Here is a 72,089-nt window from a genome sequence, read left to right as displayed (position 1 = left end):
AGTCCAGGCAGTAATTCGAACATAGAATTCGAGATTTTCGAAGGCAGTTACACGTATGTATACGTGTAGAATACTGAGTGTATTGAATATAATTTATATTTAAAAAAAAACCTACAAACATTAATATTATTAGAAATAGAATTAAGAAATGATATTTTTTAAATATTTCAATGGCGGCCAACAGACATTTCATTATATGACAGGCTAATCGCTAAATATTCTGACAGCTAAGCGAATGGACGATTATCGCCAACCAGTCGTTCTTATATATCCGGTAACAGTGTTGCTATTTGTGATTTTAATTTTCTTCTAATAATATAATATTTTAAGCCAGGGTATGTCTTCATTTTTCTCTCGGCGATCGTCGTTCGGTGCCAACTTTCGCCCGCACCCACGAAATGCTATCTCGCTTAGGAATCACACAAAAGTTTATTCGTTCGCTTTTATCGCGGAACTGTAGCGCGTTAGTAAAAATGATTTATACGATTTATCATAAATAACTTATTTCGATTCATGGTGAAAAAACTATTCTGTATGTGATCCCTTTTATGCATTAGATGAAGGGGAAATTATATTTTGCGTGGAATAGGAACAAGGATTTTAATTTTAATGTCTAAATCAGTGCTGTACCTATACACATTTATGATGATACTATTCTAGCTTCAATTAGGCATATCTCCAATGAGGGCTTTTGTATGTTATCTATTTACAAACTTGCACGTATCGAATACGGCACTTATGCTCTTTTTTCAAATTAATTTTTGCAATATGCTGTCTAGCTGGGAATATAAGGGTCCAAAAGTTACTAGATACCGGATGTCTTTAAAGCCATAATAGGACGTATGGGATAGCTAACACATTCCATTGCAACGCCTTGGTGTGTACCGGGTACCCTCGGCGGTGCCCAGCCTTCTCTAAATAGGGATAGACCCCCTTACATTGCTCTATAACGTGTCTCAGGTAATGCAATAATTATCTTATTCCTTATGAGATAGTCCTCAACGCAATATATAGTATGGATGATTTATATCATACATGGTTTTTGATAATAGCTGGTGCCCGCGACTCCGTTCGCGTGACTTCAAGCAACAAAAACTGAAAAGTAGGGGTATTATATAATTGTCATATCTATGCGTCTTTCGTGTCATTGTAATTTTCAAATGGAAGGACAGATTTATAAATGTTATTCATAGATGACTTATTTGAATGTTACCATTGATACAAATTTAACCACAAACAACCCAAAGTTTTACATTTATAATTTAATCTTGTAATATTAAACACTTGTTATTTATTTGAGTAACTGCGTAATTAATGTATATTAATTATACAATACTACTCGCAGCGCCGTCGGGGATTAAGGCATTGACTTTTTTTGCAGTTGCGAATACATGACAGAGCTACCAAAGGCTGGCTTAACAAAGAAAACGAAGTTTTTGGAATGAGAAGGAACCAGGGTATAACAATAAAATCATATACGCTGTACCTATTTATAGTATATTTATTTCAAAAGCAAAGGGATGCAACACCACTGAAACTCTTTAAATAGGATTTACACTTATCAGCTCTGGTTCCATAAAATCCCAAATTCAATAAAACAAACGCTATATGTTAATCTTAGGTTGCAACACTATATTATTGACAACCGCTTTCAAATCAGTTCAGCTGTTTTCGAGATTAGATTTTGAGCGGTAACAAAGAACTATGGGATCTATTGCATTAATAGATACCTCCCTTATAATATTTTTTTCTCAAATATCACCCATGTACAGTTTCAATCAGTTAGAATTTAATTATGTATATGGATCGATTATATAAAACAAATAATGACTAGAATGTGTATTTAAAACGTGTTGCGTGTTTTATAAATAATGCTATCATAAAAGAGTATATAAAAGAGTTTTTCGTTTTTTTATTTTGATAATATCATTTGTACATTATTCGATAGAAGTTTTTACAAAACAACAGAAAGAGTTACTGACAAGGGTCCGTAATAAAGTATCGAATGATCCCTCATAACACTTTTAATATTCTTGTAATCTACATATTATTCCAATAAGTGGGTTTTCTGCGCCAATATTGCTCGGGAGCAAAGTAGCCGACCCTCACGGGAAGTAAGTTTTTACCTTTTATTGTTTTATTTATAACTTTGTGATTGATGACGGCTGAACCCAAAGTTAACTTCATAAATATTGAGGCGCGAACTCACGCTGCGCAATAGTTTCCCAAGTAACTGAATGCTTCTCCAAATACTGTCTTTATAGCTCGATTCACGTAATACTCTTAGTTAAACAATCATATTTTATTCACTATTCTACTTCAATATGTAATGTGAACTGCCCATTGATGCTTGGTCTTTCGAATATGTGAAAAAAAACATAATAAAATAATTTGCATGTTTTTCTACATTTCACCTCATAACATATGTCTTAGACAACTTGTGACGTAATTGTCACCCATACCAATATAACCCGATGCTTTTGCGTGAAGGGGTACGCCTTTTTGAGTAAATAGATTTATATCAGTTTGAATACAAAAAAGCGATCGAATTTCATTAAAAAAATGTTTTTTTGGAATGTTATTATGAGTCGTATTTGATAGTTTTGAAATTGATACCTTATTAGATCTTCTATTAATGGTTTATTTTTAACATTATTCAGTTCGTTGTACAAATTGATATAAACTAGATACGAGTTTTGCATTATAGAGAAATTAAAAAAAAAACAGATTTTACAGAAATTAGGTCGTTGTTTGGTGTTGGTTTTATTTAATCCCGAATACAGCATCATTGTCTGGAGCCGCGATGCTTATATCGCATAAAACTATTAAATTTCCATATGCACTATTTTATTGTTTAACGACCAAATTAATTAAACATTGCCAATAGATACATAAAAATGATGATTCCATGACTTGTCTTGTATTAGAATGAAAATATATACACAGGAAGTAGATTGTATGTTAACTACCTTTAAAAAGATAAAAACAGTCCAATGAAGGATACCTTTTTTTAGGATAGGATTTTTCCAAAATCGAACATCTCTAATCTAAATAATATACAATCTTATCAACTATACATATCTACCCTCAAAACCTTTTCGTCGTTCATATTTTTTAAAACTGTCATCCTATTTTTTTGCCTTTATTATTGTTCGTTAAACAATCTTCAGGAATATTCTATTTACCTACTAGTAAATTAGTAAATATAATTACATATTTGTATATTGTTAAATACACAACAAATAATATGCCTCATATTAATATTGATGTGCATTCTAGGTCCTTATGTAAGTCATGACTATTTTTTTATAATTTGTTGATTTTACGTAAGTCTGTATAAAAACAATCAAACTAAAACTAGCCTAACTAACTTTGTATTCATAAATACGATTTGCTTTTCTTTATTCAAAAAATTGGACAAAGTAGCCAAAACAAGAACGAAACGTAAACAACATAAGAATAAACGGCCCGAGTTATCAGTGAAGGTGGCGCGACAATGGCGTTTTATGCGATATCTGGTGAATGAGTATCCATAAAGTGGCGTTCACAAAGAGACGTCCGCGCGGCCCGGCGACCGATAGCACAATGCGGCAAACGACGCCAGCGCTTCCGTTTCCGGCCGCGGCGCCACCGTCGCAGATTTATGCGCCTCGCTTCCTCAGTGAACGCCATATGCGTGTCCCTCCTCCTCATTTACACAAAACTCGAGTTTTTCAAGCACCTGTGCTGTCGTATACAGTGGCGGATGTCAGCTTTTTACTGTACTCTCGACGTTATAAGTTGTATTTTAAATACTTGCTTTTGCGGTTCATGTTGGAAAGTACTTTGCCTGATTTATTTATTGTGTCTTCTTAATGCATATGAAGTATACGTTTTGTATAATAAACACTATCTTATAAAGAATACATTTTTTTCTCATAAAAATAGACGAAATGTTACATTCATTTTAAAGTTAAAATAGTGGAATATTTTGGTTCTTTAACAATTGATTTACATTGTGATTGTGATGATTTCATCATTATATTCTGAGAATATATTATACTTATTAACGATCATTTAGACTTTCGGCAATGCTAATTTAATTATACCCAGAATACACGTCAAGGTATGAAAGAGGAGTGAGGAACAAGAAGGTAGTTCGTGCATAATGGAACGACGGCCGCGAACATTCGTAACGTCTCGGAATATCTTAGTAGTTGTACCGCTAGTACGTCAATCTTTTGTAGTGAAGGGACTACTACGGCGATTCATAAAATGATTATATTATATTCTACGCGATCACGATTTTTGTAACTACTTATTTAAGTACTCAACATAAATAAATTAGTTTTATTAGAAAATTATAACAGAGTTCAGAATTTAATAAAAAAGAATAGCTATAAGAACATTTCTTGTTATATAAAAATAAAAATATTTTGAGATGATTATTATTAAAAATTATTAAGAATAGGGCAGTACTTGCAGCAATTGTTTTTCATTTAAAAATATTTCTTTTTATTACAAGAAACTTATCTCATTACTATATTTGATTTACTCGATAATTAATCCCATATAATCACATAGGATATAATAACTATTAATCCACTAGGCATTGAATAAAATCGAATTGTTAAATCTATATTAGTTTCAATTGCATTCGTCGTATAAAGCCGTTCACGTTAGAAATTCTGAAGCGAAGTTTCATATAAATTTTGTAGAGCAAACCTTAGTTGACGTTAACTTGGTATCTTTGTCTGATGCTCACGTGGGGGCAGGTGAGGGAGGCTGCGGAATGCCAGCTTTGTGAATCAATCAGAAATTAATTGTCCCTTCACGATAGCTGATTTGTTTTCAACTTAACGTTGAGACTATTTCAATGGAACTTGTTTTCTATAACTAACCTAATCGATCGTAATTTGTGGGTAAGAAGTGTATAAAAAATTAACTTTTTATATACTTGTTTCTACGTTATGATATAATGATTGATTTAAAAGTGAGTGTATTTTATCTCTTTAGAGAGAACTGTAGGTTCAAATTCAGATTATGCATTAGTCCGTTGGTCGTGCTCTGAGTGTTAAAGGAAGACGATGTAAGGATTATCGCAAGTGTTTAGTAAAGCTGTACCTTATTTGTATCCACCAATTCAATTTGTTCAAGTGTGGTGGTACGAGTTCCAAAGTTTTTCCTTTGCAGAGTAGGCTATTTGTCCAACAGTGAGTCATCCATAGAGTTACTGTATGTAAAGGTATTGGTGCCGTATATATTATCTAATAAATCAAAGACGTCTTTGTGAAATACACGGTTTGAGACTCACAAGAGAGGTTAGAGAGAGAGGAAGACATAGGTATATATATAAAACTATGCAACCTCGTCTGGATAGAAGTAATAATTTAATAAAAAAGAATCTACGGATTAAAGTTACAATTTAACAAAATTTAATATTTTGCTAATCCGCTTACTGTCTGGTTATTTATAAACACATAGTTATATTTTAATCATAAAAATAATTTATTATTACATGACGAAAGCCACGTAAAAAAACGTATATACAGAATATTAAGGCACTTTATTATAACTCGTGTCATGTTTTGACTATACTATAGATATAGAAACATTTAGAAAAACCTTATAATTAATTATTTTATATTTTATTCCTGTTTCTATAATATCATTATTGTTTATCGACTACCTGCATATATTGATTAGCGTATAAGGTTGCAGACTGAGGTTTCGGTTTAAAACATCAAACCAGATGCAAAGAAACAGTAGCAACTCTGAACATTGAATATTGGTTATATGTTTAAACTCGTGTGACTGGCTAAGTGCGTGCAGTTAGATCTGGTTCAGAAGCTATCTGCATTTGATCAGTTTACAGTCCTGATGGATTTGAAATAAAAGAGAGTGCTCATATATTTGCACACACAATTCTGGACTACAATATATCCTTCGCTTTTGGCAAATCTCCCTACAGAAAGGCTGTCGTAGCCAAAATAAGTCACGAAGTAATTATGATCAAATGAATATTGATGATTGGACACTATTTAATTGTTATTTTTTTATTATATGAATAAAATATTACTTTAATGTATTACCTTTATAATGTAATATTACAAAATTTGACATAGGTATCAGATTCTATATAAGTTCACAGCACGTTTGCGAGTGAAGCCGCTTGCGTTATTTTATAAGTGAAGCCGAACAGTTTCTCAACTTGTCGGAAGTTTGAAAGCTAAAACTTTATAACGCTGCGATTGTTTAGATATTTGGAAAGGTACGCCACGAACTCCGTCAAAGGAAAAGTTTCAAGTGGCTCGAAATATACCATTGTGGGTCTGTACCATTGAAAAGTAATTGTTTAAATGGTTGTTAATTGGGAACGAGTTAATTTTATATCAAGATGTTATTCATTTCAAAATATGATTAATTTTTTGTATTATAAATAAGAAAGTTATCTTGTTTTGATGTTAATTCTATAGATTATTCGTAAAGAAGTCGTATAAGATGTTCCTTAATTATTATCTTATAGTAGACAAACTATTGCGTAAACGACACGTAGTAGGAATTATTATTTGTATGTCATGATTTATTTTTTTAAATTAACAATAAAGAAAGTATACCACTATCTAAAAACCCTTACTAGTACTAAGAAATTGTTCGCTATATATAACATATATTTATTACACAAATATTATATAAACACTAGTAAATACCAAACTATTCGCTAAATTCAATTTCGTTTTACAACTAGTTTTAGTCAGTAGATTTGTAGACAAGCAAATCGAATCTAGTCGAGTTACCTGTGATGTTGAGAGGGCATTCCACGACTCGAGTGGCTCTTAATATACGACTGAGTTTAGACTGCTCTAAGTTACAAAGGCTTGCCATTCCTTGCTAAGCGGAGAATCGTTGGACTATAGATTTCTAATCTAAATACTTCATATTAAATTGAAATTGTATTAATTTTCTTGTGAAATTGCTTCAATAATAATACTAAATAATCTTATATGATTATATTACTTTGAAATTAATATATGAAACAATGCAACGTAAATTTAATTTCAACGAAACACTTTAATTGTTTCTAAATGTCTGAATACATACGCCTTAATTCTTAATAAGACCTTAAAGAAACGCTGAGTGAAGACGTCAAGAGGCGACCCCTCTTCCACGTGTTGGTTTCATAATACATAATTAAAGCGTTATAAAACCTACTTACGTGTTAAGTTACGGAACAAAGAGGAACGAGGATATGCCAGATTATTTAAGCACAGATAAATAATTCAACGCAAACGAAACTCTCAAATTAAAATAATATACGAGTAAATATTTCGTTATATAACTTATGTGAAGTCTTATGATTTAAGTCTCCTTTATAGTTTAAAGGTAGTTGTGATTTTCTGATATATGTAGAGCCTTTATAATCCTATATGCTAATAGCAATTTGTTATCATAAGCCTAAGAAGATTTACTTTGAACAATAAACTATGCTTATCTAAGGAGTTCGGCGAAAGGGCCATCTTGGAAGGGACGAGGGCTAAGTGAGATCCCACTTAAGCAATTATCTGGGCCTGCCAAGGTGATGTAGTGCCGTGGCACCGGCTCATTTACAAAAGATTTATACATACAGATGCAATTTAGGTTTTGTTTAAGTAAAATTCATTATATATAACGAACTAGCGGTCCGTCGCGGCTTCGCACGCGTGTCCTCACGTTAATAATAATAAGGTTTAATTTTTTTTTACATTTTTTTATATATATAGTATATTCAGTTCATACATTTTTTGTTGCTTTTTCCGACATGTTTTTTTCGTTCTATTTCAACTTATTCATACAAAAACCATAAGTAGGTTATATACCTTCCTTATAATCCCCATGTCATTGTAGAAAGCCGTCGACGTTGTCGTAAAAACAGTCTTTTATTGATCTTAATGTTTTTATGTAAAATTTAAAGATCGATTTGATTTTATAGAAGTTGAATTGATATATTTATTATGATGGTTAGAAATATAATATTCTAGTATTGTATGTATTAATTACATTTACTGAGATTTAGCATAACAGTGGATATACTATTGAGTAAGATAATAATTCAAAGCACGGTCTGAGACAGAGGTGCTTACCCAAAAGCCAATTCGCAATAATTTTCACTCAAATCTGACTTAAACATGACCGATATTCGCCAATTTGCATGACCGTTGCCTTTGAATAAATTACATTTACCTGGGGATTCAGCTCTTATGAATATGTAAGACAATGGCTTTCAAATCTTAGGTTGCTATTAGGAGGGAAATCATTAAGCCCTTCACTGATTACAACTGCTCAAACAACATTTACATAGAAAACGTAGCACATAGTTGAGTATCAGTACGATTTATATGTAATAAAAATTTTCTTATATCATTTACTTTAGATTAACGCCAAAATAAATAATTGTTAAATTATTCTCGGTATCAGAATTCGTAAAATACTAAACATTTTTAAACAATATCAAATATATGCAAAACTGATTATAATTCTTATTTATTCAATTGATATATAATATGTATTTTTATGAATATAATGATGCACGCCTCACTTGCGCTTAAAACTGTACTACACTGTCTTTAAAGACTCAAATTAAATGCAATCATCAATTATGATTCAAGGCAATCAAAATTTATTTTAAAAGAAGCGTTATTATAAGTCAAGTACAACAACAACAACAAAGGAAATTGTTCAAACCGAAAAATATTTACTCCAACTTAAATGAAATCCTCACTATATAAAATAATATTGTTCATTTCATTTTCTTTAAACTAAAAGTAACATAACTTTATTTATCTATTCAATGTAACTAAGTTCGAATAACAAATGTAGTAACAACAACAGTGTTCGTATTACAATTTTATAAATTTACGGATTTCTTAAAACGATTGATTCACATACAAACTGAGTTATTACTAAAAACTATGCTTTATACATAACTAGCTGCGACCCGTAAGGCTAACTAGCCGGTAAGGCTTTGCTCGCATAGAAAATATGAGTATATAATAATAATATTTACAGTATATAATATTAATATTTTTTTTGTATATAGCAATAATAATATTTACAAATTCACTTAAAATATTACATTGGTGTAAAACCTCTTTGTTTACAACTTTTTTTTCAATTAAAAAGTAGACTATATCTTTCTCAGACTCTAGACTATTTTAGTACCAAATTTCATTTAAATCGGTCCAGTATTTTTATCATGAAAGCGAGACAGACAGATAGCGTTACTTTCGGATTTATAATATTAGTATGGATTCTATGTATGTAATTGATGACAAAATGTATGCAAAAAGGTTTCATAACGCTTTTTGCGATGTCAACTATCAGAGATGCGACGTAAAATCGATTATTGAGTGGTCAGTCAGAGGCACTTAGCCGACGGTCAGTAATCTCGTTACATCGTTTAATCGATTCAGCCGGAAGCAACTCACTGTAACCTGCACCGCGCTGGTAATTATAGTTCATATTCTCACCTGAGTATAGGAAAACGTTCGCTTAAAATTTACCTGATTTTAATTTTTGAGATAATTCAATTACTTTTAATGAAAATCGAGCGCCCATACCACTACATACACATACACACATAGATACTACATTTAGTTATGACTTTGTTAACATCCAACCACCTTTGTTTATGTCGTTCAGTAAATTTAGACTTTACAAATAAACACTTAAATCGGACGGTTTTTTTTAAATCTTCTTATACCGAAACATAAATTTTAAAAGGAAACTCTGAAATCAAATCTGTATAACGCAAAAAATAACATGGATCGTGTTTTATAACGAGCTAATTATTCCGGTGTGCGAACACGACGAGCGCGACTGTACCATAAATACAGAAAGCAAACAAGTATTAGCACCGGTCACGGTGTATGTTTGTACACGGCCTAAAACAACAGCGTTTGCGGCCACCGACTAAATTTGTTACTGTCGGTCATCTGCTGACTCAACAGAAACATTGTACATGCACATACAAAATATCTAAAAACCCTGCAAATTCCGAAACGCTTCAAAAATGATTTCCTTACTTACAAATAGTTATTAAATACTACATAACTGTCATTATATGATTTCGAAATAATGTGTATTATGTAGAATTCAATACGGAACTTTTGTATTTAACTGTACTCATACGTGACTACGCGTTAATGAAGAGATAAGGAATTCATTTTATATTTTGTTTTGTGCAATTAATACAACGAATTAATTTTGTCTATAAAGATATTATTTTTGCTGATGTTTATCTATATTTATATTCATGTTACATTTGTAATATATTTATATTATTATCTGTGGGGTAGCGAAAGGTTAAAGGGTTAATAGAAAAATATAATATTCAAATGAATTGCCATATAGAATATTGGTCAGATTATGTTATTATTGAAATTTATTTGCAGTAAAGCATTATTAACGGTTTAAATACATTAAATGATCCCAAAAATACATAATTTGTGGAATTAAATATAATTAATTATTTTCATTATTAAAAGTATATTTGCCTACATATAATAAACAAGAATGTCTTACAAAACTAAATTATACAAAAACTATTTTTGAAAGCGATAACAATTTTTAGTAGGATTTAAGTTTTGTTTTTGAAACTAGTAGTGAAAATAGCAAATTGGATGGCACGTCTAAAGCACGTCGATTTTAGCTAATGTCACCGTGTCAACACGCCGCTCGCCGCGCGGTGTGGACGAGCCTAAACAAACACTCATTACTTGCAACACCGCCGCGCCGCGACCGAACGTGATCGCGGTAAATGATCGCATCCAATAAATATGCATTTATACTATAGACATATCATTCTATACCGTTTGTATCAACGGCAAATCTATATTATTAAAGTGAATGTAACTCTGTGAGTCATGTGAGATGACCCAGTGGTTGGAACGCGTGCATCTTAACCGATGATTGCGGGTTCAGGCAAGCAAAACCCAGGCAAGCACCGCTGATTCATATGCTTAATTTGTCTTTATAATTCATCTCGTGCTCAGCGGTGAAGGAAAACATCGCGAGGAAACCTGCATGTGACAATTTTCATAGAAATTCTGCCACATGTGTATTCCACCAACCCGCATTGGAACAGCGTGGTGGAATATGTTCCAAACCTTCTCCTCAAAGGGAGAGGATGTCTTTAGCCCAGCAGTGGGAATTTACAGGCTGTTGTTATTGTAACTCTGTCTATTTGTCTATCTACTTGTTGCTCTTTCACGACCAAACCGATGAACAGAATTTGATGAAATTTGCTATGATGCTTCATCTTCAACTCTAGTGAAGGACATAGGCTACTACGTTGCCAGACACATGACAACCAACCCCTGAAACGCGAGTGAAACCGCGGCGACAACTAGTAAGACATAAATCACAATTTACCTGGAAATCTAATTTTAGAGTATAACAGGCAATGTTTATTTTCTATATGTCATGGCTATCAGAGTTATATTTTTATTTATGGCTACACTTCCAAGTAAATAGTATTGTCTAATAAGCTTGGCGATTCTCTGAATTGCCATGAAGGCATAAATATTATAGATCCTGTTGGACTTTACTGAAAAAACTTTCTAGGTAAATGGGTTGACTACTGTCGATAATGGACTCATTAGCTAATTTCTGAATGGATGAAGATTGCGATGATTATCATTATTAAATGGTATATTTTCCTTTCCTTTAATTGACGAAACACACTTTTTATACTGCTTTGGATATTTTGCTACTGCATGTGCAGTGTGTATCTTTTGTTTCCTTAAATAAATAAAAAAGAAAAATAAAGATATAACACCCCTATTATGTTCTAACAGTGCTTTAAAACATGGATCATTTGGGATGCAGAATGTACCGGCCGGTTCGTATTACAGTAGCGATGCGACGACGCGCGGCGCATGACTGATGGCGCGCACGTGCCTGCACTGCCATGCACATGTCACTTGCAGCATATTTTGCTGGTGTAGCCTACCCGCAAAATGCAGTGATATTTTATGTTTCGCGCTGCAATATAAATAAAATTATATTCATATAAATACAAATAAATAAATATAAATATGAGACAACATCACATACATTACTCTGATCCCAATGTAAGTAGCTGAAGCACTTGTGTTATGGAAATCAGAAGTAACGACGGTACCACAAACACCCAGACCCAAGACAACATAGAAAACTAATGGTAATTTACATCGACTCGGCCGGGAATCGAACCCGGGACCTCAGAGTGGCGTACCCATGAAAACCGATGTACACACCACTCGACCACGGAGGTCGTCAAATATCTTGTAAGTTTCCACATTTTGTAGCAAAAAATAAAAAACAGCAGAAGTAGTAAGTTTAATCTTTAATGAAACTTTAATCATTTATAACAACCCTAAAATTGAAATCTTTAAAAAAAATCACATTGACGTAAAATTATTAACATAATAATACTACAGTAACTTTTTAGTTCTAAGTATTTTCAACTTATTATGACTCAAGCGCGCATAGTTATATAATAGTATAATAAAATATTCATTACTTTTTAAAAATAAATAGTAATTGAAACATTTTAATAATGTTTGAGTCATTAATAGTTTGGTACATAAATAAAAATAATATCCTTGTAGTATCGGTCTCACTGTCAGTCACGGCTTTGTAAAGACAAACGACAGTGTTTTCATTTTGATTTTAAACGTTCTTAAAAAAAAAAACAGCATTTTTACCCATAGGCACTGAATCTAAGGTACTTTAAAAATATATATTTCGTCTATTGCAAGTGAATTTTATGCTGCAAATAACTCAATTCATTGAAAGAATGAATAGTACAGCTTTTAGAATACTAAATATTTAACATATTTAAAAAAATATACCAGATTTTAATGGTATCCTCTATTTTAATTATTTTACCATACTAGATATCGCTCCACACTGAGATTATAAAACACTAAACATTCTTTTTAACGTGGTGTTTTCTTATTAATTCCTTATGGTCTGCTTTTTTCAATATGTATATAAGAAATTTGTTTAATACCGTAAATCAATGTTGTCCCTCGAGGTCCTAACTTTCTCTAACTGACCCTTAAACTTGAGCAGTAAATACCGAAGCCGCTCAAACTATCAAAAACTTAAGGACTATTCCCACTTGCGGCTGACCCCTGTTTAAAACAAGAACAACAGCGGACCCTTGCTCTGGGAATGAATACATTCATTAAATGAGCTTTCTATGTACGATATGTATATTAGAATAATATCATAACTCAAATCGGACGGATCGAATAGCTTGTAAATTTGAATATATTACTATGTTAACATAATTAATTAATTACCTTTTTAAACATTTTATTATCTTAAATGTGTATTAGAGTGTAATTATTTGTATGTAAGTTTATGACTGCACCGCCTACGCCGATGGAAAATCTCTTCCAGATTGGGTTGTCTGGAAGAGATGGAGATGGAGTGATTAGCCATAAAACAATAAAAATAAAGCCTTTTTATTTCCTGTATTATTTCCTATATTTTTTGAAAGAAAATACTTAAATCTATGTTAGTGTTGTATTGTTTCTGTTTTTTTTTTTGTGTTAAACTATACTATAGAAACCCCTTCCAATTCTTTCCATTTTTTCCTATTCTGTGCTAATTTCATCCAGTCTTTCCCAGTGGTTTCTTCTGATGATTAGCCATAGTACAAAAAAATATAATTCATACATTCATGAATATTATTTATTAATGACATACTATCATTCAAAGATTTCCATGTAATTACTAATAAATAAACTCAAACTCATTATAACAAATATACATAAAGTTAAATCGCGTGGATTTGAATTAATAATATATAATGCAGAAGTTCCATTCAAACGTATACATCCTTAACCTGTCAAGGTGGAACTTAGCTAAGTCGAACAGATTTCGAAGTAGCGAGTTATAGTTAGACTGTATCAGACGTCGACTGAAGTAACAGATTCGAAGCAGTGTTGGTATTGCACGAGCCACTTCCAAATTCAATTAATCATAGTTGGGATTAGTTCCTCTTTGACGATCCGTGGCCAGACGTGATCGTCTTGCGTAATTATACTTAGATATCGAATTTAATAATTATACTATAGAAGATATTTATTTAATTAAAATTCAATCTTATAATATTTCATAAATCATTTTTAAATATCATGTTCGTGTAATAAAAATTCTTACAAATTGAGTTAAAAGACAAAAATCCTTTGATATAAAAACTGTGATTGGTAAATATGTTTCGCTTTATTTCAAAGGCTTTCGATGAAGTTTGTATATGTTGCAATATTGCAGGGCAGTATTTAACTCTGGGAGTTAAATACTCACTCAGGGAGTTAGCGTAGTTTCCGATGGTCAGTGCCCAAACCAAAGGCTAACAAGTTAATACGTACCGGATCCGACGCCCGCCGGGAATCGAACCCCGGACGCTGGCAGTAGATTTATTAGAAAGCTATTTCTAAATACCGGTGGGATCATGGTTTTAACTTAAATCCCGGTTTCCTTGCTCTTAAGCTTTTAGAATTCTTGGTTTAAATGTAATTTAATTTTCGAATTTAAGCAACTGTTTATTTAACATCAGTGGTAATGTATTTAATATATACTGATATTATAGATTCGATAGTTACTCTATCTGTCTGTTTGTCTATTTAGTACTCTTTAGAGGCCAAATCACTGAACGAAACTTGATAAAGTTGTTATGAATATAGATTGAACTCTTAGCAAGGCTACTTTTATGCTTAACTCTTAACGCCTTAACCAACTTAACTAAAATCCGAACTAAGCAGCAGGCAACATCTAATAATGAAAATATGTATATTAATACTTTTTTTTTTACTTACGACTTTTTTCATATAATATATTGAAGAAATAAAGTGTTAATTTAAATTATTAAAAAATACGTGCATATTTTTATCAACAATAAATTAATGTCACATATTTCAAGACATAAATTCGGGACTAAATAAAATATGTGTTTACCGAAAACAAAGAACAATTTATTGCGGGTTTTATAACTGAAATATAAGTTTCAAAACCTCCGATCTTTTGTATAAAAACCAGCAAGAAATCAAAAGACTAATAAAGGCGAGTCGAACAACTTTAGGAAGTATTTCTTTCATCGGTCTCGGAGTTGCGAGTCGGAATTTCCCGAGAACAAGAAAACGGAATCGCAAACGACTTCCTGTCGGATGCAACTGCACGTAGACTAGCGGTTTTGCTATTTCTTTTTAAACTATAGATGTGTATTGTGAGTCATTCTTTTCTTATTAGAAAAATATATACTTTTATCTTTTTAAAAATGCATCAACAATTTTTTTTTGTTGTTTACGGGACTATTAGTTAAACAATAGCGTGCCTTCTATTTCTAATTTAACAATTATGACAGACAGAGAGAAATAAGGCAGGCCGTAGTTCACTGTGCGTAGAATATGTGGATATACGTCGTTGGCAATGATGTTCTCATTAACGCGCAAAAAGTGAAGACTAGAAAACGTCCTAATTGGAACGTTTGCATTTAGTCGTTTTCATCATAATTATGCCAATAATACGTCATAATACATCATAATTATGTACTAATCGGTTTTGCGTAATTAAAACATCTAGTTATCCCTTTTACTTATTGTTTTTTATCAAGCTATCCTTTTTACTTGTAACGAAATTTAAAATAATCGGTCCCCGGCGCGGCACACTTTTTTCTGTTGTTTAGTATGGGTATAAGATATCTGTTTATTAGAATATCATTGGTCGTTGGCCTTTTTCAATTAGGCCGCATGCCACGGAGAAAACCTGCGCTTTGTATTTGCGGACATAAATAGGTACCACATGTCCTTTAGAACTATTTTTGTATAAAAATATTTAAAAATTTATTCTACAAAAAATAAGCCGAATCCTCCACATTAACAAACATTTTTTTTTTCAAATTCAATAATATTCAAACCTAAAGTACGTTTTTAAACATCTTACTCTCCTGTATATTCTGTAAAAAAAACTTTCTTGCAAAATAAATAAATAACATCAGTAAATAATACTGACTTATTAAATTTGTTAAAACATGTTCAACGTTTAATACCTCATCGATTCCTTTATTGTCTGTAAATATATTTCATCCTAAGTAATTCGGAACAACCACTTAACAAGCTGAATAAACAGGAGAACAAAACTTAAACAAAACAAGTTACAACAAGCGAACATTATATAAACAATCCGGTACAACAATCAATATTGATTTAAGTTTATCTAACAATATAATAAACCGTAATTTGCCCAAGTTCCGATATTGAGATTGGAATTGATGACCACTTTAAATAACAGTTGTATAACGATATAGTTACAACAAATTATAAAATTAAAAAATACACAACATAATCTCGAAATTTAAATATAAAATACATAAAATATAAATGAGACATAAAATAATTTATAGTATTTCTTATGAATCCGTAACAAACATTTAAATACCGCTGAAATTGTTATTAAATAATTGAAAGTACAATTTTCATTTCAATTTATATTAATATATAAAAATGAAGATAATTATTTAGTAGCAAACGATATGCAATCGGAAACTGTCGGTAGGGCTATGAGTAGGCCCGTCTGGGTAGGTACCACACACTCAGATGTGTTCCAGTTAGGATAGTTAGTAGTTAAGTGTGAGTAGGTTAGTTTAACTACAAGTACAAGAGTTATCATTATTAAGAGACTTAATTCCTAAAGTTTGTGATGTATTGACCATGTAAGATATGGTAACATTTCTTTCAGGTCCATTGTCTACGGTTGGTGGTGACCACTTACCATGAGGCGACACATGTATTAGTCCTTTTTTTAAATTTGTTTGTTGTATTTGTTACTACATACTTTTCTACTGAAATTTGAATAGGCTATATACAATGTTAAAAATATTGTATGGAATTTGCAATTATTATATGATTTAATTTACGTTTCAGAACTATTGTGAGTTATAGCAATAATTGACGATACATTTCATACTCTCATCGGAAGCACCGAACAGCTCTTATACGAACATCAGTATAAGACAATGAAGGCCCACGTTTTCCTCCTTCTTAGTTATCTGTATTAATTTCCTGCGTAAACAATTCAATCAATGTTTCTTGACGCGAGGGTGAGATATGAACGCTACATAAGTCTCAACTATTCTACTAATAATATCATAACGTATCAAATATATGTATACAAACATAGCTCACTAACAATATAAAGAAGCATATAATATATATGCAATGAATCCAAACATCATTATAACAACGAAAGATCATAAAATATATGTGTTTTCACTTTTAATTCTCGTTCCTCACATAATATTCTATCGCCGACCCTAAAATTTTAATCCAACATGTGAATATTTCAATATTGCATGTAAATCGAATCGTAAAACTCTTCAATATCGTGCACTTTATAACACTAAAAAGGGAATACACACTCGACGTATAATCAAATACGGCGAACATCAGAATCGAGTTGAAATAGAATTTTTTCGCTCTTAAAAATTGCGATCACGTTTCTAATATAGTGAAAACAATATTCTAGTGACCGGGTGATTTCTGCACAGATGCCTGCCCTTTCGATATTATGTAGGTAAAACCTATGAGATTGCTGTGAAATATGAGTGTCATATACAGTTTTTATTTAACTCTCAACATATAAATGTATGAGATTTGATGCTGCCTGGTTATGAAAACACTTTAGTGATTTCATTATTAATATTATTTGATTTCGTATTTTATTGCATTGTAAAAATACAATTTTTTCGATACCTACGAATATGGCACATCAATTTCGATGCTTTAAACGTTTTTTGTGATAGCAAAATATCGCATTTTTAAATCTCATATATCGTTCAGTGTCGCTTTTTAATGGTCTTAGGGGGTTTGAATACCGTGCTTCGATATAAAAAGCCGCATTAATCTATCGGTACTTATCTCGACCGTGTTATTTAATGACACATCATTTCGCGGTTATTTGTACCATTTATAGCGATTTTAGATCGTTCGATGATGTTGCTTAGATAAGGCCTTTTATTGCAAACTGTATATCGTATATGCTTTACGGTGTTTGTCTATTTTTATGGATTTTTTGTGATATTTTCTGCACAGCTATTTTTGTGATAATGATATCTCAAAAATAGCTGAATAGTACTCAAATTCGACCATGAGGTCGAATTTGAGTACAATCTCTATTCCAATAAAAAATTGCACTAGAAAACTGTAAAGTGAATCTTTTCGTGCCTGGTTATGAAAATTACAACTAAATTATTGATTTTTACAGAATCCTAGAAATGATTATCATAATAATGAAATATAAAATATAAATAGTAATATAATTTAATACATTTAATCTGTAACAAAACGTTGTCATTCTCGGATTCCCAGATTAAATACAAAAATATTACGTCGATAAGAAAGTAAAATTTAAATAACATATTGGTAAAAACAATATCTGACATAATTATGTCATTTACACACTGTGTTACCGGGTCACAGATCACACTTTTTTATATAATATGTAATAATTTTAGATAAACATGCCGTCAATGTCTTTATACATTATAATTGAAATCACGTTATTCGAATGTCCCCTGTGTTTATAAATTTATTATATATTTTAGTTACGTAAATGCCAAAATGAAAATGACAACAAAGTCACTTTTAAAATCATGAGCAAGTGGAATGGTATTAGGAATGCTAACAGCATTTTCCCGTCGAATCAAACTATTATTAATCATTACCTTTATATTTTTTATTACCAGAGAGCGACATAGTCTAAATTAGGATTGATAACACTTTTGCTGTTGGACACTTTACTAGAAATTAAAAAAAAAAAGTAGTCTTCACGTTGTGCCTGAACACTACTTCACTTCACATCAAATATAATTAGAGTAGTAAAATAACAAAACATAATAACTGAAGACCAAGAAACAAAGTTCAAGAAATATAAAAGAAAACATGTAAAGAGAATGCATTAAAAAACTGAACAGTTTATCAGGCGGGCGATTATTTCGAACATTTTCCTGAACGGCGGACGATTTGCATGAAATATAAAGGTGACCGCACATAGTTCGCTTTGTTTATGGCGGTCAGTAGACGTTGTTTTGTTTACTCTCCCCTTTCGCATTCCTGTCTTAGTTCCTTTATTGTCTTACTTTCCGCTCGCGACGTTGGATAAAGCATATTTATTATAACCGAACAAAGGGATATTATATTCTGTTTAATGTTTTAATATTTTCAGTTACAGAATATTTCGGACTGACTCTGTACTTTATATTATTTCAAAATTCGTTATTGTTTTTTTTATGTAAACAATTCTACGTTTTGACATCATATTCAAGTGTTCATAAATTGGGTTAAGTTTTATAAGTATAGATGAGTTTGTAAAGCTTAATTTTTAAGGAATTTTTAAACATATTTATGCGGTTTTAATAGGAATTCTAAAATTATTTTAATCCAATTGCTTTTTATACTATTTAATAATTTATTATATCTTGCTATTAGAATAAACTGCTACTATAACTAAGATTTTCCAGGGATATTTTTTTTACCGGTTTCTTTTTCGTGTATTGATTAACCTACAAAATTCAAAAGTAGTCTTATTGAGCTTTATACTCCCAATAATTATATTGATATTCAAATAACCCAACCATTATATTTTCGTCTCGCCGCTTTTATTGAATTATACCGAGAACTGTCAATTGAGTGTCATATTGCCGACAATCGGCACTCGATCACTCTTCTTTTTCTAATGAGGGGCGACGTATTGAAGACCAAAGTGGAATTATTAAAAAACCATTTAGATGTGGGGCAACACCGTGATGGATGGACTCTCAAATCCGATCCATTTCAATTTCGGCGTCCGATGTCTCTTTATAAAGGGTGAGTCCCTGGCGTATGGTAATTCGTTTTAACTCGAGCGTAACTTGCTTTGTTTCTGTTTAAAATGTTTCGTAAACAAAAAGCTAATATTGTGATATGTTAGATATTTTACGAAGTGTAATTTTTTGGTAAAATTTATTTGTAACATAAAACAGTAACATTCATAAGGCAATAACGGGCACGGCATTACTCACATCTAACAAGGAGTGATGAGAGGATAAATCATATCTAGTCGCCGATTTATATCGCAATAAACAGGGAGAAACTGCCATAAATAAATACTATTTAACTCTGTATGCCTCTTTATTACACGATCGTATATTTCAAATTAGATTTTCGTTTTTATATCAACAATATATCTCGTATTTTAATTATAAAAATATCATCATTCGCACATTTTATGCTACAATCAACAAAACATAATATATTTTTCTAAACGCGAAAGTTTTTGATATTCGCTGTAGTTATTTCGCTACGAGACGTAGATCGTCTACGGCGTAGAATGCTAAAGACTCGAGCGGTTAAGTTTGCCTCACTGTATAAAATAACCATCTGTGGAAACCGCCGCTTATCCCTTAGAAAAACTCTCTTTGTGAGGATAACTCGCTCTTTATCCCCTCTTATGATATGTTTATGTACTTTGAGATTTTATGTGGACGTTCTAACGCGGAGCACGAATTTTATTGGGTTTATAGAATTTTATGGCGTCATAATCCATGAAGTGGCCGCTGTTTTTCAATGCTTATTGATTCTGATGCGTCCATTATTTTTAAACGTTTTGTATATATTTAAATATATTAATTTCGCATTTCTTTCGAAATAAATAATTTTATACAATTAAATGATATTGTTGTACCGTAGTTTGTGTTGGGCTTTAATGATTTGACGGCGCACTTAATGTATTTATATCGGGCAACGGGCAGCGGCATCTGTGGCTAATGATATCGCCGGACTACCGCCCCCCGGGCGCCCCTCACCCCCTCGGCCCCCATGACTCGGTCATTAGTTAAACACGCACAGCCGCCCGCATGTCGCAAGTTTATCTTTGGCTAAATTGTAGGTATGTTGAGTCGATTAGCCCTTTGATCAAATAATCCGGCGATAAAGTAGGGTTTGTCGAGGAAATTTAATTACTTTAACTGTCATTGTTCTCGTGCTCTGGCAGTTAAATGGTGCTTTTAATTTGTAAATATCATAGTTATAAATTCGATGTGATCATCTTTATTTAATTTACAATCACTCAGTAACCATTTGACAGAAGTGTCATCATAAAAAAATAAAGGTACTTACTATGTTTTGCTCTTTGAAAAATTCAAGAATGTCTCGAAACTACAATTTAGATACGTTGGCAGTGGTCCCAGAAAACTTCAATTTATCATATGAATAAATAATATTAGTATATAAGAATTATGAATGGCATTCCTTCTGGTATTTTTTAAAGAAATTATTCTATTGTTCATAACATTCGATATCTTCTTTGATCTGCTTTCATTAATTTGTTTGATATATTTTACATAATTACATGTAACTGTAAATCCAAGGTGCACTAGGACCAGCAACCTGCGGCGGTCACTCGATTAATACCAACATTAATCTCGGCCGCCAGGCCTCGGCTACGAGGGGCTTTAATTTATATCCTCGTTTTGACAATTGATGGCCGTCAAAACGCTCAAGATACTCTGTTTTAGAAATGGTCGAATGTTTACTGTTAAATCGTTATAAACACCGGATAGCAACTATTTTTCTAACAGAAGTATATAAATATATATCATATAGTAGAAGTAGTATTGAATTCTCCGTTTAATTAACAATCGATTTTTAAACGGAGGTGATTATTTTTACCAAAAAGTCTAATACTTAATAGATATCAAAAAAATTAAAGTAAAACTCATAAAATATGATTAAACTCTTTAGTCAACTAGTAAATAAAGTGTAATTTTTTTTTATGATTGCTGACGGGCATATGGTGGCACCTGATGGTAAGTAAAATATATGAACCACTCCATACGTCGATAATGCGCTCGACCTTGGGAACAAAGTTGTTATGTCCTTTATACTGGCAATAACACTGGCTTCCTTCAAATCCGAACACAATAACACGCTATTTATCGGAAAAATATTTGATGAGTGGGTGGTATCAACCTAGATGGACTTGAACAAGCAGATTCAACAGTGAAAGGAGTGCTTTTATAATTAAATATAAATTCAATAAACTCTTATATATAATAAATTTAATAAATTCTTTTATAATTAAACTTTTTGCTTGTCATCATTCACATTTTAAAACATTAAAAAATAATTCAAGGTCAGCCGCTGACTTCTTGTATAAATAGACTGTTAAAATTCGAAAAATAAAATAAAAAATCACATACCAATTTGGTATTAAACAAATTATGGTAGTATCATATTTAGGAACTAATTATAAAACTATTGTTTTTTACATAATGTGAATGCAACTATATTAATTCATATTATTTTCCCAAATATCAGCGATCACATATTGTGCAGAATAAGGTTGTAGTTTTATTTACTGGTGTAAGCAAGCTATAGAAATTAAGAGGCATTTTGTGAAAAAATGTATATATAATATTATAGGTCAATAATCCATATTAGTTGAAATTTACTAATGTAACTAAAATGCACCGTACACCATAATTTTATTACAATGTAAAAATCTTATTAACCCTTCGGGTGCCTGGTGGGTCTGACAGACCCGTCACTTCAAAAAATCAACGATAACTTTTAGATTTTTGTAGCAAACCCGCTGCACTCCCGAGTAGCTTCGCGATACAAACTAACGGCTATTTTGACTACTCTCCCGCTGTCCACAACGAACACCCATCCGAACAATACGCATTTTGTGTGCGCTCGGGTCTCAGGGACCCGACCAGGCACGCGGCGTAACTTTTAATCTTTAAGCTATTATTTTTGTTTTGTCTCTTTAATTTATATTGGGTGGTAAATTATTTATGGAAAAAATATTGATGCAGTTATAATGACTGGGCGATTAATGAATGATGAAATTCGCCAAGCTTTAGAGAGAAATTTTGAAGAAAATGAAGATCAGGATGTAGTTTTTGATGAAAGTGAAGATGAGTCAGATCCATAATTCTGATGTTGACAAGGAAGAAGTAAAAGTCTTTAACGAACCAAATAACAGGGATATCAAATATACAACCATCAAAAGTGATTTATATGTCCCAGCCATTAAGTAATTTTGGTCACAGATCAATGTATAAAGGCCTTGATTATTGTTTCTGGATTCTCAACACTACTGGCATAAACGCAATGTTAATGCAAACTTTATTCATATGTTAAACAATTCGGATACTAGAAGGAACTTCATAAAAAAATGAGCATAGTATTGACTGCTCTACATCAGACTGAACGACGTAATAGTTGTAAGATGCAAAATCTTACCTTACTTTACCTAAGAGAATCAGCGCTCATTTAGGGGAATCCTCAGAGCCACCACCCAAAAAACATAATGCTGGTACGAAAAAGCGTTGTTATGTATGTCCTAACCAAAAATATCACAAGTCTAAATACATCTATGTGTCTTGCACAAGTCATATTTGCTTGGAACACGCAATTTTTGATTGTGAAAATTGTCACATAAATACAGATTAGTTACAAGCAATACCTTTGTTACTTTTATATCAAAATATAAAAGTTTGCAAGTTGATTAATTAGTGCCTTAAATTAATGTAAAGTCTGATTGTTGACCTCAATTAAAAATTTTAATATTGTCGATTTAAACATAAGTGTTTATTTTTATTATGTAAAATTAGAGACTTTTTAGTTTTTTTAATATAACTTTGTAGAAGAACTTTAGTTTCATTTTATTTTTCATTCATATAGCTAAACAGCTCTAAAATAAATATAAACACATTATTTGGCGTTCTGACTAATAAAATAAGTAAAAAACAAGCATTTTGTTACCGGGTCCCACAGACCCACCAGGCACGCCATGTAAGTTTTACCCACCAGGCACCCGAAGGGTTAAAAGATTGTATTTGCGTGTATAAATATTATAGAGCGATATAGTATATTTTTTATCTCATGTCGTATTGAAGATTGTATTTGCATGTATAAATATTATAGAGCTATATATTTTTGTAATTTGGATTGCTGCATGTATCCGGATATAATGATGGAATTTATTAAAATATATCACTGGTAGCTGTTTGCTACATTATATCTGATTTTTATATGGAATAAATTTAGGTGTTATCACTATATTATAATACCCAAATTTATAATTAAGTAAGGTATAACCACAATAACGTAATCAAGATCTCATGTTACGATATAGAAATGTGATAGTGCAGGATGAAATTTTGAAATTTGAAATTTAGTATCGATATTTATTATTTAGTGTAAATTATTGACGTATTAACAAAGGCTCGTTTCGCAGTATTGAGAATTTGTATTCGTTTTTGCTCCTTCGCTCCATCGACCTAATAAAATCCTATATAACCTTTTAAAATAAGATAAATGTCTCAGCATAAACTATCAAATATATATGACTGATTGATATAAAAAAAATAAGTAATATAAAGTAAAATATTATATTTTAAAGCATAAAAGAATATGAAACTTTTAAAATGTAATATGTATATAATTTTTAAATGTCTGAAACAATTGCCTTCACAATAACGAGTGGCCGTGGCGGCCGGTGGAAGACAAGGCATGCGTGAACAGTGCTTGTGACGTGACTCGGAATATTAATTCAGTGCTGCATCAGAATTTCATTCGCAGACTAGATTGCGCACGGAAAATTATTTACGTGATTGACATTGTTTTGTTTATATTCATATCATTTGCGTATAATGTTTTTAAACACCAATAAATCGATTGTCGTGTAATGGATGCACTTTTATCGACGGTGAATTCGAAATCATATTTGATGTCAGTAAAGTAACGTTTTTACCGTACATCGTCACGGAAATCAATTAATAGTAATGTATCAATTGTTGAAATAAACAGACTAGAACTTAAATAGATCATTTGTTATATATGAAAAGTCAAGTTGCTAAAACTTCATAAAATAGAACGTCTGAATGAATATTTTTTAATTATTTATATTAAAAATGTATCAAGAGTTTCTCACACGGGATAGTTGAATAAATATATATCCAAGCATGAACAAATAACTTGATAGGTGTCAACTAAAATTAATTACACAATTGATAGAGTTTTACCCTCAAAATTATAAATTCGACGTTGACACAGGGTCTTTGAACAAAACTAATATGGAATAAATTTTCAACTTAATTTAACTATACAAACACAAAGGGCTAAACGAAAGGGACCAACTAAATTCAGTATTGAAGTGGAAACTAATGATAAGGTAGTTTCCGTACGGATGTAGAAAATCTACATGAATGTTGTATGACACTATAATTATATTAGAACTTGATTTATTTTTAGACAGACTGGCATATTAAAGATCTCAATTAATCCTAACATATAATTTTAAATTAACATGGTTATTTTTTTTATTCGTTGGAGCTCGATAATTCGACATTATCTACAAATGTCTTGTTCACGTGATGTTACGAAATCGAAACAAAAACAATCTAAATTTTTTTATCTTTAAATACAGCGGCTATTATTCAATTAAAGAACTCATTCCTTGATTCTATGGCTTATTATGTCTATATCTTATAGTCATATGAATTGATCTTCAAGGTGACAAAAGTTCCGTTTGATATAACTTTAATTGAATACCGCATCCAATCGTAAGTAATTAGTCGCACCGACTGCGAGCCCGACGCAATACGATTTCGCGCTCTGCCGTACACCGGCACCTGACGCGTATGTCCGCGAAAGCGCTTCAGTAACTTTTGCCGGCGACAAACGTTTCATTTAGGCCAATATATTTAGATTCATTTTGTCTAAAAAGTAATGTCGTTATAGAACATGTTATTCATAATAAAACGTATTATATGTTCATAATTATTAATAAGTTACTAAAGATATTTTGTAAATATAATAATAAAAGTACCGCTCTTTATTATTTACATTTAGCACATTTCGTAATACATTTAATAATTCACGAAAGTATTCATATTTACAAATAAATTTGCTACGTAATATTTCATATCAATCAAAATATAGTCGTGTGTCCGATATTGAATGTTTCCAGTCAAAGGTCACAATAATTTAATCGGCGTCAAATACAGTGATCCGTCTGTGCATGCGATATCATGCAGTTATTAAACCGCATTTCGGGATGACCAATTACAACGTAACCCAAAACTCGACTGTTTTAATTATCATTTTACCTGTGCGTTTGCTAACCCTGCTGTTTAATACCTATATAAGTAATTAAGTTTCTCTACATTACGCATTTATCTTTATTATATTTCTGTATGACTGATTCAATTAATTATTTATTAGTGTATTTACTTTACATTGTAACAAATTGCTTAATTGTAATGCAAACCGGAACACATTTGTATGTTATTTATTTGAAGTAACTTAATAAACTATTTTATTAGGAATTAAGTATGACATTAAAATGCTTCCCAAGATTTAGTGTTTTTGTTTTTTAATTTCAAATGCGAAGAGTGTTATTTTTATCAGATTTTTAGGCGGACAAGCCACCTGAGGCGTCGGAGTGATCCGACAGTCATTGGCTCTTTAAATATAAGAAATTTGACGTCGCCAACCTTACGTAAGATGCTATGTTTATTGGGCCTGTTATTAGATTGATTGGTTTACTTTACTAAACTACGTACAGAATGTAACAAAGTACGTTTTTTTTTATTTCTGTTCGGTAATGAATATGTTAAAGTAGGTGGTATATATCCGGACTTGTTTGCAAAAAGCCGTACCACCAAGCATAATTTCTTTGAATTTTAATAAATAGTTAATATAAACTTAAGATACGAATCATTTGCTTACTTTACTTAAATATTTATATATTTAAAGACTCAAAATTTTAAAGGCATTTTATTCTGTTTTCTATGAGAATGCCTCATTTCTGTTTAAATAAAAAACACAATATTCCGTAGTTCAAGATCTCTCTACTTTAAATGAAATAGTTTATATCTAAGCCATTCTTAGTAACAAAGATATCTCATAATATACATTATTAATAGCATAAGAAAGTTCTTTAGTTTTGATCCCAGTGTGCCTTAAAATAGAATTACTTAGCTTAGTTTCACCGTACATTTTCATTCGGTAATAACAAAGCCGGGGGAAGGAATTAATAAGGCTAATATGATTAGTAGTTTGGCGTCTAACTTAGTATTTGTCTTAGCAAATACTGCTAAATGAACACTATTGATAATACTATTCAAATAATTAGCTTGGTATTCCAAGTTATATCAATATTTTATGTAATTCTTTCGACTTTTTATCTTTATAAACTGAATTATTATTATAATATAAGAAAAATTATGAAACCGAGTCGAATTTTCAGCGTTTTGGCAATTATTTTTTTATTTAATCATTACATAGTATGAAACAAAATTGCTTACAGTTGTCTATTTTAAAATTACGCAACGGATTTTGGTGCGGTTTTTTTTTGTTAATAGATAGAGTGTTTCACGAGGACGATTTTTGTAAATAATACATGGACCATTTAATAAAGACACACTGATAATTAAAAAAATCCTATTCCTATAAGATATGTCAAAGTAATGTATCTGTTGCGGTTTGTATTGTCTAATGACACAAAGCTATGAACTGTGTATATATTGTCATCACATTTAGTATCAGTATTGCACCCTTGCGAGGCAAATTATACTATCAAAAATATTTTCAGATGGTATTAATTAAATAATGTCACGAATAGTATAATATAGTTAGTATGGCTAAACCAACTATATTTCACGAGAGGCAAGACTTGGTGAATTAAGCTACAATTAAATGGTCGTAAATTCCAAGTTTGGGTCGGGTCACTTCGGGGAGCTCGGTGGCAATTTATCAATTATTTACGCCACTTGGGCCCGTCGACTGCCGTCACCTGACGCGACTGATTCAGAGATTTGTTTATAAACGTGCCTCCAACTTATTATGGATTTTGACCATGATATAATGATATAAACAGTGTATTCATATATGTATTATTTATCTATGTATATAGATATAATAATATATCAGATCTATAAAAGAAGTAGACTCTTGTACGGCAGTGTAACGTTTTCGCGCTGTTAAAAATAAATGCTGTTTTCTTTTTTATGTATTTTTACCGATTTCTTTATTCCGCTTAACATTATAACCAGAATGTTTTCTAAAACCTTCTATATTTTTATCTGTCTTTTTATTTTCTCGTTTCTTAAACAATTTTTTTTTTCAGATTTTAGTAAATTATTTTCCTTAAGTTTACTCCTGTTAGAACTTTTTAGAAGCGAAATTAAAATCTAAAATACAAAATGTATACTCATCAATCATGATAAATAATAATAATCATTGACTAAAATAATTGCACACTTTTTTGGCTCATGAGCAAAGATAAAAAAGATAAAATTTTTAAACAGCGACATAGACATAGTTAAGATTTATAGTATGTAGCAGTGCAGAAAGCTCAAATATATGTATGTTATGTTATTTGATGCTAAAATTAAATGAACAAAAAACACCGTATACGTTCACCGTATACGTTTATGACAAGATTAATTAATGATGATGCGTTTTATGTCGTTTTCTTGAATTTTTTTATTACAATAATGATAAGAATTTCATTTTTTGTAGCCAGTATTGTGTTGCTATTTGATAGAGGAATTTTGTAATATACTAAAATCAAAATGAAGTCTAACTATTTATATTTTCGAAAAAATGTAAAAATTATTGAAAAGCATATCATAAATAAAAATATGTCATTTTATAAAATCGTTTGTCCTCACCGCGTATCAACGTACAGATACAACACATACAATAGCATAGCTACGGGAGTCCAAAAAGATATAATTTGCAGCTATAGGTTTATATTATATCGTAATAATCCACTTAAAAAAAGGCTGTTAGAAATTTTAATAGCATTAGGAAATGGGATGGGTAACTTTTTTTTTCGTAAGCAGTTGGCACAGCTAGCTTGTTTTATTATATATGTCTTACATAAAGGACAAGAGTTATTGTCAAAGCGATCAGTCACTTAAGCAACGCACAGCACCGGTGACTTGCGGCCGGCCGACCCATCGATCTAAGTCCGCGACAGTTTGCGTGCCCTTAAGTAACGTAACACTGTTTTGTTGCCATTAAATATTTACGTTTTGCATCCAAGATACATTTATTATCTGTTTAAAGGAAGTCATCGATTCTTTACTATATTAGGGTTATGGAAACACTTTTAAAATAATAACTGGCGCTCGATTCTGTATCACTTCGTATCTCCTTCGTGGTATACCTATATAAAATATCATTTCCGGACTGATTCATCGTGGTCGACCGTAAACTATTAAAGTTACAGCCATGAAATTTGGTGATTAGGATCGTTTTATTTAGAAATTATATTCCTTAAGGGTGTGAAAAAGCGGTAGAAAGTTTGTAAATGAATAAAAAAACAAATACCAATGTGGTATACAAAGAGGTCTTCAATTAAAATAATATTTTAAGGGAATCTTGAGATAAAATCTTAAATATATTTGACTTCCACGTGAGCACAACGTTATGGATAGAAGCTTAAGATTAAACTCTTAACTCTACAACTTGCTTGTACGCATGAGGAGATACTCTCTGTATCTCCTCATACGTACGTACATTGATAAACTGGTGAAAAGTGAATTCTATAAAAATCAGCATTTATCTTTCAATATTTTTTTATACTTTGATTTTTTTATTCAAAACTCCAAATTATGTCAAAAAGTTTAAGTATCTATACGAAAATTGTATTATAATGATATTTGTCCGTTTGTATTACAATGTATGTATAATTAAGCTCAACAATTGCATTACACATATTTTATTATACGAGCGATATGAAACCAAGTAAAAAACTCGAATACAAATATAAAGCGAGTGTATTTACTATTTATTCATAGTCTGCTTCCTCTTCCGGTAAATCAATAAAATTACAATACATTGAATTAATCAATTTGTAAAACTGTACGATATTTCCTTTACAATGTATAATACAATACACGTAATTAAACAAATAAATCATTTTGTAAATTTGAACATTGCTGTGTCTTTTATAACAGAATGTATTTAATAACTTTTCTTAATGTGTATATTCTCTTTTAATATTAAGACCGTAATTTTGTATACTTTATTTGGTCAATTTTATAAATTGCAAAGTACATTAAAAATTATTTATGATTAAAATATAAATATAGACAGCAACTTAATATTTGTTTTCAACACTGAAGAATAAAAGATAAATTCGCAGTCTTAGTTTTAATATGAATATAAGGTTTGTTCGATAAAGCGATCATAATTTTTAGAAACTTTATAACTTGGATTGTTGGTTTGTGTAGGTCAAATCTTACAAGCTGATTTCGAATCACTTTTTATTAATTACGAAGTTGAAATTTTTCACGTTATCCCTATTCAAATTACTGTGCATTTTTATTTGATGATTGTATATACATCGAAATATTCTGAACCTTCTCCTCAAAGGGAGGAGACCCATTAGCCAAGCAGTGGGTAATTTACAGAAGTTGTTGTTGTTGAATTACACATATATATATTTATACGTGATTCTAAAACCTAGATTTGCTTCATAAATGGTAACAGTATCGATCAATAATTTATTTAGCTAAATAAGCTAGTTTTTTTAATTGGACTTAACTATCAATATATTTTTAATAAGCAAATGTTAACACACATATATACATAAACACACACATGTAAAACCTCCTTTCACTTACGCGTGCGACGACGATCCATTATGCAACTTGTAAAAGATACATATGTATTGTAAAATGAAAGAGCTAGTCAAGCCTTCGATAGCTCAGTTGGTAGAGCGGTGGACTGTAGATAGCCGTACGTTGTAATCCATAGGTCGCTGGTTCAAATCCGGCTCGAAGGATTCTTTTGCCATTCCAAGAATAAAGTAAAATATATGCGAATGTCTATCGCATAATACTGATACTATAAAATTATTTCGAATAAAAAAGTATAATTAAAAACAATTGCATATGATTTATTGACACATTTTAACTCGCAAGTATTATGTTTTCTAATTATTTGTTTACAATAATTACGAAATCAAACAGTTAAGAAGTTCTGATCTGTAAACGACGGCCCGTCATCTGCTAGACGAGATCTTTTATATGAAGCTCTGAAACAACGCGGAGGCGTCGAAGCTCACTTAAGCCTTTTGTTCTCTAATTCCTGAGATGAACACTGCTTGGTACGAGTACACTGCCGCGTATGTCGCATTTGATGCAGGAAACAATTTTTATACAATATATTTATTGGATTTAATTGAATAAGTATTCATGAGGTTTTGCTTAAATTCTCTTCGAAAATAAGCCATTATTTCTCGTAAAAAGACAAAGATAAAAAATGGTTAATGTGGGTTATGTATAAGAGATAGACATATACCATCGTTTTTGAAGGCCTTTTTAAGGTGTACAATAATGTAGTACATTATTTTCACCTAGGTACTAGGGTTCAGCCAACGTTTGCTATTAAAAAAATCCCTCCCTTCAAAAACCTCTAAATTGATCAGTGTTTCTCTACTATATTGTTTATGTACTATACATATAAACCTTCCTCTTGAATCGATCTATCTATTTAAAAAAACCGCATAAATATTCTTTGTAAATTTAAAGATCTAGGCATACACAGGAACAGACACAGACTTTGTTTTAAACTATGTTATGATATTAACATATTAATAATAATATATTGAAAATATAAGACAAACACACATGAAAAAATAAATCTCAAAGTCGTTAAATTCCAGAAACCGTAGAATGTTTTCATAAATATACATATTTTTTTTATTTTGCAAGTATACTTGTATTGCCTTTCCTACAGTGTACAATCACCATAAGAGCCCCGTATTGTCTTGACGCCATCAGTCACGACTCGACGAGCGAAAATTGTAACAATGCTGGATTAACAGTTGACGCCTTTATAAATATTCATTTTAGGAGTATTAAATTCGAGGGCCGTTTTGGGAGTTTCGTTTTGTTTCAGCGGCAGATGTGTCGACTATATTACAGATACGATTTAATCATACGTTTCAACTTCAACTCAAAACAAAGACTTTTTAAAATTTTACTCAATACCCAAAACTCACGCATATCCTAACCTAAACTAAATAATTACAATCAAAAATAAATATTATACATTACGCTATATAGTACAAAGCATATGTTAAATAACTAACAAAAATTTAGCATTATTTTTTATAATATTATAGATAAGGCACTATTTGTTAAAAGCTAGCTAAAAAACTACACTCTATAATAGGTAATGAAGTCAACACTACCCATAGTGAGGTAGCGAAGCGCACTATCGCGGTATCTTCATGCTCGGCCGAGTGGAATCCTTCTGCTTCATCACACAACAGCTACGCACTTCGTAAACTAAAAAATTTAAAACTACCCTCTACTTTCTAGTATTTTTTTTATTTCATATCTTCATGCCTATAACTTTTTTAATAAATTGATTGATCTAGATTAACCTGAGATGTTAATATAAAAATACATTGCTATCAAAATATAAAATTATTAAAGAGAATATTCTATTAGCATGGACTTCAAATTGTTTGAATTACATTTGATTTTATCTTTATTAAAGTTAATAATAAATATGTATTAAGGAGTTTTAATGATAATAGAAAAAGAAGATGTATTTAAATAGTCTGTTGCATTCCAATTATATTCATATATTATTTATTGTAAATAAACTCAATTTTGACATGATAGAAAAATATCATGAAGAAATCTGTATTTGTTGGATCCACAAATCCGCGTTAGAAATGTGAAACGGAATAGGATCCAAAATTCAAGAGGCGCGTAACCTTTTACTCTACTACCTTTTTGCAGTAATACGTAATTCGTATTATAATACTCATTGTGTATTTAAATAAATATTAGCACTGAAAACGATTATACATATTTATTACCATTTCCATTGATTCATGACACGAAAAACATTAAGAGGTATTGTTTACAAATAATTAATTGACGAATACAACTGCGCCTGTTGATATTGGCATAATAACTGCAATACCATATCCATAGAAATAAATATATTGCTACTAAAAAGCCACTGCAGTATCAATCTAAAATATATTCTATGAACATAATAATAAAGTTCCAAATATTTTAAAGTATTGGTCCAGTTGAATGGGCAGTTCTGAACGGTCGTACACGGTGAATTTAAAAGGATATTAATTTTATTCATTGGGAAATAGAGAATATATTGGCTTGGATTAGTTTAACGATTTTACCAATTTTCATAAAGCTTAACCAGCCAAGTGGCTATTGAACATTGATCTTTATTATCAGGCGACAAAGTTTATTTTTGTTTGATGTGGTATCGTAGTATAGGTAATAATAGTTAGTGTCACACAACGGGTGATACAGGGTGGCGGACACTGTGCAACGCGTGCCCGTGAATAATACGTCTCTAACGGGCGATTAACGTCAGACATCAGTCGAACCGTTTTTACGTTGCATACGATAAACGTCGAAGCTTATAAAAACAAGAAGTCGTCATGAGTGAATATATTCAAATTAAAATTTTATATATTATATGAGTAATTTAATACGTAAAATCGGGACCGACCAGATCATGGAACGCTTGAATATCATGGATTTAAATATTGGCAAGCAATACGCCCGTGTTATGTTTGTAATTTTATCGAGTGTTCAGCGGTGAAAGCAAATACCGTTTATATTGCGGGAAACTATGGGATATTATGACTTATTATATGGGATATTATAACTATGGGTTATTATGGTCAAATTGACAAACCTTCTAAAAAAAGTCAACTTACATAAATTATTAAGGAAGTTATAATTTATTCGATTTAAGTAAATTATTTTCGGTAATGAAATAGTCAAAAAACTTGGTTGGGAAGGGGCATTTTAGCTAGAGATACAGAGGAAAGTATTTGGCTGTAACCGCTCCTTCGATCTCACTTTAAACTGAGGGACTACACCCAGCTTTTTCATATAATAATATACTAGTATTGTCAAATACTAGTATTACTATTATATTATTTATAAAAACGGAATTTTAGAAAAAGTACTACACAGTATCACGAACATTAAAATAATATTGTATCCGCCACACTATACTAGTATTACTAGTTAATTAATATTATAATCCATATTATTATTATTAATATTATAAATGTAAAAGTAACTCTTTCTGTTTGTCTGTCTGTCGCTCTTTCACGACCAAACCGCTGAACCGAATTTTATGAAATTTGGTATGAAGCAAACTTTAACTTCAAGAAGGGACATAGGCTCCTTTTGTTCCTAACACATGACAATCAATCCCCTAAAACTCGAACGAAGACGCGGGCAACTACTAATAATAAACACATCAGACCTGAAAAACGGACACAAACAACTAATCCAGTTTTGTTTTCTTAATGATACCCATGTCTTATTATAAAATAAATATATATCTAACAACAACAACAACAACAGCCTGTAAATTCCCACTGCTGTGCTAAAGGCCTCCTCTCCCTTGGAGGAGAAGGTTGGAACATATTCCACCATGCTGTTCCAATGCGGGTTGGTGGAATACACATGTGACAGAATTTCTATGAAATTTGTCACATGCAGGTGTCCTCACAGTGTTTTCCTTCACCGCTGAGCACGAAATGATTTATAAAGACAAATTAAGCACAAGAATCAGCGGTGCTGGCCTGGGTTTGAACCCGCAATCATCGGTTAAGATGCACGCGTACTAAGCACTGGGCCATCTCGACTCTTATATCTAATGAGGAATAAATATGACATACTTAACTTTAACGTAATATATAATAGTATATTATATATTAATATAGCATACTCTATTTATAGCTCACGTAACCAGATAGCCATTAGCCAAGGATTAAAGTAGATGCCAAACGGTAAATCAATGAAGCCTGTCTAGTCAGGTTAATCAAATGTATCCACTGGGGTTTAGGGATATACACTAGGTACAGTCGGGAACTAAATTGAATATTTATAAATAAAAATAAAAATGTATCTTTCTTATACTTTCACATTAATATACCCATTAATTTCACGGTTCGTATACTGAAATATTTTATATACGAAAAAGTTATACAAATAAATAAATCCACTTACTTTTGGACATTGATATACAGAGAAAAAAAATATTCTTAATTATTAAAATTAAATAGAATAGTGATTGTGATATCGCATAAATCAACACGTAAAAAGTAATATATACAACTATTATAGATACATTTTATTTAATATTTCTTAAGCTTAACGTGATATGCATATATGGTGATATGCATATATAAAATTATTTGTGAATAAATAATATATATTTTCATAAAATTGTGCTCGGTAGTTCACATCGACATGCGCATTCCTGGAATTACTGCGCGTTGTCTGAATATTGCTTACTCAATGAAATAAGCTTAATGTTACTTTGATCGACCTGAATACACGTAGGATAAGCTATGGTTATATACCTTACATGTAAAGTCAAAATCATACAAATAATACTAAATCTATACATATAATAAAATTGGACTGTCAGTTGTAATATTAAAATAGCCCTTTTTTTACTCAATGCATATGTATATACATAGTACATATACCAAAATGTATATATTTTTTAATTTTGTCGGTCTCTTTGTCTGTAGGTTTGTTCCGGCTAATCTCTGAAACGGCTAGACCGATTTTGACGGGACTTTCACTGCCAGATAACTGATATAATAAGGTGTCACTTAGGCTACAATCATTTTTTTTTTTTGTAAATTCAAACGCGTAAAAAATCGCGGACACAGCTAGTAAGAAAATATAAAGATGAAAAAAATATCACTTATGGTTAGTAAAATTGCTTTGAAAAAAATATAATTACGAAAACGGTATAAGTTTTATTTTTAAATGTTTTAGTCATTCAACGTCAAATCTATCGCACCTTCTTTATCATCGGTACACAATTGCCTCATAAAATCCCATTTTGCTGACAGTGAAAAATCGTAGTCATCATTTGAACACAATTTTTATGGCCACAATTTCTTTGGAATAAATGTAAAAATCGGGCCGTCTTTATAAAAACATCTCTTCAATTGTCATTCATGAGGGCGGCAAGCGTATTTGTCACCCGCCATGTCGGCCGCAGATCGCGTTCCAAATATAAAAATGCAATTTTAAATAAAAACTCGCAAGATTCGAACCCTCATAATAAAAAAATGCTCTACTATACTTGCATGCAAGATTGTTCATGTTATGATTTTGTAATGTCGATTAAATATGAAATAATTATATACGTAGTCGAATGTCGTAATTGACATTACTTATGTTGTTTATTGCAACAACGATTAGATCAGAAATGAAATATGTTTATAAAAATGTTTTTTTTTAAAGTATTATACGTGCAACAACAACGACTACAACAGCCTATAAATTCCCACTGCTGGGCTGAAGGCCTCCTCTACCTTTGAGGAGAAGGTTTGGAACATATTCCACCACGCTGTTCAAATGCGGGTTGGTGGAATACACATGTGGCAGAATTTCTATGAAATTTGTCACATGCAGGTTTCCTTACGATGTTTTCCTTCACCGCTGAGCACGAGATGAATTATAAAGACAAATTAAGCACTTGAATCAGCGGTGCTTGCCTGGGTTTGAACCCGCAGTCATCGTTTAAGATGCACGCGTTCTAACCACTGGGCCATCTCGACTCTTATATACGTGCAATAAACATTTATTCTCGAACTCTTTATATGTTTTATTATTTTGGCATATTATATTCAACAAAAGATATTAGAAAAACAAACACAAATATCACTTTATCATCTCAGATGCAACTCCACAAGCTTGTTTACGAGAATTTCGAAATTTGTTTCTGCATTTAAATAATATAACTATAAAGAAAGTTTACAACGTCATTAGGAAAACAGGCAATATCAAAAGGCAATACAATCGTCAATAAATTTTACAAACGAAATCAAACACAGGGCTTTCAGGGACTACCGCCGATATGAATTTGGTATTCACTACGTCGTCAAGAAGACATCAGCGGCGAAATATTATAATAGCATAATGGTGTCAGGTGGTGTTGTTCCATGGGGTTCCATCTCCGCGTATAAACTTGGGAGGTGCAATGTTTTATTTCATCGATATCGACTCTTTTAGACAAAAATATAATATCAATTTAGTATATCATTTCTTTAAATGAATAAACCTATCCTTACTAAAATTAATATGAATCAAAATTCGACAAAAACATTATTTTCCACTGATTTCCAATTTTTTGTGCATAAATTAAATTACAATGAGTAGCATTATTTCAGTTATACACCTTTATAGTTTATTAAACTTCATTTATTTGTTGTTTTCTTTATCGCACGTAGCACGTATTGTTGTGACTTTGCTATAAACATTAAATAGATAATTTATTTATTTTAAAATTTCATGTCATTAATTTTATCCATATAAAAAAGATACGTTCACAGGGAAACGCAAAATTACAAAATAGAATTAAAATAGTTAAAAATCCCTGGCTTTAATACAAGCTCAAGTTATCGATACATTTACAGACATCTCTAAGCATACATACCTCCGGCGACACAGCGTCGCTTGACACGAGCGTACCTATCGTAAGCGGGTTTAGGCTCGTGATATGAAAGCGAAGTGACGTCACAGAACTCGAATGGCAAACAGCGACGGAACTCCGAGATCTCTCGAGTTTCATCGTTCGTCGGATTGTCGTGTGCTTAGTTTTATTGCACTCTCGGTGTTTAGATACAGCCGCTGCGGTGTGAATGCCAAATAGCACCGAATATTCATGTATGAAAATCAACGCGTCGAATTGCCAGAATTCGTTTTATTGCTGTTTCCAACTACGGAACTATTGTACGGCGCGGCCATAAAACTACCCAGAAATAACTCACCTCTTCACACTGAGCCCCGATGCATTGTTTACTTTAATAATGATGATTGTCCACAATGTAAACGTGCCACATGAAAATGGCAATTAAGAATGAAAAATGATCATTACCGCTGTTATAATTAAAAAGCCCTGACGTGTTCTTATGACTAGTCGCTCAGACTTTGATTAATATGGGTTATGACAGTTCTTTGTCATAAAAACTGACACGAATATATTAATTTTACCATCGCTGAGCGTAAATACGGGCATAGTAGTTGGCTATGAATAAATGCGTACCATTAGGTACATTTTCGATTTCATTTTTTGTTCCAACTAATTAAATTCATATACTTATTTGGTAAATAACCAAAGAAAAAATTCGTCAGTCTTAATTATAATTCTTAATAATGCAAATATAAGTATAATATTACATAAAACGATTATAAAAGATAAACATAGATATTATTAAAAGATAAACGTATTGTATTGTTTTACGTAACACAAAAACATTTAATTCTTTGCAACGATATAGTTAATCCATAGCAGTCAAGTTTAAATCGCTGCAAACGAAAATGTCAGCTTGTAATCTATGTAATTAAGTGTATGTCAGGGCGGGTTTACTCATAGTCGAGTCGCGGGGCTCGTGACGGGTATGAATAGAAACTCGATAGCATTATTCAATTGTTTTTATCATTTTAATTAAATCATATTAAGTTGCCAATAAGATTTAAAATGTTATGTTGTTTTACTTTGAGAAGGACTTGAAAGGGTCAAGCATGTCTAAAAAGGCTTACTTGTCGATAATTCGAGCCGCTCTACGTTAAATAGGGTCCAAAGAAAAATCTGTTACTGTGGAGGTCCCACCCAGAGGTGAAAGCGGTAATCTGTGTGATACCAAACTTGCGTCTTGTATAAGTGATGGACCGGTATGAAGCAAAGTCTTGCTTTGTTGAGCACATGCTGTCGCAGAAGCTGGCAGGTAATAATAGACTCCATTATCTTGGAGAACAGGGAGGTGATAGCTGCAGCTCTACTGGATTCGGGACGACGCCTATTGCGTAGGATTGCCGGAATAGACGCCTTAGTGAAGGAATATTTACGAAAGTAATTATTTTTTTGTACCAAATGTTTAAAGTATATCTTATTATTATTTTCAATTTTTGCCATAAAACTACTATTTTAATATTGTAATCCAGTTAGTGCAGGTTACAAAATTATATTGAATGAATAGGCAGTCATTTAAATAGTGCAGATAAGATCCAATAAAAAAATGAACAATTGAAACCGAGGAAAGTTTTACTATAGTTTACCGTCTTAATTTATGCACTGCTTAAATACAAGACTAAATGAGCATATTCAACAATGTCAGTAGACGTAACACCCTCGAGATTCGCACAGACTTCGCGAGTTAACTCTTGTTAAATGAATTATTTCCCGCCGAGGTGGCGCCTCTATTGACGGAGCAAACTTCGCTAAATAGTTTCGTTCCCACTGCTATTATTGTTTAGAAACTGTCGCGTAACTTACTGACAGACAATGCTGGCTGTACAATTTAGTTGCGTGTGCTTCTGTAGATAATAAAACTGAATACGATGATACGTGTCAAAATCTGAAGTAATGATGACTTATCGCACGTTAACGGAAAATATAATCATCTTTCCAGTTAAAAATTGAAACAGTTTATTAAGATTAAATTAATCGATAAAACTTATTATTCATTAAAATAATAGTTTAAAAAAAATCGCCTGGATATAAACGCGTTTCTATCACAGAACACTTGTTATGAAAAACAGTATTGTAAATGTGCTTATTTGAAAAGAAATACTATGAGAGTTTCTTGCCGTTTCTTCTCGCAGGAGACAGCTTTCCGAAACGATGGTAGTGTTTAAATTTTGACCATTCAATAAAGCCTATTTGTGAATATTTTATAAAATACATTTGATTTGATCTGACAACATTTGTAAGGCATGGTATTTATTAAATACTTCGCATCTTTTAAAAAAAAGTTACAAAAAAATTCCTTCGAGCCGGATTTGAACCAGCGACCTATGGATGACAGTTCAATCAGCTACAGTCCACCGCTCTACCAACTGAGCTATCGAAGGTACAGAAGTTAGAGCCATTTGTAGCAACATGTGATATACTTATTATGTAAGTAAAAGTGAAAGGTGCGCTCTACTTTATGCGAATAACACACAATGTATTCACAAAAATACCAAGACTAATAACTTTAATATATTTACTAAACAAAGTTAGTATAATATTATTTAGCAATAAATATATATATTAATGGATATATATATTCTCTGTTGTATTCAAAATTATACATTTAAAAACGTTACAAACATAATTTTAAGCACATTTACATATGGCTTATTGGCTAAAAAATAGACTTATGATATCCTCCAGACCGATTTAGTCTATGGCTGCTGTCATTAATGAAAACTATAAAAAAGTTTCCACTTGAAAAGTATAAGATTTTAATACTTTTCAAGTGGGAATGAGTAAACGTAAATATTTTCATAGATAATTTAGGAGTAATTTAACGGCTTTTAGGTGCTTTCCGAAGCAAAGGAGGGTGTTAACACTGCTACATTTTTTTTAAATTCATGACAGGAAAACTTTATAGTTTGTAGTAGATTTTTAACCCATGTTACCCTGTAGGCTAGCCAGTAGACCATCACGTCAATTTGTTGACATGATATCATTAAAACAGCTAGGAATACTCGCACATCACACTTGAACCAATACTGATTATAATGCTATTGTCCATTTTCTGTGATCTACAATAATAACATCATTATCTGTCTTTGTACAATGTCGCAATAACTTGATTACAATGTTTCTTTTCAGATATGAGTCAATCTTAAAAACTATCATTAATTATTTTATCAGTTTAAGGATTTTAATGATGCTGATGTTCGGTTTCATGACATTGAATATAATCGTGTCAATCTTATATTTCCTTATTATAAAATATGACTACTAAATTTATTTTTTTTGGTTATGAGTTGTTAAAAATGTTATAATTTATAGTAGCCAAAACTACGGCTTTACCTTGTGAAAACTATTAAAATTAAGTTTTAATAGATTTCACATACAATATTTAAAGCATACAAACCATCATTAGCCATTTTATCCTTTCTAGGGATGAATTGAAAAAAGTAGCTTACATAGCTGGGACTCGAACTATCTCCACAAGCAATTTTATCTAATATGGCTCAGCCATTTAAACGTGAATAGATAGCACATAGAGTTACGATCGCGTTTTTAATATTAGTTAGATTAGATTAGATTTAGAGTCATAGTATATTTTTTATATAACCCTGTCATTATATTAACCTCTATTTGAGTATTTAATTTAGTAGAATAAAATGAAAATGATGAATTAAAAAATGTTATTAATTAAATGTTGTTTTGTTATTCAGATTTATTTCAATATTATTACATCTATTTCTTTATGTCAATTCTCATTCTATGCCATTATGTGTTTTTGTTAAAAACATTTATAGGTAATACTTTCATTGCACTTGTTTGATGTTCATATATTTATCAGTTGAACGATTTAAAAAAAAAAACAAAACTAACCAAACCACAACCAGACCTTATCCACATTTATGTATATAGATGCAATGACAGTTATTATGTAATATGTTTCTTTAAGATTATAACATGGATGATTTGATGCGCATTTCAATTATAATCCGTTACAGACATTCTCTGGGAGCAAATCAGCTTACTACGCTAACCTGCAGCGATTCCCAATTAATATGTTAATGTAAGAATATATTCGGGTTAGACGGTGCACGTTGCATTGAGCGCAAGATGCAGAAACTCCCTCGTTCATATTCATAACCATTACAGCTTATGCGTTTAATACTTTTTGGAACTAAAACAATTAATCATTATTATTGGCAAAGAATTTGAATTAAGAATATCAATTTATAGCCATTATAGGATACTTAAATTAATTATTTACCATCCTCAGTGAGGATTGTATTTCTCAAACTTAGTTAAGATAACACCAGTATAATATATATTTTGAATATGAATTTTGCGCAAGATGTTTCATAGCTGGCGACCTCGCGATACATTTGCCCATGAATTTGTTCGAATATCATTAAAAACTAAATGGAAAAAGTGTTAAACCTCAAAATATACATGACGATAGGGATTTTTAAGAAGCAATCTAATAAAAAAATTAAGTTATTTATTTATTAATCATTTACTTTAATATTTATCTGCCATTTACATTAATTTCAACTGGTCATTATTTAATTATCAAATAGTCTTAAGTTGTGATATAATAATATAATTATGTTCTCTCCGGATCAAACAAGATTTTATGTAACCGGTTATATAAATTAAGTATTCTGAATAAAAAAAAATGTGTTGATACTTAATTTCACCTTTATTCATATACCTTCGATAGCTCAGTTGGTAGAGCGGTGGACTGTAGATGGTCATAAGTTGTAATCCATAGGTCGCTGGTTCAAATCCGGCTCGAAGGATTTTTTTAACTTGAAAGTTTTTAATAAGACAAATTCCTAAACGATAAATGATAATTTTGTAACATTTGTATTACATGTATATATAGACAGTCATACAAAGTCTTTAAACGAATCATGGAGAATCCACTGAGAAAATATTTATAGTTATGTTAAAGATGATCTTGTATCCGCTAATCTTATACATTAATAGCGTAAACCGATTCTGTCCCAGTAATTATGGGATACTGGCTGCGTTTAAAAATCCGGTAATAGTCTCATTTCAAGGAACTCCTGCCGTAGATTTGCCGAAAATTAAAGAGGATTTTTGAATGCAATTTACTAAAGAGTTACGATCTATCCAAGAATAGATTTTACAAAGGAGAAAAAACTTACTGGCCGTTTAGAGGGCTTATTAATCCAGCTTCAAAGACATACGGAAAAGTTTTCGATCTAACTCATCCATAATCATTGTTATCCATTATTTAGGCGGTAACGACCAAGACGGTAAAATCACTGTCTTAAATCTGCGTGCACATTTATGTACTTATGCATGACTACAAAACAGAAAACAAGTATAAGGTTGAGCTTATTATTTTAGAAAAAACATCAATTTACAAAAGTCTGGATCCGATGCAATTCCAACAGAACAAGTACCTTTTTCGAAATTGGCAAAAAATTTAATATGAGGATCTGGTCAATGCACGAACGATATGGCTGGAGACTGTCCCTTCATTTTTTAAATATCATTCAACAGCCGTTGAAAGTCTATCCAGGACAATCTTATAAAGCTATATGTTTTGACAAAAGTAATACTTAAACTTATTACGTATTAAATTCTCATTCGAGATATTATGTAACTGATTATATGAATTAATAAAAAAAATTAATGTTGATACTTAATTTTGTCACGATTCATATACCTTCGATAGCTCAGTTGGTAGAGCGGTGGACTGTAGATAGTATAAAGTTGTAATCCATAGGTCGCTGGTTCAAATCCGGCTCGAAGGATCTTTTTGCCACTTAAATTAATGTAGTTTACTACATTAATTCTAAAACACTTATCTTTAAAAGGTTTTTTGTATATGGGTGTATGTATACATAAACATTCATCGTGATCGCACGTAGAACGGGAACCGTTGAATAGATTTTAATACAACTTTATGCTCCTATATTTTATATACATTATCAACTAATTAATACATTTATCGCAAGAGAAAAAGGTGTTCGGAGTTCTTTCTTTTTATTATTCCATATTCAAATTATGGTGTAGGAAGATATCCTATGCAATAAAAAACCTAGTAAATAATAATACTAAAAAACGTCAAAAATCTTTTGTTTTATATTTACAAACAAAAATTTTCGAAAACAAAAATACTATTTACAGAGACAACAAATATAAATATCATACTTTGATAAAAATATTAAATTTTTTTTTTATTAAAAATAAGATCTCACATCAAGTGCGATTTTTTTCAACAATTGGGTTGCCATTATACGCAATAATGTGGTCGTTGTTTGTATAGTTCGTAGTAATAAGCGTAATGATTCTTCTATCACAGCAATATTAAGATCTCTGTCTTTTGCTCTCAGTAAGCATATCAGAAGACGGTGGGTAAAAGTATTAGCTACAGTAATTGTGGCAAAATAATTATGAAATTAAAATCAATTCGATTATCTAGACACGCGGCAGCGTGTCAAAGCCAAGTACTAGTAACAGTACTGGCGAGCAGCACCGTGTGTAATATTATACGAACCATTTGGTATCACTTTTGACCCCCTCAAAAGCTATTTGATATAAACATTCAAATTCGGCTCATATATTGAGACTAGCAGGATACATATGTACTCCAAATTTCATATACACATCTTAAACGGTTATTTAGATATTAATATTCAAAAATCGTCAAGTAAACTTTTTTGATTATATTGATTTTATTTCAAATCGAATGAAAATAAACTTTATTAAAGTAAGCTATTACAAGCACTTTTGCAACGTCATCTCACAATCAAATGAAGCTACCGGTTCGGAAAGTAGATTCTACCGAGAAGAAACGGCAATAAACTTAGTAGTTACTCTTTTTGAAGATGTTGACGCATGTGCCCATTTATCGGCAATGATTTTAAAATATTAATTTTATACTGTTAATTATCATATTAATGATTATATTTTACCATGTAAATTTGTAAAACTTAATTTGGATTAGTCTTACGGCGCCACCTGTAATGTGTCATAACGGACTATGTAATAAAAATGTTGGTTCATATATTTTTTCAGAAATTCACTTGTAATTAAGAGCTATAATTAATAATAAGAATAATAATAGATATTCATTTTAATATGAAACGATATTTCAAGAATGAATTTGCAGTAATTGCATTAATTTATAATAAAAAGTTGTAGTTGTGGATATCCGTTTGATTCATTCGGAAAAGAACGCTTTAGAAACGGGCATTGTTATGGAAACACTATATTGTATTGACCCTTTAAAAAAAACAGTAATTTGCTAATATTACAAATAAAAATTACTAAATTGGTTGCATTTGATTGTGATGAAAGCTGTAAACCCGACCACATCTCTTAAATATACGTTCAAAGAGAACGATTCAATATTTGCTTAGCATATGCTATTATTATCTATTATTTACAAGGCCTTAGACTGATCAGTGCTCTTCTCGATATAGGTTTCTCTATATTTAGTAAAGGGCAGGATTTCATTGCACTCTCCAGAGTCAAAACCTTAGATAGAGTACATTTCATCAATTTAGATCCAAGTCAAATCAAGGCACTAGAGAGCTCAATAGTAGAAACCAACCGTCTACGCACATTATACCGTCCTGACTTAGTCAAACTTAGGATAAATAGAAAAAAAATCCGAATATTGAATGGGAAATTTTCCGGAATATCTCTAAGATACAAGAAACTATAGAAAATGTCTAAAAAAAAGCCACTTATACCGTAAACGGGAAAAATACAGTGTTTTAACAAAACCCATTTGGTATTTATTTGGTTTCAAATACGTACGTCCTAATAATTTATGTACAAAAAGTAATGACATCACATCAAAAACCTAAACATAAAATGGGAGCCAAGTAAAATATTAAGAAATAAACCTTGGTTGTTGACTCCAACGAAAAAAGAAGTGAGATCTAAATGGGTGCCAAGTACAATGGCCAGTCCTGAATGTAAGTTATAAATAACTACATAAAACATCATTTATTTCCATAACTTAGGATAATATATTGTAGCCTAAGATCTGACTTGGCTAGTCCTCATTATTGTTCGAGTTGCAATAATAAATGCGTGTTAACGTATCTAACAAAATTATAAAACTTTCTATGTAAATATTTCACATAATACAAATATGTATATTGTAGGAATATGGGAGGGTAGTAGTGGGAGGAAGTGTATTTAAAGGAGGGTGGACGGTGGACAGAGCTTTTTCTGCTATCGTGTGTTCGATCGATTGGTGTCATAGTGTGTTATTTTTTGTAATCCATTGCGATTAAGTTTCTTAGTGTCTTGTTGCTAGGGTTAGTTTAGAATTAAATTAGGAGAATTGTTGTTACATAAAATCATTAGTAAAAATTGTCAAATAGTTTGTGATTTTGTAAAATTGATTAAATTTATTATCTAGTTTTCTGTAATTTTGTTTTTTAAAAAAATCCCTTCTGATCTGGTTTCTAAGATCAGAAGTGGGATACTAACTTATTCAGCCCACTACGGCTTGGCCTAGCTCATAATCTTTTTTTTTTTCTCCTTTTTGCTTTTATTATTTATTTATTTTTGAATTACCCTCATGTGAAGTAATATTTTTTTTTCTTTCTTTTTTTTTATAATTTTCTTTATTAGTTGTTTCGCTGGATTACTTTAAATATCATGTCGTATTGTTGTTAAGTATATTTGTTAGAGAAAATAGTTAAGATTAGGAATAGTGTGTGCTGAGATCGAGTGATTTCGAGGTGAGTCTTTTTGATCATTATTGATATTTTTCTTTTTCTTGAAAATGTCTGAACGTGTGCTTAATCGTCGTCGCAGTGATAGTGATCCTCGTCGTGATCGTTGCGATAGTCAGGGTAATAGGTCCCGCGAAAAATCTCTTAACGAGACTGATATGTTAAGACTTGAAATTAAGGCAATGATGTCTCGACTTAAGGCGTTAGAAGGGAAAACAAGGGCTTCACCCTTGCCGGGTCCATCGTCTGGTCGTACATTAGCGTATACTCACGATCGCGAGAAGGAAAATGTGATAATCACTAGTGCTCATGGTAGGCAATCTTCACGGCAATTACGTACGCCATCGCATGAGGGTGGTAGGTCCCGTGTACCCAATAGGATGCGACAGTTGTCTCCGTTAGGTCGCCGTTCAGCTTCACGTTCGCTTTCGCCACAACGTAATGCAACAAGCCGTGACCGGGAGCCTTGCCACAATTCGCGACAGCGTTCGACTATACCGCCGTTGCGATCCGCAGGCTTAGGAATAAGGGACGAGGGTATACCGTCGAACTCGATACAGGCTAGTGTTAACGACTACATTATTAATACCATGCGTTCGATTAGCGCGGCGGGCAAATCTTCTCAGCATTATTACATATCAAGCTTTGATCCAATCATACATAACTTTGATGATTGGTGTCTAGAGGTAGATCGTGCAAAAGTTTTAAATAATTGGACCGATTATGAATGCCTTTCACGAATAGGGAATTGTCTACTAGGGGACGCGAAATCATGGCTCAATGAATGGGTCTCCAGCGATCGTAGTTGGACGAATTTCAAGAAAGAGTTTGTATCTCTGTGTCCTAAAGTACCAGACTTCGCGGGCATATTGTTCGAAGTAATGACGAAAAGCTCTGATGACTACCCGACATATGCGGAATATGTACGGCGATCGTTGCTTCGTTTGCGTATAGTACAAGGGCTTAGTGATGAGCTTGTATCAGCTATAATAATTCGCGGTATAACTGATCCGAATATTAGAGCCTCAGCAACGAACGCTAAACTTTCACCTAATAATTTAGTCGAGTTCTTTTCGATTTACGTTAAACCTACTACAGGCAATGCTTCTAAACAATCGTCCTCGCGTCCCGATTTACAAAACAGTACGATAGGTAAACGCTCTATGGAATATTCACGTAAACGAAACCTCAGTGACGTTAGGTGCTACTCCTGCGGTCTGTTAGGGCATAGACAGGCTTCATGCAGTAAGAGAGTCAGGCTAGAGCAATCGTCGAATAGTTTGTCTAATAGTGAAAGGGTTAAGCAGTCAACTTCCACATTTGTGCCGTCTAAACCTGAGCCATGTACGTATTGTAGGAGACCAGGACACAGCGCTGAAACTTGTTTTGCTAAGCAGCGTGCAGAAGCTTCGAACAAAGAGCGAATAAATTTTTGCAGCGAATCTGTCCAGCCAGAGATGTCATAGCGGCTACTATACAGAACCAGTCGGTTGATGTTCTCATTGATAGCGGTTCTTCTGTGTCATTAGTCTCATCATCGTTGCTAAAGTATTTCAAATGTTCCTACACACCAACATTTCGGGTTTTAAAAGGCTTGGGTAGTCAAGAAATTGAGAGTACTTTTTACGTTACCTTACCAATCAAATTCGACACTTTAACCCTTGAAGTAGATCTCTTTGTGGTGTCCTCTGAGTTTATGAACGTACCGATAATCATTGGGACAGATATTTTAAACAGGGAAGGTGTTAGATACGTTCGCACAAAAAATTGCCAGTTACTGACAAGAACAAGTGATAATTTGAAAACGGTAATGAATGTTTGCTCTGAGCCTTCAACACCAATTAATACACCGTTGGTAGGTAATGATTTGGACAAATTACTGGGAATTATCGGTAAATTCTCTCAGTATTTCATTACCGGGACTGCAACATCAACTGTAAATACAGGGTACATGTCGATTAAAGTTAAAACTAGTAGCCCTGTGTATTATCGACCGTATCAACTGTCACATTCAGAAACTCTTCGCGTGCGTGATATAATAAAAGACTTACTTGACAAACAGATAATAGAGGAGTCTGAGTCTGACTACGCAAGTCCAATCCTGCTCGTTAAAAAAAAAGATGGGTCGGATAGGATGTGCGTCGATTATCGGAAACTCAACGAAATTACTATCAAAGACAGATTTCCTTTGCCTCGTATAGATGATTGTTTAGACCGTTTGGGTAATAATAAATATTTCACATCTTTGGACATGGCAACCGGCTTTCACCAGATTCCCTTAGATCCTCAATCTATTCCGCTTACGGCATTCGTCACACCGGAAGGACATTATCAATATCGGAAAATGCCTTACGGTTTGGCGAATGCACCAGTCGTTTATCAGCGTATCATCTCTAAGACTCTTCGCGAGCTCATTAATTCCGGGAACATTCTCGTATACATCGACGATATTTTAATTATGAGTAAAACCATCGATCAGGGCTTGACTTTGCTTAGTAGGGTACTTCATACGTTGACAAGAGCTGGCTTTTCCATTAACTTAAAGAAATGTTCGTTTTTAGCTACTAGTATAGATTACTTGGGTCGCACGATTAGTGAAGGTCAGGTTAGGCCGAGTCATGAGAAGGTGCGAGCTTTGATTGACTCAGCCGCACCGAAAAATGTAAAGCAAGTAAGGCAATTTCTGGGGTTAGCTAGTTATTTTAGGCGGTACATCGCGGGTTTTGCACAAAAAGCTTCCTGTATTGCAGCTCTTACCAGAAAGGGAGTCAACTTTCACTGGGGTACCGACCAACAAGCCGCGCGTCAATATTTCATAGATTGCCTTACAAGTGAGCCAGTACTTGCCATATACGACCCTTCGCTGCCAATAGAAATTCATACCGATGCAAGTTCTATTGGTTACGGAGCAGTGTTAATGCAGGTACATGAGGGAAATCGTAAGCGAGTGGTATCTTACTTTAGCAGACTCACCCGGGGGGCTGAGAGTAGGTACCACTCGTACGAGCTTGAGACCTTGGCAGTAGTGAAGGCTCTTGAGTATTTCAGACACTATCTTGTGGGTGTACACTTCACCGTGGTCACTGACTGCAACGCTTTAAAACTAACACAGCGTAAGAAAGACCTGTTGCCCAGGGTGGCCCGGTGGTGGGTATACCTCCAAGACTTTGATTTTAGCCTTGAGTACAGAAAAGGTTGTCTGCTGTCTCATGCGGACTACTTTAGCCGGAACCCTGTTAACATATGTACGATTCAAAAACCTTTGAACTGGGCCCAAGTTGCTCAGGCAGCTGACGAGGAGACGCAGTCTTTAAAGCAAAGGTTATCGGATGGACAGTTAGACCCTAGTCGTTATATAGTTAAAAACGATATCCTTTATGTTAAGGTTACACCTACTGGTGAAAGTTCTAAACTTTGCTGTTTTATTCCCAAAGGACATAGGCTTAGCCTTATGCGCATTTTTCATGATGAACACGATCATCTCGGGGTAGATAAAACAGTAGACTTAATTACAAAACATTTTTGGTTCCCAGGGTTGAAAAAATTTGCACAAAAGTACATTTCCCATTGTATAATTTGTCTTGCTCACAAGAAAGTAGCCCGTGCTCCTTTTCAGCCAATTCATTCTTGGGAAAAACCAGATTTACCTTTTGAGACAGTGCATATAGATACTTTAGGCCCCCTGCCAGAAAGTGACGGGTATCGTCACGTACTCATTGTGGTAGATGCGTTTTCTAAATTTTGTTTGCTATACCCCATGTACCGACAGGACACTGATGAATTGAAGCGACACTTTACGAACATGATTTCAATCTTTGGAACGCCAAAACTGATTGTCGCTGACAGGGGCCGCATGTTCCAAAGTGTCGATTTTCTTAATTGGGTCAAGGATATGGGTTGTGATACTCATTTTATAACACCCGAGATGCACCAATCTAATGGACAGGTTGAACGATATTGCCGTACAGTACTCAATATGGTCCGTATTGAGTGCAACCACCGACAGCAGGAGTGGCCAGCGGTTATGTGGAAGTTACAACTGACTCTCAACATAACAAAACACAAGACGACGCGATACTCTGCCTTGAACTTGCTCATAGGCGTCGAAGCGGCTACACCTCTCATACGCAGCTTGATACGGGACGTAGCTGTTGAAGGCTCCAGTGGTAATCGGGAAGCCCTTCGTGAGATGAGACGTCAGAGAGCGTTTGAACATATATGTGACAATCAAGCCCGTCAGGACGCCTACGTTAACAGGAGACGTAAGCCAACTCAAACCTTTGAACTACACTCCTTAGTATTTGTTCGTAAGCAGGCGCAGTCAACCGGGAAGTTAGACTCGTGTATGCGAGGACCTTACCGGGTGGTGAAGATACTTCCGCACGGTCGCTATGAGCTGCAGTTACTGGCTGGCTCGTATGGCAAGTCGACTCAAGCGGCTGCGGAATATATTGTTCCGTGGCGTGGAGAATGGACTCCTGATGTTTGTGCTGCTTTCTTTGATGGTGAGTGTCTGCTCTATTTTTGCTTGCAATTTAAGATCAGCTTTGAGAATTCACTGATGATTTAAAAATCTTTATGAGCCAATATGTTTTGTTTATTTGTTATGATTGGAATACTATCCTATGGTCTCAGGGCTAAAGTAAGGCAAATTTAACAAGTTGACACGGTGAGCGATTGTCTTGGAGTGTATCGGACACGCTACTGTAGGATCCCTGACCTGGGGATAACCATTTGTCTTGGAGTGCATCGGACTGTGGTTATCCTCGGGAGGCTGGGCGGGGATAACCAATTGTCTTGGAGTGCATCGGACTTTGGTTATCCCGCGGATAATTGTGGGCCTGTGATAACTGTTGTCTTGGAGTGCATCGGACGCGTTATCACAGGAGTGACTTTGGCCTGGGATAATTGATATCTTGGAGTGCATCGGATTCATTATCCTAGGTAATTGAGTTGCTTAGTTTTGAATATATCTTAGAGAGCATCAGACATGCTATCCTTGTGTATTCGACAACTTGACTTTGTGGGTCAGTTGTCTTGGAGCAGGTTTCCTGTAAATAGAGAGCTTAGCTTATGATGGCTATCAGCATCGACAGCATTGTTGATTTGCAATATGCAGAAAAATCTGTGGTTTTATTTTCATGTTACAGACGCAGATACTGAAGAAGAGGAATTAACTGCCGGTGTCGACCTATGTCCCGATGTTGTACAGCCTGTGGAAGAGACCGAGCCACAACAAGGACCCTCAGGAATACAGAGATTCTCAGAACTAGCTGCCTCCACTGTGAACGAAGAAAATCCCCTGCTCTCCGTCCCAATCGTGGAAACGGATCGTGACAGTTGAAAATAAAGAAGCCCGGGGACGGTCTTCTGTCAGGAAAGGCCGTGTAGGAATATGGGAGGGTAGTAGTGGGAGGAAGTGTATTTAAAGGAGGGTGGACGGTGGACAGAGCTTTTTCTGCTATCGTGTGTTCGATCGATTGGTGTCATAGTGTGTTATTTTTTGTAATCCATTGCGATTAAGTTTCTTAGTGTCTTGTTGCTAGGGTTAGTTTAGAATTAAATTAGGAGAATTGTTGTTACATAAAATCATTAGTAAAAATTGTCAAATAGTTTGTGATTTTGTAAAATTGATTAAATTTATTATCTAGTTTTCTGTAATTTTGTTTTTTAAAAAAATCCCTTCTGATCTGGTTTCTAAGAATATATAAACTTTATTTTCTCATTGGTGGTGAATAAACTTCCCACAAATAATAATTTCAGAAGATTAATATCACCACATTTTGGAACTTTGATTCATTCATATAATATTTCACGACTGGATTGCGTAGTGTTGCTGAGTGGTGCACTAACCATTTAATTATTTTAAATATATTTATTCAACCGTCTATCATTGTCTAGCATGGTCATAGTCATGGTGTTACAAACTCATAGACAAAATTTTTTCCTGGCTCAATTTAGTAGCTGTTGAATTGATAATCTAGATATGTAGGTATTTATATAACGAACTATTTATTCATGAATATAGAATAGTATTTTAGGATCTACTTAAAATGATTATTCGACGTTAGGCATTTTCACTCGAAAAATTATAATTTTTCCAGTGAAAGTGTCTCTAACTACACCATCTACCGTCAACTACTTACATCGTCCATGGCCATGAAATATTGATTCCCTATTATTGCCACTCACTCTTCAAACCGAAGCACAGCTATTCGATATGATTAAGTACCTACCTATCAAATAACAAATATAAAAACTTTTGTGAAATACGTACAAATAGGTTCTACAAAACATTTTAGTAGTTAAATTAGTAACGGGGACTTCGTAAGCAACCTAACGTGTCATGTCATTTAGTTTTCTATTCAACCTCATGTAGATATTTACCTCAATCAAGTAATACATTACGTCTTAACTTACCAATGAAAATAGTTCATTACTATTACAGGAATCATTGGACGTTCAAATATCCAAAGTATCGTTTGCTTTAAAGATACCGGTACCTAATTTGAATAGTATTGTCGCATCGCGATAAGCGGGTTTCCGGCCCGTCATCCTGCACTGCTTAGGTCTTTTAGAGGGGAATGGAAATTTTGTGAAATGTTTACATGCGATTTCTTTAATAATATAAAAGAAAATCTACAACAACAACAGCCTGCAAATTCTCACTGCTGGGCTATAGGCCTCCTATCCCTTTGAGGAGAAGGTTTGGAACATATTCCACCACGCTGTTCCAATGCGGGTTGGTGGAAAGAAAAAAGAAAATCTAATATTGTCCTAAATAATACCTAAGGATGCCTACCTTGAACAATTAATCGACAATGTATCAAGAGTGAATATGAAAGATGTTCATCCTAACCGATTTTGGCGACGGTAATATTATATATTGTGTAGTTGTAGTCTCCTACTATCCTCAGTTATACTGACATAGCGTAGCAAATAATACATAAGCTTGCACATTTTAATATTTCCTTTGCCTGCGTCCTATAATTGCGCCTGTCCTGCAAAATCAGATTAGATGCTAATTTTAATCTTATTTTTGACTGACATAAATTAATATTACATAAATGTGTAATATTTCTCATTGCTTTTATTATTGTATATAGTTATGTATATTAAATAGATAACTCATATTTTTCTTATTTTGAAATAAATTATAGTTCTGAATGACATAGCGTGATACATAATGCGCCTTTGAAAGCCCTATCGTTGAATATGTATAAAATATTTACGCGCTAAATTGACAGCAATCATAGTAAAGGGCACTCCAAAGATCAAACATGAGCTTGCCAAATAATTCAGCAGGGCCCAACACTTAGCATAAGGTCAAACTGACATTTCGAACAACATTTACGTCGACGCCAATTCATAACATCGTACGGAAACAAGCGTCACGCGAGGCTGGTTATAGTGAATGACACACACAACTATCGACTGTCGACATTTAATCCATTTAATCATTGTTTCAAAAGAGTTACTTTAATGCACTTCAAGATTTCACTAATCGATATAATCATTGTAATACAACCAGAGAAACTAATATTACATTATTTAAAATTCGTTAATGAAGAAATAATTGAAATTTATACAATATATTCACACTGTACACATTGTATATTATTTATACCATAATATACAATGTGTACAGAAAAAAACCTACAATATTATTAGTTATAGAGATTGCGAAGTCAAACAATAATTTACACTTTTTACAATCATGCAACAATATTCGTTTACCTCGGATTCATTCAACTGACATATACAGGGTTATTGGTAGCTCGACGTATATCCATTAGGAGGTGATAAGAGTGACTAATTGCAATAATTTTAATTTTTGACAAATTTTGAAAAAAACTAAAAAACGTGATAACCCAAAAATGGTTCACTTTTAGATTATGCATTTGGGGGTTAACATTATTGCAATTAGTCACCTCTATCACCTCCTAACGGATATACGTCGGGTTACCAATAACCCTGTATATGTAAAATCAAATAAAAGTAATTGAAAGACATATAACTTTACGTGTTCAATGCAAAAAGGCAATTTGTGTTTCTTATTAGTAATTGTTATTAATAATATAGTTAATAAATTCCAATGATGAATCTATTATACGAGTTAATTATTCGAATATTTCAACAGGCATATTTTATCGATATCATTCAAGTCACATGCTTGGCGTTAAATAAAAGGGTAGTACTACAAACGGAATTGCCTTGTCGTAGCCACCACTAAAATATTTATCCTTGAGTTAGGAAGAATGCCTGATTTAATTATTACAGTCATTCTAACTGCTGTTTGGCATGAAACGCATTTAATATACGCGCCACTCTTCTATAAATACGTTGTAACTAGATCTTCACGAACGATACGAGTTTTTATAGCGGTCTCTGTGGGATTTTTAATCGGGCGAGCCTATTTAACAGACAATCATTCTATAAATATATGCAATCACGAATTCCATTTCCGTTGCAAGTTTATTTTTTTTTTTTTCGTTAAAACATTTGAATTTAGTAAATTATTCTATACGAGCATGGACTTCCGTTTGCTTTTTAGAAAAGGAACAGTTTTTGGTTCTTGTTCTATTTTTAAAAAAAATATGTTTGTTATAAGAAATAATTTTGAAGTGTTTTTTTTTTATTTTTAATTAAAATTAAATAAGATCTTTACAACAAAGCAGCTAGCTACCGTCCAGGTTTCACACGAGTAAAATAAGAGCCTATATTTTAAAGATATTACCATAATTGCAACGTTTTTACGCCATACGAAATACTTGTTATATACATAAATATGCATCGTATATTCAGAAACATTCGGAATTATACGTGTATAAGTTAATAATAAAAAAAATAAACTTTAGTTGCGACTAACATATCATTTAAACGTCATAAAATATGTTTAAAGCATATGAAGTTATGACTATTCGAATCTAATCGGTACAACGAGCCATGTTATTCGCCTCTAGTTTCGCGTGTTTCACAGCGTTTTCGATTTTCGACGAATCCCTTTGAGTGTTACATTACAAGATACAAGTACAGTACCGTCACTGCGAACTCACGTCACTTTACACTTTGAATTTCGATCTAGCATAACATAACTTACCTATATTATTTACATTTTGCTACATGAATACATTACGTACGTTTTTATCAGCAGTACGATTCTGTAAGAACTCACATTATATCTCACTCGTGAAATGTGAACATTCGATTCGAAGCGATACGTCATTTTGATACGTGTATTATATACATTTTATAATTATCATAATCAATGTCACATATGATGTTCTCACATTTCACGCTAATTTTCTGCGGTGAGATCGAGTTTTATGTTACAGAATAGTTCTACAGTAGTTGAAAGGTATTACATTTGTTGTTATATATCAAATCAATCGCCAGATTTAGAGGCTAATTTCGAATATATTTACGAAGGCAATATTATAATATAATCAATAATATAATCATTCTAATATGAACAGTTGAATTAATTTCACTTGTATTACTAATTTATCGATACATTAATTTAAATATTCGTCGCAAATTGAAACATCAAATTGATGAATACATTTTCCTATACATAGTATACTATACATAGTTTATCTAAATATTCATAGAGCTCAAAATCAAAATATACTTTATTCAAGTGGGCTTTTACAAGCACTTTTGAATCGTCATTTAACAATTAAGTGAAGCTACCACCGGTTCGGAAAGTAGATTCTACCGAGCTAATATTATGAATGTTTTAAGAAAAATAATATTGAATAAATCATTAAAGGCGTGTCTATTAAAAATACTTTCACTAATTTATGAAGGCCTAATTAAGTCAATCTCCCATAAAATCCCCTTTTCTTAGCGACTCGTCTCGTCGAAGGCATAAAACGCGCGAAAACCTAATGCCATTTCACGGCGGAGTAAACCTTTCGCGTGGAGTTAATGTCTATTTAAACTCGGCTTAACTTCATCGATCGAGAAGGCTCTTAATTATGGTTTTATCTCAGCAGCAACGAGGATCGAAGTTACGACTTGGATTGAATTAGTGGAGTTAAAGTTTTACTCAAATATATTAAGAGTTTTTAAAAACTAAACTAAACAGCATAAAAGTAAAGTAAAGTAACAACCTGTAAATTACCCACTGCTGGGCTAAGGCCTCCTCTTCCATTAAGGAGAGGGTTTGGAACATTCCATCACGCTGTTCCAATGCGGTTTGGTGGAATGAACATGTGGTAGAATTTCGATGAAATTAGACACTTGCAGGCAAGATGAATTATAAACACAAATTAAGCACATATATAAATAGTGGTGCTTGCCTGGGCTTGAACCCGAAATCATCGGTTAAGAAGTACGCGTTCTAACCACTGGGCCATCTCAGCTCTTTAAACTAAACAGCATTTGGCCACAAATATGAATTAAAATTTTATAAATATTAATTATCGAACCGACCAGGCAACAATGGTTTGCATACAAAATGCCTTACTACATATAACAATTATTGTTTAATTAATAATCCGTGAAACTACAATATAAAGACATATCTATATATGAAGTCGGTATTTCTTATCTAGTTTAAATTAAATATACGATCTTCTTAAGATATATTCGCTATATATGAACTTAACATAAACTGTCAAGCGTAGGTTTGTCTGTCTGAATTAGCGTTAAGCCGCTAACCTAGAGTGTCGCCGCCATATAAATATTCATAATTGCTCCTTGAATGTCATTACGACGATGAGACTTGAGATGGTAATTTATTTTGGCATATCTGATAGGGAATTTAAGGCTCATAAATGTTTTGTTCTTATAATTATTAATAAAATTTAAATAACTAACTACATACTTAATAATAATAACTAGTATGAAATACATAAAAGATCTAATTTTTATTATATTAATTTAAAAAAAATGTTAAACTATAACCTACTCGGGGGTTGGTTGTCATTTGTTAGGCAAAATAGTAGTTTATAAATTTCGTCAAATTCGGTTCAGCGGTTTGATCTTGAAAGAGCGACAGACATAAAGACAAACACAGTTACTTTCACATTTATAATATGAATATAGATAATATATTCCATTAGACATCCTCATATTTAATGTTTATCGAAATATGAAATCCGTGTTAGCTTCTGTGACTTGCAATCCGAGCCCCGACGGGACCACAAACCCTAATTACGACTGAGACAATACCGCCTTTATTTTTATCCGTTTCCCGCTCAATCATAATTACCGCGGTCTATCCAGGGATCCATTGTTGCAGAAAATCGCAACCACCTTCCCTCATAATATGATTTAATAAAATTGGAGCTTGGAGATTTTTAAATATTGATATTCCCATTTTCCTCATATAATACTAAATTTTTTTTGCTCTTTTTCTTTTAATGTCAATCTATGAGCATCTTATTCATACACTCCGGTGTAAAGATATAAATGTTTTTACATCCCTTTTGAAAGCTATATGGGGCGTAAAAGTGCAAACACTAACATATAGCCTGCATTGTGATACAATAAAAGCCTTTGAAATCAAACAACAGCTCAATAAAAGCGAGCGCAATTACCTGCGTCTCGCATATTTATCTTTTTCCCCGATATAAATGCTTTGTGGGGGTCGAACAATAGCGCGTGGGAGGAGAGGGGAAGCTTTATAATTTTTTAATTAATGCCGCCGAAAATATCAAAGTCACTGGCCGTGCCTACTAGTCGGGAATGCTATTAAATTTCTGATAACTTTTTTATAAAGCATTCTCTACTTTTATTATTGCTTAATAGTTATCCCGGGCTTCACTCCTGTTTTAAAGCCAATTTCCTGGTATAAAAAATTATGCATTTTTTATTTTATTATGCATTTAAACATATTAATATATTTAAAATTAATTAAAGTTCAAATAAATAACCAAATATGGCCTGCAATATTTTTTAAAACATGATAACAAGTGTAAATAATAAAAACAAATTAATTAAACAATAATAATGACAAACCTGATTGTATGTATTTATTTTATGCTTGACTAATTATGGGTACACAATAACGAGCCCCTTGTAAATGAAGTAATTCTATTGGAAATCCGTGTCACTGAGGGGGTGCGTGCCGCTTTAGAAGACTGAGCGTGAAAGTCACCCATTAGGAAAACTTGTAGGAAAACACGGGTAGAAAGGATTTGTCGCTCAATCTACTCCGTTAATTGTAACGTTGAGAAGATAATAATAAAACGATAAACTTGTGTCTTATTATGGAAGGATATTTGCTTTTTTTAAACTATAAATTAACGATTTGTGCAAAAACCGTTCTAGTAGATACCTATGTCAATGAAGATTTTAGTGTTTACTAGTTGTCACTATTAATTTCGCTTGCGTTTTATGGGTTGGTCTTCAAGTAGCCATTATCATTCCTCAAGGATCAAGCTCGCTTCTTACCAAATTTCATAAACTTCAGTTTATTGTATTGACTTTTAAATAGTGAAAAATAGAGTATAGATGATTTGATTTTAAACGAGCATACTTTTCATGTATACATAATAATGGAAGACATCAATTCATATTAATATAATTGATAGAGTAAGGCAATGAAAAACAATATGGTATTTAATTATAATTAATTAATATATTTGCAAAATAAAGTAATATTATTAAGTAACCGAAACAAACATCACCAGACTTGTGAAATATTGGATATTTTAAAATGCTTTCGTAATTATTTAATTAACAAATGTAAAAAAACATTTACTTTGACTGCAAAATTAAATATGAATTTTAAATTAATTATAAAAGTATACATCACATAAAATCCCTGTAAGGCGTGGTAGCCTTACCACTTGGGAAACTTTGGTTACAAATATTTGTAGAAAACAAATCTTTGTTTAGTAGCAATTTGGACTAATGCCCGGTATACTACATTAAATTTTTCTGATTCCGTCCAAAATGCAAACATAATTACCATTAAAATTTTTGCAGTGGGCTATTATTTTTCACTCGTTACCCAACCCGGCTTCACACACTTACAAGTTACACATTTTTGCACTTAGATCGATTGAATAATTATTATCAGATTGATTTGAGTCTTATTATTATTAGACCTTTTCCATTGCATTTAGGTTGAAATTAGGGTAATTTTAAGTGCTAGTGTAAAAAAATTGTTGTATATATAACGTACGTCAGGCATATTGCTCTGATCACCCGTTTGGCTAAACTACATAAAGGTTGCACGTAATTTGGAATCGTAGTGTAAAAGCCAACTTTAATCAACGTAAAATACTCAATTTAATACTAATACAAATTATCTTAAGTAGGTAATAATGAATTTTATACAATCAACTATGTATTTGGTATTGAATTTAAGTATTTACCTAGTCCCACCGATCTTTTAGGGGATATTAAACGAATATGTCATGAGATGTGGTCTGAATATTTTAATGAAAGATCGCTTACCAAAGGAATCTGGTATAAAACTATACAACCTAGACTTTTTGGATCTCTCTGGTTCCTAAATTCCAAATTAAAGCGCAAAGATATTACAACTGCCTTAAGATTGCGCTATGGTCACATTCCACTGAATAGTTTCGGATATATGATGAGAAAATTGAATTCTCCTAATTGTACTGTGTGCGGTGTGGTAGAGGATGTCTATCACATTTTAGAAGAATGTGTTCGTGTTAGGGCGCTAAAGGGAGCTGTTGTCGCTAGTCGTGGTTATAATATTGGTGTTTATAATAGCATTTTAGCTTCTCCATTGTCTAACGAAGCTAAATCTGTTTATAAATTTGTAAATTTAGCTCTCAAAAATAGAAATTAGAAAGCCTTATCTATGATTGTATTGTACTAATATGTGATGTGAGAAATGTATTTAACTGTATATAATGACGAGGGTGACATATTCACTTAGTGAAAAAACCCTCTATAATAAATAAAGAAAAAAAAAAAAATACTATGTATTTTTATATATGTGTAAAAAAAATATACATAAACATTATTTTTAGTATCTAATTTTCTAGAACATCTTTCTTTTAGTTAGCATAGATACTGAACGTTAATAAGGAAATTTGGTATATAAACCTATAAAAAAGATAAATAAAATATTCTGCTGTTAGGAACAAATAATTTTATCGGAAAATTAGTATTAACTGAACTGTATACTTCTTGATACACACACTAAAACTAAAACGTCACTTTATTTCTTTTTACGGTTATAGAACAATGCCTATCATAAATCGACGTTATCAATACATCCACAGATATCAGCAATTCATTTAAATACACAATTAAAGGGGACGCCAGGATTCAGACAATGTTTAATAAAATTTTGTTACGCACAATACCGAACCGAAATTAGCGTTATTAGCCGATCATGTAAATGGCCTCCGCTGTTGGAATTTATTAAAGGTAATTGATTTAATGCATCTCTTTGTTAATTACGGCCACTCACTCCGGGATTCGCTTAAAATTAAATTGTACTCGGTCAAAGAATCGACTGTATTTAATCCTTTTGGACAAACCTTTATTAAATTGTTAAAGGTGATAAAATAGTATGTACTAAGTACAACTTATCTCTCTTGACTATTAATTATTATCTATAAAATTAGAATCAATTGTTATATAATAAAAAGTATCATATGTGTTGGTAACAAATATTATAATTTGTTTTTAATACTAATAAATATATCGTGTGTATAATGTATGTATGTCTCTATATACATTTAATACAAATGATACAAACATTCCCGTTTACCGTTTTAGAATTAGTTTTGTTAAAAAGTGTTAAGTTAAAAAAAATCCTTCGAGCCGGATTTGAACCAGCGACCTATGGATTACAACGTTTGGCTATCTACAGTCCACCGCTCTACCAACTGAGCTATCGAAGGTGTGATACGTGTACTCGTATTCTCTTACGTTTTTTAACAAAAGTGAAAGTCACTTCTTATCAATTTTATATAATACTAAGTCTCGTTTGTTAAGCTGCATGTTACATATGTACATATAACATATATGTAGAACGACGTTATTACGCTGTATAGTATAGTACGACACAACTTAGATGTAGCATCGGCAATTCAGTAGAACCGATTTATAGCTCCCTATCGCGCCATTCAACGCTATTCGTCGCTATAGATTAGCGCGACGATAGCGTCAGTTCAACCCGAGAAAGCAAGTACATGTAAATCGACGTGTCAAATGGACAAATACATTAGGTCATATGATATTACATGCTATAACGATTGTATATTGTATATTGTATGCGCACCAGAAGTAAGGATAAGCTTATAACGCCAAGTTTCAAAATATCAATAAGTCATTCTTGGGGCAAGATCATAGGCAAGGCCATATACATTTCTATAATAAAATTCCGCAGACATTTTTAACTTTGCAGTTTCGTAAATTCAAATCGTTTATAACAAATAAAATTGCTAAAATATACATATTATTCGATACAAGATTTTATAGATTATAAAAAAGCCGTGGAGTTAATACCTGTTGACTTCCAAGCAGGATATATTTTTAAATAATTGTAATTTTACTAACTTGACTTTGTATTTTTTTAATGTTGAAAATTAGTAACTACTGAGTTTCTTGCCGGTCCTTCTCGGTAGAATCTACTTTCCGAATCGATTCTAAAGTGCCTACTTGAATAAAGTTTATTTTTATGATTTTTGTAAAGATATACATATTCAATTAAGAAATAAATATTGATAATTTGGGATAGTGTACTTAATTCAGATGTGATCGGTTTTACGAAATTTGCCGATGCTACATCTAAGTTGTGTCGTACTTTACCACCTTTAAAATCCTATAAGTGATTATTAGTACGTTGTTTTTTGTCCCTTGTTCGTAATAACTTGACTATAATTACCATTTCTTTAAATATAAGTATATTAAATTTGAAAATGTGCTTTCAGTGAAAATAGTACAATAGAAAGGTCGTAGAAATTAATTTATTTAAATATTTATTTCCCATGTAAATAGTCTTACAAAAAGTCTTATTCCAAGACTATCATTTGACTAACATACTGTTAAGGAGCATTAGTAAAAAATACAGTATTTTGTGTTTTTAACAGATTATTACATGTTGTTATTTGTTTTTATATGTTAATGCATGGTAATTAAATCGAATATTTAATTAAAAATAACTATTAACCCAACTTAAGATCTTAATCTTAATTTTTGTTTAAAGACCTAATACGTTTAATGGTACAACATAAATATAACCGTCGTTTCATTAATCGTTTAGAAACAAATATAAATTACTATATCGTAAAATAACAATCAGTAGCAATCATAAAAACCATAATTTCCGGGCACAGCGAATAACTACGTTTCAAAGCCAAAGCTGTAATTATACAGCCATGGTAATTGCTTTGCCAACAGAGGCTCTGACTTGTCGCGACGTTTAAAAAAAAACAAGTTTAAATTTTCAATCACCTGTGTGACTTATTTTTACAATAATTGAGTCGTTAATTATTTATTTCTTCCCTGTTGTTTTGCATTTTCTTCTTCGTATTTATAAAATGTTATAATTACTATCCCAACTACATACTTTTACATCTTTTGATTGGTTTGGTAATAATTTTAATGTGCAGCGTTCCAAATCCCAGCACAGATCTTTTTTTTACAAGAATCTCTTAATACCAGATTTAAATTTGGAAGTTAGCTGTGCTACACTCCTGTGCCTCAGATAACATGTAAGCCGCTGTGATCTCTCTATGATCCTGTAGAGTTGCCAGACGTCCGGCATTAGGCGGACATGAATAGCTTAAGGCTTTTATTAGAAATTATCTATTGAAATACTGTGTTAGTTAGTACCGGTAGAGCGAAGAAATGAATAAGGTTAAAAAAATAATAAGTTTTAAAACCGTTTTAGTATAAACATAAGATAATAATTAGAACAATTTCAATAACGAAATTCACCACAGAACGCGATCGTGACATATCTGATTGTGAGATTATTGCGATATAAACGAAAATAATTAATTATAAAATTTAAATGATGTATATATCAACATAATAACAAACGATGCGTTATTTTATAGTAGTTTTATTACTTATAAACTCATCTAAGTAATCTTTTTTTTATATATTATTCTGGTAGGCATATAGACTCCACTCCACCTGATGGTAAGTGGAAATGGAGTCCAAACGCGAATACGACTAGTACGCACATCCAGCATGAGCTGCACTAGTCACCCTCGCCATGCCGGCCCGCAAGATGCCTTTTCACGCCTCGTTCGAAGGCACCCAGGATATAAGAAGAGGGGAACACGTGTGCTGGTAGAGAGTTCCATTTATTGGCGGTGCGACAAAGAAAAGAGTTGCCAAATTTCTTTGTGCGTGTTGGGATAAATGTCACAGATAATAATGATGATGGATAATGTACTAATTTTAAATTCGTATCCTTTTACAAACAATAATATATCTTTATTTTAAACCCAAATATATATACTATCTATACTAAATTTATTATCACTATCTGGCATATTTTTAGAAGTAGAACCTCGTTTTTTAAAATCTCTTTACAGAAACGGGTAAATTCAACCGGAAAATCCGATAAGGATCGATGTCCTTAAAATCATGAATAGCAATCCTTATAGCGAAAGGAGTCGTCGAGGATTGCTTTATCAGCCCTGTTTAATTGTTGGCGGGAGACTATCTCGCGGTTTACTGGCACCGATTGCCGCTATAAAATGTTATAGCCCTTTTGTTGTGCACTGTTGTCGCCCGAGTAATAGCGGTTTGGATTCGCGTGCTTCACTTTTGTTCTATGATAATGTTTTTCTTAATTTTTGTTCTTTATAATATTGTTTTTATTTTGTATACTTTTAAATTAGCTTCAATTATTCATTACTAACAAGCTGATTGAGAGCATTATGAAATCATTAAACATAAGAGTTGTTATTTATTATAATTACAAAACACTTCATTGTAAATAAAGATAAAAATTAAACAAAATAATACATGAAATCTTTGAAGATATATTTTGAAAAATGCTTGTAAGTATTTTCTATAAACAAATTTAAAACAGGTTACATTATTACAAATGACATTAAAATACACATTAATTCATATATTTTTATATATGAATTAATACTACTACATACTTGTAGGTACATCTAATATGTCATTTACACAAAAATCAAGAATATATTTATAATTTATTCCATACAATATTAAATAAGTGCTAGATGGTATTGGAATATTTTATTTTACCTGATTAGTGTTTACATAACAAATGTTTATACTTTAAGAATTTAAATTATTTGTAACTAATAATAACATTTATATAAGTAAGCTTAACTTTCGAGTTATGCCTTGTATACATATGTAGATACAAACCCTACACATATACACACAAAGTATACTTTGTGTGTATTGTCACGCGTAACACCTAAATTCCTAAATAAAATAAACGTGCTCGTGTAGAATCAGCCTTAAATTGTTGTCGAGTATCGTAAACACGTACGATCTACTTTGAATAATTTAGTTTAGAGAGAATTTCACGCACTTCCTCCTCGCAAAAACCGCGCATAAGAAATACATTTACTTTTGATATACATGAATTGAACTTACTTTTTTTGACAAAAATATATTTTTATTTATTTAATAAAGAAAAAAAGAAACACAACTGATATTATCACGATCAGAATATTCTTTAACTTACTTAATACTATAACTGTAAAAATAATGAGTAACACAAACAGATTTAAATAGATTGGATTAAATATACTTAATATGCTTATTGATTTAGCTGAAGTTGCTTCGTTTCCTATACTTCAAATTTATAAAAATACATTTTCATTACCAAAATAATGATAATCAAGGCCTCTGCTACAATACAATAGAAAAGTTCAAATATTCTATATATGTATGTATTATTTATAAATATTAAACCACCATTCAACATTCAGGCTTTTGTGAAAAAGACTCACGTTCATTGCAACCAACGCACCGTGATCCAATGTAACGCATGCCTCGCGAATCAAACTGCTAGTGATGGACGAATATCGATAGATGGTTAAATCTTTCATTTAATATTTGTTATGCTATGATTATTATTATACGATAAAAAGTAACTGCAGATGAATGTTTTTAGCGGAGCAAAAATCTCCTATCGCTTTGAAGAGATGAGTAGAAACAAACATATACATGCATGACACATAATATGGCAATGTTTTTTATATTATTTTTATCAAACTGAATTTTAAATAAAAATAAGCCGCATCATCAGGAGTGGTCGCTAGGATTCGAAATCACGAACTAAGTCTAAAACCTACAAGCACTTCCTCGATATTGAAGTCAAATTATCAGTGACCTATTGTAAGAACAGGGCCCTGATTCTGTATGCCACAATTCGTAACGAGTCAAAATGTGTGACGTAATAACAAACTAAGAAACGCAAACGTGTTTTCTTAACACGCAGGGTTATGTTTTCTTAAAATGGTATTCTGTATGCCATAAGAGAATTTGTCTATGCTTTTTCGAGAGATTTCACAAAGTACATTCCAATTCATTTCCGTTATCTTAATAAAATTTTACCGGTTTTTTTCTACGTAAATTTATTGATTTTTATTTATCTAAAGATATATATTTTAGCAAAAAATACTACCAAAACTTTTATATTTATAAATGCTATCGACAAAAACGTAATTTACTCAAATTAATACAAATATTTAAAAAATTAAAGCAATAACATTTTTTAAGTAAGTTGTTCGGAACGTATTGAAAAGAAGACAGACTTCATTGTTAACAATAATTGACAAATTAAACGTAAACATGTCATAATAATTATATTTATTTACTAAAAGAAATGTTTTCTTAAATCTTCATTAAATTCGTCATAGCAAACGATCGAATTGATCGGAGCGATAAGATATTGACATGAAATGGATGGACAGTCGATTCGAGGCACATCTTTAACTTTTCAGCTTTACGTTAACGTATTGAATATTATTAATTCGTTTTCCATATTATACTGAAATACGAACTTAAAATATTTCAGTATATTGTTTAAAGGCAGCACTATAGCAGCAGAAGCATAGTTATCTATAAAGGTAAGAGATATTTTACCAAGAATTCAATTTATTGAAGTGCCTATCTTAAATCTAACCTTAATATAAAGCACATTTCTTTAAGATACTACACACTATTTTTTCTGAATAAGGACTGTAATCAAAGGATTTGGCAGTGCCTGCTAAGCTTTCCTTGGACACACTAACATTAGATGATGAGTTGAAGAAGGGAAGAACAACTACAGAATACTTAAGTGTCCAAAGCCAACCTTACACATGCCTTGGTATGAAATCAACTGAGAATGTGGATAAAATGGAAGCAATTTTAAATTAAGCATTTTTTAAATAATTATGTAACTTCTAAAGAACTGAAAGATTACTTTGTAATGTAATAATATCACAAGTATTGTTTATGATATATTAAGTACCAAATCATTTCAAAAAAGGATATTAGATGCTTATATCAGATTGTTAATCAATTAGTTTTATGAATGTTATTCTTATGCAAAATTGCTTTAGCAAATAAATATATTTAAAGTCGAATATATTTTTTCTTATTGTTTCATTAATATGTTCTAAATATTTATCTTATACATAAGTAAAATAAAAGTAATAGCTTATTAGAATTATTTTATTACTTCTCAATATGTTAATAATTAGATAAATAGGTAATGTGAAATTGGAATTAATCAATACAGTAACAAATTTTAAAACAGAAACTTAATTAGTATTTTATTAAGCAAAGAAAATCATAAAATATGTACAACACAAATATATTGAAATTTATAAAATGACATAGTGTAACATATAGGACTGCTTTATTTTCAAATTTAGCATAATGTTTCTATCAAAATATTATTTATCTGATAATAGACCATAAAAAATAAATAATCTTATTAGAAATGCAGAATTATAAAATATACTATTAAAAATCATATTTATCTAGCACAGTGAGCTAGCAAATTATTAGTTTAAAACTAAAGGAAAAGACTATATAACACAATCCTTATTATTTCATAATATTTGCACGGGCTGATTTTACATAAATTTAAATTTATGGATTATTTAAAATATTTCTATACAGTTACTTCAAATAAACAATTTACAGTATTTCTATTTATATATATTAAATTATGTATACATTTAAAACATTCTTCTCATTTTAAAAATCTAAAAAGGCAATTATAATTGTTTGAAAAATAATAACATTTTGAGTCTTAATATAAACACAATTTTATTTTAATATCTTATAAACATTAATTTTTGTTTGAGGATTTATTTAGTTTTATTATGATAGAACTTTAGTGGCTAAGTAAACACAGATATTTTTTTTAGTAATACTAGTCCTTTTTATGAGTTTAATGTTAAAATATTTATTCACTTTCACACAGTTGTTTCAAAGTTTCTGGTATTCCTTTTTTCTGTCGATCACCACCAACTCTTATAAAAATAGTTTAAATTTAACACACTGCCCATTGTTGACGTAGAAAGCCTTCTTCAAAGTCTCATCTTAACATTCTTGTATGGATATTATATTGTTTAAGATTCTTAATGTTTTGATATTATTCTTCTTTTAATCACTCAATTTAGATTACAAAATTGTTAGCGAGCATTGTTAAATGTCGCATATTAATGCACACTTCATTTTTAAAGCGAATGTGGGATTTTTAAGTCTCATACACACATACGTATGGAATTTTTTTTTATTCACCTTTATGTTTTTGTAGCGTAATATGAACCAGAACACTTTTTTAACTAAATATAACTCTAAAAACCAACAAAATAATTTAGTAATCACATTAAAAACATTATATTTAGTATAATTTTTATGACATATGACAACCACGTTTTCAAAACACGAGGATTGAAAGCGTGTAATTTTGACATTTCAAAACGAGTTAAAGACGCGATTTAAACAACCCTAGGTATAGTTTTTGATTTGACAGTGGCATTCGGAATACCGTTTTTAGCCAAAAACGCGTCGCGAGCTCGTTACAAGCGCGTTTGCGTTTTCGGTGGCATACAGAATCAGGGCCCAGTCTGTTGTAAACACGTGCCCGAATTACGTTTATTTTATTTATCTATCATCGAAAAATCATTTCGAAAAGTTAACAAAAATTCTTCATCGTTGAGTCAGAATCCAATTTAAAATACTTTCAAAAAACGAATCAAACATCCGGTCAATTTTGAAGTTACACACTAAAAGCTATCTTTTATTTCTGTATTCATTATATACGTAGCGAATTAGTAATATTCAGGCTGAATAATAATTATAATGAATTTTATTTTATGTTTTTGTAAGTATATGTACCTAGATGTTTGCTTTTTATGTTGTCGATAAATATCTTAACATCCCTATAAAAATAAAATAGGATTCGTCAATAGTTCGGGATCGCTATTTGCGCTGCAAACAGGTCGCTTCTGCAAAGTGTAACGTAGTCATAGGCAGTAGGCACGTTTCTATGGAACAATTCACCTTCATAATATATTTGGCGGATAACATGACTATGCGGATACATAGAACCTAACACGATAGTCTTATCATATGTACAAAGATTTTTAAAGACATTACTTTTGAGGATATTTGTAATCGACGCGAAAGGAAATAATATAATTAAGGCGCATATTACATAAATAATTACTAATCGATTTCGTCCTGTCCATCGGCTATTAACTTTTTAACGATGAAACTGACGGATATCATTTGGCAACATAACATTTTGATTATCGATTCGACTATATAGGCACGAATCGTTATGTAGTCGATTTTATCGATGCTGCCATTAAATATAAAAAAAGTTCCATTTTTTTTGTTATGGGTTTCCATGTATGTTATATTTATTTTATAGATTACATTCGACATACATTCGACGCTACATTAATTTTAAGTTAAATTTGCATTTTTATACAGATGGAGTATTAAATGTAGAAATAAAGATATATTCAGTAGTTAGCTAAAATAAAGAATTTTGTGCATTCATTTTTCCTGAGATGAGAAAATTAATTAACACAATGACATTTATCATTTAACTTAATAATAATCTTATCTAAACAACGGACTTTAAACATTAGATTTAATAACTATTAGCTGTCGTATCAATGTTGAAATCCAATTCATGTATCCTGTCGATTTTATAATTATCATAGTCAATTCGCATGCCACATTCTGTCCCTTCACACTCGTGTTCTTCGGTGAGATTCTTCTATCTCTACTGCTCCTGGAAATATGTTCTTTATAATATGGAATAGTAATATCATATAAAATTATCTTGTAAGTAAAGTTTTATATAAAATGTATCAATATAATATAATCTATACAACTTCTACTTGATTCACAGCAGAACTATCCAAAGAAGAAGAAAAGTGAACAAAAATAAAATGACATTATATTTCTAAATATTTTATTTACCCTATCATAATAGAAATCGTTGACTTTTAAAATTTCGTAATTCGTCATTGAGTATAACATTGTATATATTCATATGTTATATATGTACAAAATAATTTAAAAAAGCACGTTCTTTTGGTTAATATTAAAAATGTATTACCAGAAGCGTGTTAAGAAGACATATTACGTTTTGTTCTCCGCCTTACAAACGGTGTTTAACCAAGGTGGTATTACTCATGGTTAATTACATTGAACATTAGTCTCACCCAGCAAAAATACAACCGCAATTCAACAAAAACAAACGTGAGGATTGCCTCTCAGCGTTGGTAATTTGTCAGGTGTTCTGCGATCAAAGAATATTTTACCTGTAGACTGTAATATTTTATATTTCTAGTAATATCAACAAAAGCATATGATTGTAGAAGTCTAAGAAGATTATCGATGAACAATATAATAATTTAAAAGCACTTATAACAAATATTAGGAAATATTTTACAATTTAGATAAAAACTATTTTTAATGAATAGAAAAAGAATGATAAGATTATTGCAAATACTTTGGATATATTACCTTTTTTTTTAATTGTATGAAAAATAAAACACTAGCGGTTACCCTCCTGTGGGATGTTATGTATGGACTGCGAGATTGTGCGATTCTATGAGCAAATCCGTGGGAACAACCCGCAACGGTGCCGTGCCGTTGCGCCTCTAACGTCTTCTTCGAGGGGAATGAAATATCTAAACGCGAGTCTCTTAATGGTCCTCATTTATTTCTCCCGAATCTCGCACTGAGCGCTCGTAATTATTGCGTTTCCAGTAGGGTTATTAAGTTTTGCTTCGGTTAAAATGAGAAATGGTCACATTTATACCGCGCTCAACTTGATATCTTTGCACACCAAAGGGTTCAAATTTAATTTTAGATCATGATATTACGTTAATTAATAAAATTGTTGAATCGGCTTGACAAATATAAAGATTATGTTTATCTATTTGTTTTTTTATTGTATTTTATAAACATTGAATCGATATTATAAATCCGTCGCGATTTCGATTTTTAGAAATTAACTTAATAAGAATCGATTTAGATAATAACTACTTTAGAAGATCTTAATTTTCTTGTATTTTAATACCTATTTAAGTTATTTTACATATTATGTATACATTAAATTAAACAACACTAAATAAAAATGTGATTTTTTTTTAAGTACCGATACTGATTATACGAAATTCTTCTTTTCTTCTTTATTTCAATTAATTGTTTATCCTGCTTTGACAATAGGGATTCATTTGGAAATTCAAGACGATTAAATCAGACAAATACCTACCTAGTTCGAGTTTAACTAAATCTTTCTAATTTATTATTAAGCGAAGGATCGAACCAACCGTAACTTGCACCTTTAAAATTTGGGATAATCCGACGCATTTTATTTGATCATTCCATAAATACCGAGTTTTAACTTTTAGCGATATGGAGATTTAAATAATATGTGTACTAATTGCATTTGAAGTTGAATATTCAAAAAGTGGATTTTTTTCTATTAGGTGCATTGTTTATTAATTAATAATATAGTTTTTGGGATATCACTACATACATAGAATAACATATTTATAGAAGTACTTATTTTTGTTTGTGTTTATATGTCTCGACAATAGAAGTATTTAAATGTGTAACAATTTATTTTTAATACCGTAAACAAAATAGATGTAATTTTATGCGATAATCTTAAGGTTATTATTGTTGAAGATAATATCAGCAGCTCATTGTCACGCAACAGCGATATGGAGTGCTCAGCTCATATTTTATGAGGCGCCTGCCGGCGTTAACAAATTCCTAACTTTGTTAAGATAACACCGCGCGGCTAAGCCTTCTGACTTAAACTTCAGCAAATCCTGCATAATATGCCATGTACAACTTTGATACGAACTTCATTTTAAACCTAATTACGAGTTTATATACTTTAATCTTTATTTATAAGTCTTCCATTGTGTTCCAGCAATTATGTTATGGAATATACAATTTAATTATAAAAAATAACATTCACCTATTATTCAAAAACAACATAAATGCTATTATTATTTTAATTATAATTTTGGTAATATTATTCTGAAGTTAAGAATTAGAAAATTGTATAAATACTAATATATTTGTAAAGTTTTCAAAGGTATATTTGAAATATATTTTAAAATAAATGTATTTTTAAATTAAGTTTTTATTAATCTGATTAACAAAAAATTTAATTTGGAAAAACAGGTTGAATGATTGAATAACTTTATATTATTTTTATTTAATATTGTAACATGACAATTAAAAGGTTCTTTAAAAAGACAACTTAAATAAGAAATATTTTGCTTTTGATTGATACATGGAAGTGTAAATGCTAATTGTTTATAATTTAAATACAAGCGTCGTCAAATATCCGAAGCAG

General features: G+C 31.8%; 5 non-coding genes across 5 annotated transcripts; 3 read left to right on the top strand and 2 right to left on the bottom strand.

The window, feature by feature from the left end:
- The first annotated feature begins 30,763 nt into the window (after positions 1–30,763).
- Trnay-gua lies at positions 30,764–30,852 on the top strand. The gene is given in 2 exon segments: positions 30,764–30,800; positions 30,817–30,852. It is a non-coding gene; the product is annotated as a tRNA-Tyr (tRNA).
- Positions 30,853–39,871: 9,019 nt separating this feature from the next.
- Trnay-gua lies at positions 39,872–39,958 on the bottom strand. Its single transcript is given in 2 exon segments — positions 39,872–39,907; positions 39,922–39,958. It is a non-coding gene; the product is annotated as a tRNA-Tyr (tRNA).
- A 2,317-nt stretch (positions 39,959–42,275) lies between these two features.
- Positions 42,276–42,364, top strand: Trnay-gua. Its single transcript is given in 2 exon segments — positions 42,276–42,312; positions 42,329–42,364. It is a non-coding gene; the product is annotated as a tRNA-Tyr (tRNA).
- Positions 42,365–43,262: 898 nt separating this feature from the next.
- On the top strand, positions 43,263–43,351 carry Trnay-gua. The gene is given in 2 exon segments: positions 43,263–43,299; positions 43,316–43,351. It is a non-coding gene; the product is annotated as a tRNA-Tyr (tRNA).
- Positions 43,352–61,051: 17,700 nt separating this feature from the next.
- Positions 61,052–61,140, bottom strand: Trnay-gua. Its single transcript is given in 2 exon segments — positions 61,052–61,087; positions 61,104–61,140. It is a non-coding gene; the product is annotated as a tRNA-Tyr (tRNA).
- Between the last annotated feature and the right edge of the window lie 10,949 nt (positions 61,141–72,089).

This window comes from Vanessa cardui, chromosome 4 (genome assembly GCF_905220365.1).
Source record: "Vanessa cardui chromosome 4, ilVanCard2.1, whole genome shotgun sequence".
Lineage (NCBI taxonomy): Eukaryota > Metazoa > Arthropoda > Insecta > Lepidoptera > Nymphalidae > Vanessa > Vanessa cardui.
The sequence above is the reverse complement of the archived record's forward strand: the minus strand, read 5'-3'. Positions and strand labels throughout refer to the sequence as shown.